The 60,948-nt window shown below is 39.3% G+C and overlaps 1 protein-coding gene across 9 annotated transcripts; it reads right to left on the reverse strand.

Moving 5' to 3' along the window:
* Positions 1-14,606: 14,606 nt before the first annotated feature.
* On the reverse strand, positions 14,607-60,721 carry ZBBX (zinc finger B-box domain containing). Of its 9 annotated transcripts, none has more exons than XM_045029408.1 (21): positions 59,530-59,643; positions 58,073-58,122; positions 55,595-55,728; positions 54,238-54,354; positions 52,113-52,206; positions 47,925-47,973; positions 47,437-47,546; positions 47,058-47,153; positions 33,748-33,915; positions 32,806-32,980; positions 30,046-30,166; positions 29,332-29,459; positions 29,008-29,111; positions 28,527-28,606; positions 27,114-27,280; positions 25,295-25,611; positions 24,018-24,177; positions 23,187-23,351; positions 19,399-19,647; positions 17,018-17,156; positions 14,607-14,823 (listed from the first exon to the last, which is right to left on the reverse strand). In XM_045029408.1, the coding sequence occupies exons 3-21, from the start codon at positions 55,660-55,662 to the stop codon at positions 14,748-14,750; spliced, it is 2,583 nt and encodes an 860-aa protein (XP_044885343.1). In that variant the 5' UTR covers positions 55,663-55,728; positions 58,073-58,122; positions 59,530-59,643; the 3' UTR covers positions 14,607-14,747. The 9 variants fall into 9 exon arrangements, with proteins under 9 accessions (XP_044885343.1, XP_044885344.1, XP_044885349.1 ...); XM_045029409.1 differs by having other exon boundaries at positions 59,503-59,533; XM_045029415.1 differs by having other exon boundaries at positions 14,620-14,824; positions 17,089-17,156; positions 59,530-59,644.
* Positions 60,722-60,948: the final 227 nt, after the last annotated feature.

Consider the following 60,948-nt stretch of genomic DNA (forward strand, 5'->3'; position numbering starts at 1 on the left):
TGCCCCCACAGGTGGCAGGAGGACCCTGCGGCTGCAAGCCATTGGTGGAGGGGGACCCTGGAACTCTGAGCCCCCAAGGGTGGTGGGGACCCTGGAACTCCCAGCCACCCCACAGCTGCCCTGCCCCTTTCCATTTTATCATGGATGTTTTTTTAGTAAAAGTCAGGGACAGGTCATGGGCGTCAGTGAATTTTTCTTTATTGCCCATGACCTGTCCATGATTTTTACTAAAAAATATCCATGACAAAATCTTAGCCTTATTGAGTGCCATATTTGGGGTTGGGAAGGAATTTTCTCCCAGGTCAGATTGGCAGAGAGGTGGGTGGGGGTGGGGGTTGCCTTCCTCGGCAGCATTGGGCCTGAGTCACTTGCTACTATGAACTAGAGTAAATGGTGGATTATCTGTAAATAGAAGTCTTTAAATCATGATTTGAGGAATTATGGGTCTGATTTCAGAAGTGAGTAGGTGAGGTCCTGTGGCCTGCAACGTGCATGATGGTCCCTTCTGGCCTTAAAATCTTTGAGTCTATGAAACTGGTGCTTTTATTATTGTTCCAGTTTCTTTTCTTTTTATGTTAAAGAATAAACAAAGCTCTGAAGAAAGGGCTACAGAGAGAACTGGGAGTGACTAATTGTTTATCCCAGGTCGGTGATTAGATCCACCAGCCTACAATACCAAAAAAGTCCTGGATGTGTTTGCTGCTCAACTCACTCAGAAGCCGGTGATCAGATTTTGCTCAAAATCCACCCCGACAAAAAGCATCTTTAGCCTGAAACCAACTTTGGAAAAGTTTCTACTCAAAGAAAAATATTTTTAAAAAAAAAGGTAGGACTGAGTAAAAACAAGGGATAATAATGAATTGAGTTCCAGGCATAACTATAGCTATTGTTACCATGAAAATCTAAACTATAATCCTTCATCATTTCTTCTGTCTTTAAGTTGGATCCTGAGCCAAAGGTCAATCCCCATACCCTCTCGGCTTATCTCGTTCCTAGGAATTGCACTGCTGCTTTCATAATACTGCAGCCAGCCTACAGAGTAATTGAAAGTTGGCTCAATATGAATTCCTCACCAAAATACTTTTGCCTTCTGTATCAAGTTGTCAATCAAAGTGATATTTGAATGTCTTGTCTTTAAGAGCTAGAAATACACAGACACTCTCTAGTTCTTATTTTGGTGTTGTCTCTTTTTTGGCTTGTTCAGAAAATGAGGTTACATACCACATATCTTTCCCATTTACAAGCCTGTTGATAGCTCATCAGATAAGAGACATTTTTAACTGGATGAGAAAAAATGTGGAATGTCTTGCTGGCTTGCAGTAGCCAGTGAACAGTAGCAAATATCAGTTTTCTTAGCTACCATGTGGTGTCCCCACCTTTGTTTTCTTTATACCACAATGTAGGTTGCACTATTGAAGGCTCTTTATTACTCAATGACAACACAGACAGAGTGTCACATTTCTGGTAACACAGCCAGAGACCAATGCTAAAAAAAATGGAGGGTAAAATCATGACCTCATCGACATCAGTGATGCCTGGATTTCAGAGAGCAGTTACAAAACCTTTTAGACACAGTGAACTTTGGATATTGGCTGGAGCCATCTTTGCAGACTTTCCTAAACTTGGACTTTCTGGTCCTACTTCTCAGGTCTCTGGCTTTTTAGGTGGATACTGAGGGGAGGGAGGCCAGGGCCAGTGACTGATTCCCTTCCCCTCTTTCCACAGCCAACCAATCGGTTGCATCTGGTCTTTCATTGGAGTGTTAGCCATGTGGGGTCAGGGGCCATTCTCCCTATCTATTGTATTGCCTATCACAAAATGGCTCAACCCTGATTGGGACTTTTGCGCATTACTGTAATATAAACAATAAAAGAAAAAGGACATTCAGCTCAGCCAATAGGAACGGTCAATGGCTGGAATTAAAGAGAACAGATAATTACTGTAACCGTTTTGCCTATTTCAGGAATTTTAAAAAGTGCTTCTTTGGTCTCGCTAATATGTAGCTACGGTTTTAATTGTGATAATAAAAGTTACATCTTATAGCAGTTAAGTCAAATGAACACAAAATACTGAGAACAGCAACTGTATGTCAGGCAATATGTGACAGCTTTAATTAATATTTTAACCGTAAATCTAAATGAATCTAGCAAATTCCAACAGAAAAAAATGAACTATAATAAAATATATTCAAGCATATAGCAAACTATGATGGCAAACAACATAAGGAAATTATGAAACTGCATTAAGTTTTGCATGGATCACTTTATTAATAGTTCCATAACATTCAAAGTTTTTACAGTGTTCATGCAGAATCACATTTAATTACCTTTTGTCAGTCTCTGGGGATTAGTTAGCACTGATGTGTTAATGTTACATCAATAAAATATGCAGCTATGTCAGGGCCAGGTACACGAGTTCAACTGACTGGGTGGCACTTATATGCCATGTGAAAGCAAGTACTTCCACCATTACCAGACTGCTATGTTCTAGATCCTGGAAGTATCACCTAGAACCGGCAGCAGTAATGTCACACAGACTAATCAGATATGGGCAGTGCTGTGAAGCCTATCTAAACATACCTTGTTGGAATATGGGGGTAAGGGTGAAGTAATTCCAGGAATTTGCATCATTTAAAATGATGGCAGCAAATAATTCAGTATTACTCCAAGGAAGGAGCACTCTCTCTTCACCATTTTCTGAATTTTTTAAATTTGAGCCCCTTTTCAGTGAAATAAAAACAATCGCACCCCATTTCCTGACCCCCGCTGTTAATGACTTACCTTCTTAATTTATACATCTTCCACATCCCCTCCATTTTTGGCTAGCCCTTAATGCTCTCTCCACAGGACGGCACACTCCACATTTTAAGAAAAAGCAGAGTCCTGGGAATCGAGATATGTGGGTTGCATTCCGTGTTCTGCCACTGACTTCTCTGTACAGTCTTTGGCAAGAAACTAACCTCTTCTTACCTCAATTTCCTCATCAGTAAAATGGGAACAACAACTCAACTCAACAGGGGAATGGTGGTGTCATTTTAGGCCACTGGCAAAGCTGCTAGCTACAGACAAAAAGACACACAAAAAAGCAGCACTAACAACTACTGAATAAAAGGAGCCCAGCTAAGAAGCAGTTTTCATCAAAACACATCAAAAACCATGCTTTCATTTTGTTTCCTAACCCTTCCCTTCCAAAACTTCCCACTCAATTCACAGGAACCAGAAGCAATCTCCTAATTCCAATACAGCTGCTTGGCATTTAACCCTTCACTTCCATGCCGACTCCTCGGCTGAAAACACAGTTAACCCTCAAGTGCTTTAGCTATGGCTGACACTAACAAGAAATCAAGCACACTGCTAGCTGTCCGAAGAACACAGATTCCAGTGCAAGGTGAGCAAGACATTTCACTTCAGCAAGAGCATAAGAAGTGATCATGTCCACACAGCTATACCTGGGTGGCTTGCAGCCTTGGGGATTGATATGACTGGCAATATAGAGAACAAAGCAAGTGGCTCAAGACTGACTACTGAAAAGCCAAAGATGCTAATGGCACCTCTGGGAAGTCTTCCTCTTCCTACCTCCTTTACAAGTAATTCCACCAGATTCAGAGAACTTCAGTAAGCATTGAACCCCCATGGTAGAGCATAACAATCTGCTGAGCAGAGATGGCATCCTAATAACCCCCTAATCACAGGCACCTCCGGAGGTGAGCCAGCAGCTGCCAGGCAAAGGGCAAGAAGTGACACTGGTTCTCCAGCCAGTTGCCAAGGAGACTATGCTGCCAGAGAAGCTGCAGCACATTCAGTGCCAGTATCCAGAGGAGCTGTTTGGGGACAGACCTGGGGAGCAGCCCACAGCAGGGCTGGCAGCAGGGGAACCACTGGAGCCAGAGCCTGGTAAGTTTCTCCTAACATGTTTGTTATTAATACATGAATGGGAGGGCTCTCCAGCATATGGTCCTATTGAGTTATTAATACAAGCCAAGATTGTAGTGTGCTTCCATTCAGGGAGGATCTCGTACCAATTTCCTAGGACCCTCTTCCTTTCCCCTGAAACCATGTGGGACACCAGGAACTGAGAGGGAAAAACAGCAAAACAAGCAGTTATGAATTTTTTACTAGTTACTCACAGACTGTTTGAAATATGGATTCGGGTACTACAATTAGGAGCATCACATATCCCTCACTGCTAGTACAATGCATCTTATAAATCAGCCACACCTGCACCATCTCAGACCACAGGTACAACGAGTAAAAAACAAAACCCAATCCCAAACCTGGAGTGTGTATTTGGTCCACAGGTGGATGAAATAGGAGTCCAAACAATAACAAACAACAAAGACCCAGACCCTCAGAGGTATTTGGGTACCTAATTCCCATTCAAATCACTTATAATCACTTAAATCTGTCTTTTGTAGTTAATAAATTTATTTTTTGTTTTAATCTTAGCCAGTGAGTTTGGAGTGAAGTGCGTGGGAATCTTAGCTCAGAGAGGCTGTTGCATATTCCTCTCCACATTGAGGGGGAGGCAAACTGGATAATAAATTCATGCTGGTTGGGGTTTGGACCAGTACTGCTCTGGGATCCTGGGCTGGAAAGCTGAGCAGCAGTGGCTGGTCGGAGAGCCTGCATGTAACTGCAGCTGGGTGTGTCCCTACTTGTGTGTATGCTGGTGGGTGTAAGACTGGGAGCATGTCTGCAGCTTGTCACAGCAGCACAGTATGAGAGGGAACCCAGCTGGGGGGTCAGAAGGCTCAGTGGTACCCAGTTCCAGGTGGCACTCCCAGGGTAACCTGTCACATACACTACGGAGTTAGGTCAACGCAAGCAGCTTATGTTGACCTAACTCTGTAAATGTCTACACTAAAACATAGCTCCCACCAATGTAATCCGGCCACTACACTGACTTAACTCCACCTCCGCAAGAGGGGTAGTGCTTAGGTGTATGTAGTTAGGTCGATGCAGTGTCAGTGTAGACGCTGCATTGCTTACATTGACTGTTGCTGCCTTTCAGAAGCCATCCCACAATGCCCCACATTGACAGTTAAATCGTTGCAAGAGCTCCTGGTGAGGACATGCACTGCTGACACAAGAAGCGTAGTGTGGACATGCAAAAGCAATTTAATTACTGTTGTGGCTGTACATTGACGTAACTTAGGTCGACTTAATTTTGTAATGTAGACTTGCCCATAGTTTTCCCATTACATGTCAAGTTCCTGCTACAAAATGGATGGTCTAATTCACAGTAAAGGTTAAAATTACAAATCACATTCATAAAACCAAATGGAATTCATCAGTGAATATGCCTGTCTCCACTTAACTGTCAAAGTAACCACCTTCACTTTCTTAATGGCTAGATGAGAGGGGTCCTGGCTCTGTTTTCTTTGTAACATGGAGTCATGGTATGGACCATTGTACAGGAGTATAAAATGATCTCCCTAAAGAAGTGGTGAAAGCACTACAGCTTGGAACTTTTAATCTAGGTTGGATACAGCTGTAGTAAATTCATTGTGTGTAATACTCATGCCAGACTGGCAAACAGATGGAGTATGTGAATTAACAGATCTTTTCTATTTCTACAAATTGTTTAAATCTGTTAAATTGAAAGAACAAGTGATTTAACACATTCTCACTTGATTTCAAAGGTTTAGAAAAGTGTAAACCAACAAAGTAGATCCTGACATTTCCTTAGACCTTATTCATGGAAAGAGATTTTTCTTCCTTTTAAGTTACCATTATATTCAATTGAGACCAATTATTTATGTACATGTTGGGCAAATTCTGCAGTTATTACTCAGTGGGAGTTTGTATGAGCCATGAGTGAATAGAGACTGCAGGATTTGTCTTGTTGTTTTTCAATATTTCCATTGGAAACAATAAATACAAATTTACATCTGAAGAAGTGAGCCGGATTTTACCCACGAAAGCTTATGCCCAAATAAATGTTAGTCTTGAAGGTGCAACCGGAGTCCTTGTTGTTTTAATAAATACAGAGTAATTTATTTCTACCTCTGTCAAGAGATTATATTTGAAACTTTGCTGTTGTGCATTTCCTGTTAGCAACTGTCAAACATACAGCTAAGGGTAGCATAAAATCCCTCCTTTACCTGTAAGGGGTTAAGAAGCTCAAATAACCTGGTTGGCACCTGACCAAAAGGACCAATAAGGGAAGAAGATACTTTCAAATCTGTGGGGGAAAGTTTTGTTTGTGCTCTTTGTTGTTCTCTCTGGGACAGAGAGGAACCAGGGCAGGAAAAACCAGCTCCTAAAACCCTACCTGAAATAAGCATCCAAGATTACAAAAATTGTAAGTAATAGCAAGGAAATGTGTTAACTTATCTTTTGTTTTAGCTTGTGAATTTTCCCTATGCTAAGAGGGAGGTTTATTCCTGTTTTTTGTAACTTTAAGGTTTTGCTTAGAGGGGAATCCTCTGCGTTTTAAATCTTATTACCCTGGAAAATTACCTTCCATCCTGGTTTCACAGAGGTGCTTCTTTTACTTTTTTTTCTTTATAATAAAGTTCTGCTTTTAAGAACCTGATGGGTTTTTAGTGTCCTAAAAAGCCAAGGGTCTGGCCTGTGCTCACCTTGTTTACCTATTTTGGTTGGTATATTATTCTCAAGCCTCCCCAGGAAGGGGGGTTTGGGGAGATATTTTGGGGAAACAGGAACTCCAAGTGGTCCTTTTCCTGAATCTTTGTCTAACTGCTGGTGGAAGCGATACTGTCAAAGGGCAAGGGAGAATTTGTGCCTTGGGGAAGTTTTAATCTAAGATGGTAGAAATAAGCTTAGGGAGTCTTTCGTGCAGGTCCCCACATCTGTACCCAAGAGTTCAGAGTCTGTGTGGGGAGGTAACACTGACAGCAACTATTGTTTATTCTTTTACTGTGGCGAGCTCCTAGCAATTATTATCCAAAGAAGAGGATGTGGAATGACCAGTTCATGCAGACTCTGAAAAGCTAAACCTCTGCTCCTAAAAAAGACCGTGCCACTAAGTAATTGCAGGAAGAGTGTCAAAAACTACAAGTAAAACAAAATGGTAGGAAAAGATGTACCACTTCATATTATAGCTTTCTAAGAAACAGCGCGCGGCAAGCTGCTGTATGAATCTACCTCGCATTAGACTTCTGTGGTCTAACTGTTCACATGTGCCCTACTGCTGTGCATTAACAGTTTTGTTAAGGCACTTTGAGTTAGTCCTATTTCAAAGAGGACTTGATCAAAGCAGAAAGATGCAGCAGACAGGCACAGGGCACTTGCCATGGACTAACTGTTTGTGTAGACAAGTCCTTAGTAAATATTTGTTATAGTGCTTTCTGAAGTCAGTAGATAATATCTTGGCCCTATTGAAGTCAAAGAGAGTTTTGCCATTGACTTATACAGCATCAGGATTTCACTCAGTACATACAATATGGGGTTTGGTTTGGTTTTTTGGAGGGCTCCATTTCTCGGGTCTGTTAACTTATCTACAAGTTTAATATCAGTTACTTTTTTATTATCATGCCTCCCCCTACCTTACAAAGAGCATGAGCGTTTTCAGATAATCCTAGTTAAATCCTATAATCCTTATATAATCCTCAGTAAACAGTTGGAAAGCCATGGAAACCTTCTCATTACCTAATTTATAAATGCCCTTGTGCTGATTGATCATTGAATGACTAATTGTAAACAATGAAAAAACAAATGTATTTTCCCCAATCTAAAGGGGCTGGATAAAACTAACTGGTTTTGTGTGTTACTGATTGAATGAGGTACACATAAACCAAATTACAATGGAAGAGAGAGGATGCAGTGTTGTTGAAGGTCTCAGGATATTAGAGAGACAAGGTGGGTGAGGTAATAGCTTGTATTGGACCAACTTATTTGGGCCTTGTCTCTCACACAACAGAAGCTGTCCAATAAAAGATATTACCTCACCTACCTTGTCTTTCTAATGCAAGAGAGAGTGACACTTAACTTGCATAAATGAACTGCAGGGAATTACAGTATATTAAAGTAATATTAGGGGTCAGACTCAAGCCCAGAAAAGCAAAGGTCTACTCCGTTGCGCTTGGATACCATACAATAAGATTCTGCATGCAAGAGGTCTGTGCAAGCACTAGCATAAATGGATATAACTCAAATTCATTGAAAGTGTGGGTTGAAATATTTAGGGGCAAATTTTCATCCCAGCCTCTGCATTTGATTTGGACATGTCCTTCCTCCATTTGAAAAAAAGTAAAGTTAAACATTAGCAGGAAGTCAGCCAACTGACAATCAATTAAAATACCTTAAAGGTTGAGCTGGCCCAGGTAAGTGCTACGGGACTAAAAGTGAAAAGCTGATTAAGTACTTTCAGAGATTTTGATTCCTAGCGGTGAAAGAATGAGCTGCTCTTTTCCTTGTATCTTACTTCCACTTTCTCTCTCTGTGATTAGGAGGAAAGGACTATTTCTTTCTGTGAATCCCTTGACACTTGGGTTAAATTGTAGCCAGCCAGCCATATTTTTAAATAAGACATGCCTAAGAGCACTGTGGGGAAAAGAGAAAGGAAGAGTGTGTGTATATTAGGTTATATATCTGGAAAGAAATATTAGCGGTAAAGTCGGTTAGGCCTGACCCATTCTCCTGGGGACCAGTTCATGACAGGGAGTTAGCACCTATACGAGATTTCAGAATGCAAGAGGCCACATGTTCCAAACAGCTGCCTACTTAAGATGAGGGATTGTTGAACCTGGTTTCTAGTTGCCTTGATGTACGCAAGACGACTCAGGTTTCCTGGGTCTAAGGTATACATTGGGACAGGCACCCTAAATGTACTTTGCCCCTGGACAAAATTCACATACTTGTTATGAATACATAGACTCTAGGTATAATTAAAACCCCTCTGAAAAGTAATTATTTTGCATTAGTAGACACTTTCAAAGTTTAATCTCTGAGCTGTTTTGAGGGGGGAAAGTGGGCCTAAGCCATAATATGGTATAATGGCCCATAAAATCCCTAAATTACTAGAACTATAAATGTGTGGGGGCAACCATCTCAAACTAGTATCTGATACAAATATGATCACTAATTGAAAATCACCCACACCATTTTTAGAAATGTAGTACTGTATTAAACTCACCAATACCACCCCACTAGACTGGTATCTGTTATTTCAGTTCTCAACACCAAGGAAATCTTAATGGCCATATTTTAAGCACCTGAAAATAGACATTTTTAATAGAAATGTTGAGAGAGATTTAAGTGTGTCACAGCACTATAGAGGGATCTTTAAGCAGAATGATTTTCATTTGAAAATGTGTATTCCTCATCATTTCCTGCCCAGAACAATGTGTACCAAACATGGCCAGTATGTCCCAGACAGTAGCCCCAACAATCTCAGGAGCACCCAATCTTTATAGCTGTCTCCTTGTCAAGTACAAACACAAAGTGTCCTAAAGAAACAATGATGGGCTAACCTGATTGTCCAGATCAGAGTTTACAGCAGCACATGGTTCATTGCTTCTCTGTCCAACAGGGACTGGGATTGGTGTGTAAGCCACCTGTTTAACCTGAAGAGGAGAGTTTAATGGGAGTGCTTCATGTCCAAAGTAAAACATTCTGACCAACCCTCGGAGCACTATTGACACTCCCTAAATGAAGCATCATGACAACAGAGGGTTTTGGTGAGACGTGAAAGGTAAGTAAACAGGGGAAGTCTAACAGTCTAACAGCTCGGTTATGTTACTACTGTCATTGTATCCTAGAGGAAAAGTGGTTTTCTTCTCCATAACATTTGTTCTTGGCATTTTGGTAAAGACCAAGTATAGCAACAATTAGATATATCGTAAATTCTCTAAGGAGGGTGGAGGTGAATGAATAATATGTCCTGCTTTTGGGGACAAGGCATGATCAGAAAATGGTATCTATGATCTAGTAAATCTAATGTCTCTAACTACTATGAATTAAGGTCATTTAATAGAATACTGTATTTCTGGGAAAGAAGCTGGTTTGGCTACTATTTCGTTCTTAAAATAAGGAGGCTGAAGGTGCTTCTTTCCGAGCCCTGTTACTTTAATACGGAAGGTTTGTGGTGCACTCCAGGAGGTTGAGAGCAAGTTTTCTATAACTGCTCCTATGAAATTAGACACTGCAGCTAAGGCAGCTAAGGCCTAGCCTACTATATGACAGCTTCAGCCGCTGTTTAAACCCAATGGTTAAACAGGCAAAGCATTGTTAGGGTAGCAAAGACCCTAACGAGAATGCATTACAGACTTCCCACTGATATGCTGGTAGGCATTGCTCAGCAACTCTGAAAATAAGGCCCAAGGGGTTGTAGGGATATTAAAGAAGGTTTATATGAAAAATGATTTATTGTTAGAAATGATTTATTGTTAAATGATACTTTATAACTGAAGGTTTATATTAGAAGTAAATGTGATTCCCAACATTTAGCCTCTAACCTGCAAGCCACCAGCTGTGTCTGTGTGAAGCCTGCTCAAAGAAATACTTTGTATAAAACTTGTTAAACATTAATTAACTCTAAGTAAGCCAAAACAGTAGCGGTTATAGTATATAGATAGAGACCCCCACCCTCTGTAAGTTTTAATCTCACTTTATTTTTGATTGTTAAAAGACAGGGAGTCTCACATAAATTGGTAACACCCCAAAAGGTAAAGAGACAGTAAAATAGATGTGATTAAGATAGAGAATGTATGTGAATGAGTGCCTAGTTTAAATAATGAATGAACAGTTAGGGAGTTACCAGCCTGAAGAATTCAGTGTTGGCCAAAGAAGGTGTCAAGTGGGATCAATCAGATAACCCCCCGGAGGGCAAACTGGAATCCACCCCACCACACCTCAAAGGCATTAAAAACAAACATCTGATAACATGGAGCCAGCCACCTGCTGATTGATTTAGCAACAGCAGAATGAAGCAACTCTCATGAACTGAAATAGGAATAAATTCCTATAAAACTGGACTCTGAAGACTGAGGACTTTGAGTCTATGGTTCTGCTGCCAGCCTCCAGGAGCATCAGATGCATCTGACACAGACTCGGCTCCATCCTCATGACCAAGATACCTGGCCAGTAACTTGGCATGAGCAACATCTAGGCTGGTAACTATAACATCTATACAGAACCTGAATGAGAGTGTGTGTGTGTGTGTGTGTGTGTGTGTGTGTGTGTGTGTGTGTGTGTGTGTGTGTGTGTGTGTGTGTGTGTGTGTGTGTGTGTGTGTGTGTATAAGAAATAAGTAGTAATAGAAATAAGTAGTAAAACAACATTGTTTGCTTTTATTTTTTGCTTTACTATTATATTTACAATAAATGTGGCATCTTTGCCTTATCCCTCTTAATAAGATCCTGCTGGTTTTTATTATATTGGTATAACAGGGTCTCAAGTTGAGCACCTAAAATCAGCGGCTGTTTTTGAAAAAATGAGACGCTCACACTTGTTCACCACAACAGACATTTCATTACTCAGTACAAAAACAGAAGCTGACATGTAAGCAAATGTGGCATTGCTCTCAGAGATGCATCTTGTTTCCCTGTTCCCTTTTAAAAGCTATGCTAGGTCTCCATTTTTAATCACATTGCCAACTGTCAGTCCCTTCAACATTTTTCTGCAAGAGTATAGTTAGATCTGTTTAAGCTTATGCTTAAACATTGATTCAGAAATACTAGGCTATTTGGCCTTCTAAAACAACAGATGTGATGCATCTTCTATCTACATCATCTTACACTTCCCATCTACGTTGTACAAAAGTTTACACTTGTGCGCCAGTAAGAACAATTCTCTTGTATTGGCTTCTTGTTTCACTTTCGCTTAACAAGTGAAACTAAAGTGGTTGGTGCTTCAAATGCTTTCACTTTACCAATTTAATCTGCATGTTAAATGCCCTAAAGGTGTGAAAAGTTGTAGGTGGGAAGCTAGGTATTAGCAAGCTTCACTGAGTGGTAATCAGCATACATTATCTCAATATCAGTTCCCTAATAAATGTCTGATTTAGCTAATATTCCATATGAGCCAATAAAGTAGGTACTACAGTAATAAATGAGTATCAGAGACTTCAAATTACAGGTATGTTCTTCAGATGGTCACTCCTCCTCCATCTCTCAATGAATAACTTGATCTGGCCAAAAGAGCTGCTGTTTGACATCATTTTCCAATTCAGATACAATAGTATGCTTAAGCAATTAATGTTGAGTACTTTGCAGAGTCTATAGGACTTTATTCCCACCTGACCTCTAGTTCTTTGACAGAACATAAACTGTAAAACTGAAGGTCTTGAAAAGCCTACAGAGAGTTTCAAGTCATCTGCTATTCCAAGTGTATGGTTAAAAAAAAAAGTGATATATATTTTTCAAAGTACTTTTCAAATAGAAGTGGTTATATTTTTAGCAAAAATGAATATTTTACCATTTAAACAGCACAGACCGGCACTAAATTACATCATGAAAACCATAAGGTTTGTTAATAATTGCAGAATACCATTGCTCTAATGCATATTCAAGGTGTCATCTAATGCATTTTAGTGAAAAAGCAGGCTTTTTGCAGTCACAAATCATCACAATAACAATGCTCTAATTATGTTTGACAGGCATATGTATCATGATTACAATAGCAAAAGCAAAAAAAGGTTTCTTGGGGATATTCCTTTTAAACATAGACAACAGAAAGATTTCATGCTGTACATTTTCTATTTCTGGACAAAAGCATCTCAGAATTAGGAAATCTTTTACTGGTTATGTCAGGCAAGAAGCTATCTGTCTATGGATGGGTACAACAGTTGTTATCAGATAAAGCTTTTCAATCCAATCCCATATTAAAGATTTCCCAGAAGTATTCAGAAGCATCTTTATTTGTTCCATATCACAAAACAATCTCCTTGAACAAAAACATGACTTTCTCTCAAAGCACTGTCTTCAACAAACAAACCAACCAACCTTATCACAGTGATTTAGGGTTCTCTGGGCTCAGTCAAAAAATGGAAACAAATATGTACTTGCAGAAATATCTGGAAAGCACTAGGTAAATCTAGTATTAAACTAAAAGAGATAGACGCTCACCCAGTTTTTGAATACAGTACTTTGAAGAGGAGTTACTAAAACCCTTTGATCTGGAATGGCAAGTGAAGGTGGATGGACAGAGATGGATTTTAAGTGATAGGCTGTAACTTTATTAAACTTAACCCCAGAATGCCCCATTTCCCCATACCAGGCATTTAAGCAGATCCAATCCAATCCCATCTAACCTATAACTCAAGATAAGCTCTCCACTGCCTATCCCTACAATTCAGCTCATTCTTCTGAATCTTCTCACCTTCTCCCCTTCGAAAGGGACAGAAGATACCAAAGAGGGACCCTGGTCTCTACATATTTCCAGTCTCTCCTTTTCCCATAGGCCCAAGGTCTGACTGCAAAATCCTAAGTCTCTTATTTCTGGGCACTGGCCCTTTTGGCTGAACTAAACATTCATACAATTCTTATTATTAAATTTCTGACTCCTATTCCTAGCTGGATTTCCATGATGCTGTGGGGAGGGGAAAAAAACCAAAACCAAACCCAAAAACCTTACCAGGCCTCAGCCAATTTTGCCCTAATGGGAAAAATTAGTTCCTGACCCCCTCCTCCCAAAACAGATGTTTCTTTAGATCCACAGCATCCTAAAAACACACACAAAATACAAGGCAGAGTGGATTCAGCTAAAATGGGGCTATGGGCTTGAGAAACTCAGAGCAAGGGTTTAAATATTGATTGTGGGGAGCAAGGAGCCAGTAGGCTTCTGTGGCTCTCAGATTGGCCAATGGGCACTGGAGTGCCCAAGGGGATGAGGGGTCTAACCTTGCCTATATTCCCCCTTTAATTCTAAACCTCTCCATCAACTTGCAGATCCAATCAAGTCTCCCATCTGTAAACCAGGTGGGCGGGCATTAAGGAGGACCTGACCCTACAGTCACCTGAGAAAAACTGTTTTTAACTATATTCCATTGGGCACCTCCTGGGCCATTCCAAAGACAAATATTTGTTCTGAAGAAGAGTTTGAATGCGTTATCCCTGGCCAAGGATGTTTTAACTGTATTTAAAAAGACGGCGGAAATCCCCCAATCCCACCTTCTATTCAACTATTGTGCCAGCTCATAGGGTATTTGAAAAATGACCTTTTTTACTGATGAAGGTTAACATATTAATAATTCTATGTCATCACAGCCTAGTTTGGGGGGCTGAAATTCACCAATTAGCATCCATTCATCCTGAGGGTAAATAAGTTTTCAGCTAGGAGAATTCTGAATGGAAGCATGAAACCTAAGAATCTGTGCAGCTAGTACCTTTAAAGAAATACAATTTCTTCCAAAGGGAATGTTTTGCAAAGATTCACAGGAAGGGTCTCCTATAGTCTTGGCTCACTGTGCTCAACAGGAAGAGTCAATTGTCTCTTTCCAGCCATATACCGCTGCCAGGTCTTGAGCTTCCTCAACATTTTGTAGCAACAGACAACTTGCAGGATCAAGCTTCTTGTTTCTCAACTTTCTACGGTTTCAGTAAAATGGTCTTAAAAGATGCAATAGTATTGAACACATAGTAATATACTGTTTGTGCTTAAAAAAAAAGCCAAAACCCATAAGTGATTTTTAATTTTAGACATGTTTTATTGGTAGGATAGACTTGCAACAACATTCTTCAGCAGTTAACATCTTCAGCACCTGAGAACTGCCTTCTAACAGGTTGCTTGTTTTATGAGATGCAAAGAAAAATAATTATTAGCAAGTTTTGTTTTTTTGGTTGGTCAACGTAATGCCATAACTTCCTGCTTGTCCCTCAGAATCTCTTCCTCCTCATCTGTATGGCTTTCATCACAATCTCTTAAAAAAAAAAACCACACACACAATACAATGATTATCAACAGTTTGTGTTCAAGTTCCTCAAGGAAACAAATCTTGATAGTATTTTTTGGTCCAGTTTCTCATACTCATCTAATGTTAGCTTGATTAATCATAATAAAAAAGGTATGCTGTGCAATCAGTAAATTGTAGTTTAAAGTATACTTTTAGCCAAAACTACTGCGTCCATTTATTTTTCTCAACTTCTGACAAGTTCTTTCTCAACTCTCTCAACTAGGCTTGGTAGAATTTAATTTTTTTTTAAATAATTTCACTGTATAATATCAATGTTTATTTTTAAGCTTTTTAAATATCAATTTAAATGTTAACAGCTGTGCAGAATTATGGGCGGGTCAGACAATTATTTAATTACAGTGATGTTGAGATTTTAAAAGCTAAAGAGTTAATACCATTAAGCACAAATGGAATATTTTGATGTGTGATGCTGATAAAGTAAATATCCTTAAAATCAAATTTGAATATGTAATCAAGCAGTTTTTCTTACTTTCCTTATATGTAAATTTTGATCATTATTGACAAAAAAAATTTCCATTAGTTTGTGTGTGCATGGTGAAATCAATGTTTACCAACACTGACTAATGAAAATCTAATCCTTCCAACCCCATTCTTAGCTAAGTGGTGAGTCAAAAGTACCTTCATTATCCTGTCTCGACTGAAAATCCCAAGCCCCAGAATGAATAAGGTAAGTAAGGGGTTTTCATTTGTACCATCATCATTGTATTAAATAGCAATCAAGCAAAAAAAAAACAACTAGTTTGAAATAGCTTTCTAGAATCTTGAGCAGAACATTTCTTCTGCTACTTTTTTATTTAATTTGCAGATTTTGTTTAATTCCCTATGACATGCACCTGCTTCATTATTAACACAGAAATTCTAAAACATGTTTCATTTCCAAAATATTGTACAAAGTTTAACTAATCCTTTGAGGTCGAATCATTATTATTTCCATTTTATAGATGAGTTAACTGAGAGGCAGAGAAGTTAAGGGACTTTTCCTAAGGTCATGCACAGAATTCGTGTCAGACAAAGGATTTTCTGGTTTCCAGTCACATGCTCAGTCCACTGGACCATGCTGTACCATGACTGATGACAGAACAGTTATGGAATCAATGTTTCTAATTAACCTATGCCTTTTGGTTAGTTGGAAAAGAGTTTCCATAGCAAACTGTTGAGGACTTTCATTAACAAGTGCAATTTTTATGTGTCTTGGCAACAGGGTAAGGTATTTAAAACCAAAACCCAACATTAATAATCTATAGGCATTTACCAGCAAATTACACAATTTTCATGATTTCTGATAACTTTCTCTCTCCCATGAGAGGCGCAACAAATTTCCTATCACCTAGACCTGTCCACTTGCAACTAGCAGTGTCGTTCTACTTTCCTGGCAACAGCAATCATACCACTGTAACTGCCAGATACGGAATTCCAAGTACCGTATCAGAGGGCAGATGCAGAGGACATGGTTAAATGATGGAATTGTACAATTTTTATCAGACATAAAGCAGTGACTGAGAAAATGGAAACATCCACACTGCAATGGTCCAGAAAAGGCTTAAAAACGAAGTTCGTCTCTGAACAGTGTTTGAGAACTCATGTTTTCCAATAAGAAAATAATGAAATTATGTTTTTTAAGTTAAGATTGCACAAGAAAAATAAATTAGACTAGCTAATGCAAATTACTTTGTGTGGACATGAAATTTCACATTTAATAAAGGGGCCCTTACAATTTTATTTCTAACAAAGAATAACTCTCTCTCCAATCAGAGATGTCATGAATTAGCTAGAAATTACTTGGCTAATTTACACAAGCAGCATATTTTTAGATTTATATTACTTCTATCCCAATATATTGCTATAATCTTGGTGGCTGGGGACTATTTTTTCTCATTTTTAATGGACTATATTCCCTTACACTTTTCATCTTTACATGTTATATTAACTCTGTGATTTAACAAAACATTATGCAGTGTAACAAACATGTTAGGGTGCATTTTTTAATTCTTTTACAACAATCCCATCAATATAGTAAGTCATTCAGATGAAACACATATACTAATAATTGGCCCTTTTAAAAATATAGTATCTACAAGTAGTTTGCCAGTCAAGCATTTTACTATCCAGCTAAGAAAAATAATCAGCAGGTTTAACTTACCTAAAAATATCAACTCTACTGTGGTATTTTATTTCTAGGTTATTATGGAAATCTGTAATATTTTCACTTATCTTCTTTGAATGTCTGCTGAAGGCTGATAAGTCTTCAGAGGTAAAGCTGTAAAGTTTTTCCTGAGGATCTGAAATATTTTATGTCATTTTCAGTAGCCTATGTAACAAAAGTGCAGTATCTACAATATGTGGTCTAACAGAATAGTCATATCAGCAAAAACATGACATCATTAAGATAATAGTGATAAAATACTCTGGTTTAGGATGTTACTGGAAACACAAATTAATTATAACTTTGTATTATATGGCTGCATTGGTGTTTCTATTATTTTCAAGAGTTCATAATAAGGACAAAATATGACAACTTAAAGCTTGAAACATGGGGTCCATCAGCAGCTGCTACTATAGTTACATACATTCCTATGGTCTTGAAATACCATAGATAGAAAGGGTAGAGAGAGATGATTTGCTAGTTCACAATACTTCAAGAAGACTAAGCAACATGGATACCCACTCCTGGTGATATGTATGCACCAAAAGTTATATGGTCACTATGATCGCTAGAGGCTGCACCACTTCTTTATGACACCGAAGATACATAAGATAACATAGCCTTAACTATCCTTCAATTACTTCCATTTTTTCAGAAGCCTGTAGCAAAGTCTGAAGAAGTGGTGTCAGAAGCAGAAATTAAGAGTGACACCATCTGACAGTCTTCTCAAAAGTTACTGGTATTTTATTTCTCTTTCTCCTTTGAGTATTGTCAGTATGCATCCTAACCCCTGGGAGATTAGCAGCAACAGAAACCTACAAGGATGTGAGGTGGATGAGAACTAGATAAATGACGACTGCAGGCCTGAAATGTGCATCATAACTCAAAACCAAGACTAAAGTAATGCTGCATGAACATATACACGGAACTCTAAAGTACCAGCATTATATGTCTCAATGATGGAAGAATCTTTTAATCTGGACTACACGTTCCATGTATCATGATGCATCACGGCCAGGGACTCCCAGGAGGCACCATGGTGGCTCATCAAGAGGAGACCATGATACATTATGGAAAATGAAGCCCTGCTCATAGAGGAAATCTGAGGCATGAAGCACTCAAACTACAACTTCTATGAGGGACTCTGCCACACCTGGAGTATTGCATCTAGTTTTGGTCCCCCCACTCCCCCCCACTACAGAAGGGATGTGGACAAATTGGAGGGAGTCCAGCAAAGGGCAATGAAAATGATTACGGGATTGGGCCACATGATTTATGAGGAGAGGCTAAGGGAACTGGGGTTATTTAGTCTGCAGAAGAGTGAGGGGGGATTTGATAGCAGCCTTCCACTACCTGAAAGGGGGTTCCAAAGAGGATGGAGCTTGGCTGTTGTTGGTGGTGGCAGATGACAGAACAAGGAGCAATGGTCTCAAGTTGCAGTGGGAGATATCTAGGTTGGATATGAGGAAACACTATTTCACTAGGAGGGTGTAAAGCACTGGAATGGGTTATCTAGGGAGATGGTGGTGGAATCTCCATCCTTAGAAGTTTTTAAGGCCTGGCTTGACAAAGCCTTGGCTGGGATGATTTAGTTGGTGTTGGTCCTGCTTTGAGCTGGGGTTTGGACTAGATGACCTCCTGAGGTCTCTTCCAACCCTAATATTCTATGATTCTATGAATTCTAAATTAAAAATTTTGGTTTTCAATTTTTCATCAAAAAGTTTAAATTGTCTGAAAGAAAAAAAAAAGCATAACCTTATCCAACCATCTCTATTCACCATCAATTGTCCTTTAAACAAATGGTCTTCATAAAGGTGGCCTTAAAAAAAACAAAAACAAAAAAAACACAATCCCAGGAGGGAAATGTTTCTTTGCCAACACTGCCTGTTAACTGGCATGTGTCATCTTGAAGATGACACATTAATAAGGTTTCCTTTTTGGCCTCTTTTTTTCCCCTGTTTGATTTGATCCTAGTGGCAGGGTTCATCTGCCGTGTTCATTATCAAAGATCAAGGAAGCAGGTGGCTGTTAAAAAACTCAGACCCAGAGAAGGTACCCGACACATCCTGTCAGATTTCTTTGATAGACATGCAGAAAGTGAGAGATCCATAAGTATGAGCTCTCTGCAATATGTTCCTATGCAGCTGAGCTGAAGATTATATGATGGTTAAAAGTAGGAAGACCATTCTATTAAGCCAGAAAACTAGAGTTTTGCAAGGCCCAGAAGGATGTGAGTACTTTGTGCTGGATCAGGTCTTTAATTTTCCACAAATCAGAGCTCAAATAATGATCATGAAGACAACAATAATGTAGGTTGCTTTACATTTTTGCAAGCATAAACACTGTTAAAGGACTCTTACAGTCTCACTGTAAATTACCTGTATGACTTTTTAGTTCATTTTCCAAGCCAGCTAAGGCTTGTTGATCAGCAGTATATTCTAAGAGAGGGTCATTTTGTTCAGTTACATCAATGCATTCATTTTTTGAAATTTCAGTAGCAGCTCTAGATAAGGGCTGAGTAGTTAAATTTCTTGGTCTTGTCTGAGAGAGTGTACAGCAGATACGATCAGACTTCACAGCTTTAGAGGATGGTATATTTGCTGACAAAGGTCTTTGTAAACTATTATCTGAAAGAAAAACAAAAAAATAATTATTTCCTTCTAACTGTGAATCAAGATTTTAGATGTATAACAGAATTTGATCTCACTAATGTCATTTTCTGTAATTAAAGTAATAAATTATTATTAGTCTTGGCAGAATCTGATTTTTAAATAATTTTGACAGATAATATTGATGATTAGTTTTTTAGCATTTTTATCAATTTCAGTTTTCACAGTTGTACAAAATTATTGCGGGGTAAGCAATGAGGTGGTCAGGCAAATATTAAGTACAGTAGACACAGATTCATAAAGTTAAAGCTCTATAACCATTTTAATAAATTGTATATTTCAGCACTTGATGTTGATAAAAGTAAATATTCTTAAATCAAACTCTAAATTAAAGTTCTCAAGTAATGTTTTTCTTTCTTTGCCTACCTATACATTTTGATTATCATTGACAAATATTTTTCACCTGTTTGTATGTGTGCGGGGACAACAACATTTACCAATAAAAATCTAATCCTTCCAAGCCTAACTATTATTACTGAACATGTACATAACACAATGCAAATTATAATGGGAAATGGCATCTCTGATACTCCTTTTATAGTGCCATATAACTTTCTGGAAAAAAGTATTCTAGATTGCAAGTTAGCACACTTGGTCTGCGTGGCATAGAATTTTTTAAAAATTTGTTTAAAACTATTTGGTTCTGCCATTTTTATTTATGAGTGTATAAAATAAACTAAAATCAAATTTCAGATTTTTTGCACTGAATTCAAAATTATTTAAATCTGTCAAGTAATACTTTCTAAACAATGAAAATGTCAACTTTGTTGCTCAGGATGAGCGAAGAAATAAGTGAGCTGTGTCTTTTGGGAGATAGTTGAGGTTGAGAAGGATAACTGATGAGATGAGAGAAGAATCATTTAACTGCTCATTCCTTTGGTTTGTTATTATTTAGCATTTGTAATACAATAGCACTTAAAGGCTCTGACTAACATCAGGACCACATTGTGCTAAGCACTGTACAAACATATAGTAATAGAAAATCCCTGCCCTAGAGAATTTATAATTTAAATAGACAACACAGATAAAGGGAGAGAGTGGAAACTGAGGCACAGAGAAGTGGCTTACTGAAGGATATGAAATCTAAGATTAAATTGGAGTCTTTTGAGTAAAGTGAGCCGTGTTTGGCCCTAGAATAGTTATTAGCAAATAAGTACTGTAATACATTCTGTTTTGTTTTTCCTAGTGATTAGGTGAACTGAAATAGCCAAGACAACCTTGGGATATGTGCCTGTTATACACATATCTTAAATATGGTGGCTCCAAACTGAAGTGCCATCATTTACAGTATTTATGGAGTATGGACAGCAGGAAATGGTACTTCTGAAAATTATTACACAATTATCTGTAACTGGCATTGCAGGACATATCATTTCTGTAATAATTATTTTGATATAATTCTTCATTTAACCTATTGCAGAGCTGCTGCTTCCCCCAGTACAAATCCCTGAAATCTAATATCATCATCATCATCCACTACCCACCCTCTATTGTGCACACAGAAGGGGAGATAAATCCAGGTTAAGCACTAATAGCCTATTGATTTGTAGCAGATTACTCCATACCGGGTATTTTGATTTCTTATGTGCAGATTAGTGGAAATTAGTTTGTGAAAATTAGGTATTTCAGATACGAGACTGTTTTTAATATTAGAATCAAATAATAAAATTTGGCTCTGATAAAAAGAAAAAGCTTTCTAACACGCAAGAGTTCCTGTAAAGATTCTTCTTTAACCAAAGGCAATTTCAAGCAATTAGCTGGTAAAGCATGTACAACTGAAGTTCTATGGCCAATATACACTATAAGCTGTTACAAGCTTTTTAAGATTATAAACGTTCCTAAGGTATATTTACATGGAGTTAAAATAAAAACTACAATTTTTAAAAATTGTAGTTTAGAAAATATAATTTCTTCTGCCTGAAAAAGGGGAAGACAGTGGAAACACACAGTTCCAACTTGTGTAGTAAAAGAACCAACAAATCAGATAGCTCTCAAGCCTGCCTGCCTGTTTCATAAAGATCAGTGATACAGGACCAAGGTAAACTGGTTATATTTATGTGAATGTTTTGCATTCAACTATAGTACAGGTATAGCACATTCCAAAACTACCATAAAGTGAACATTCTTAATGACATCAATTACCCTCTTCATACAACTAAAACTATCCTGGAACTCTAATGAGTTGTCATACACGTTCAAATCTACAAGTTCCCTGATGATGACAGTGAGTTAAAAATGTGAACCACGATGAAATTTAATCATGCAGTGATTGTGCATCTTTGAACATAGTAAGTTCCAGAGAGAAAATAGTTACTACCTATTTTCTCTTTTTATATACACCTTTTATTATTCTCTCACAGGCTCTTTTTAGATTTTAGATCAATTTTATGATGCGTTCTGTGGATTTTAGGAGACCAGGCAAATTGTGGCAGTGATGCACTTGCAAATTTATTTATTCACACTATCACCTGTACTAACCACATCTTTCCAACTACTTCAGAGCCAGATTCAACTCTCATGGAAGAGTCCATAGCAAAGCCTTCACTGACTTCACTAGACATTGATAGGATATGCTATAATAAGCTGTAAGGGAAAAGTCAAAGAAAAGATGGTTAAAATTAGTGGACTCAGTCTAAGGGTTGTGCAGCACAGAAGCCAGCACTTAATATGTTTAGAGGCTACCGTATGTTGGTGTTGCTGTCTGCCTGTTGCCAGGGCCACCTACTGTTACATCTCAAACACTGATTGTAGGGAAAGCAAACTGTCACGTAGCTCCTTGCACTTTTAGGGAGTTGCTCCTGTCTGTCTGTTGTTGAGCTCACCCTCAGCCCAACCCTAAATGCTGGCATCAGGAAGACCTTTGGGAGTGCAATTTGAGAGTCACAGTCTGACTTCTGAGTTTGTTACTGGATTTATCCATCTTTCGAATTGAGTTTGCATGACTTGTTTCTGGGGATGCGATTGAGGCAAAGTTGGGGATCCTGGTCTAATTTTTTTCCAGTGTTCCCCAGATTACTTGAGGGACAACAGACTCCACTTCATTTTTCCAGTATCTAAATCTAAAGTTAAACTAGGTAGACTCTAAAACTACCTATTTTAGAAAAGAATAGTAAACTAGCATTCAAAAAATAATTAATTACAAATTGTATCAGACAGATCTAAGCCCCCGATCCAACAAATCACAGAAGCATGTGCTTAGCTTTAAATCAACGTGTCTGCTGATATGTTAAAGTTAGCCTGGTTTGGGGGGAGAGATAGCTCAGTGGTTTGAGCATTGGCCTGCTAAACCCAGGGTTGTGAGTTCAATCCTTGAGAAGGCCACTTAGGGATCTGGGGCAAAAATTGGTCCTGCTAGTGAAGGCAGGGGGCTGGACTCAATGACCTTTCAAGGTCCCTTCCAGTTCTAGGAGATTGGTATATCTCCAATTCTTACCTTACCTTTACCTAACCTGCTAAATCAAGGCCTCCAAAAATTGTTATCTTGTCAATATTCTTACCAGTGGGTGACTTGTGCATTAATGTCCATGGCGAAACTCCAGCACAAAATTTTTGTAGTTCCAAACTACTTGAAGACCTGCTCAGTTCACTTTGCAAGACATCCTGTACTACAGAATCATCAGCATATTCACTTAAACTAGTGTCTCTGAACCAATGTCCCTTTCCTGAAATAAAAAAATGCAACATAAATAGCACCAGGAAAATATTAACACTTTTTTCATGCTAATATTTATTTAGCCTGTGAGACTGTAGCTGCTGTATTATTTAATATTTTTAAAGAGAAGGTCAACTGTGCTATAATTAAAAATTTCACACAAAAATATACATTTTAAAGTGACATGCAGATAATTTGTTATACTTTTTTATTTTACAGATTCTATACTTCAACAAGTAAGGATTTAGTAACTTTTCATTAATCATTTCAGATACTTCTAGTGGCTTCCATTAGAGCAACAGAATAGGCATTTTAGGCAGACCATCATGTCAAAATTTTCCACCAGCACAAAAGTGTGAATACTGACCAGAGTCCAAATTCTCAGGTGACAGAGAGAGAGGGAAATCAAATATGTTGGTGTAATTTACAACTTAAAATAGGGGGCTGGATTATCCTATGCTTTCTTACATTCCATTAGTTGCTCTTCTTGGCAGAGCAAAATATCATACCAATAACAGCCAATTTATCATATTGAGCTAAAAATTATACCAGAGGACCTAGCACATGCTCATATACAGGTAGAAATACATCTACAGATAAAGGTTATGATGCTCTGCAACATATGTACTCAATATGTAAAGTTCAGTTGTGGAGGATTTTATTTCCAGATTGTTACCTGAAGCTGAAGTACTGTTTGTAGAGTTGTAATCTGAGAAAGGTGAAGGAATTGAATCAAGTGTTACTTGCTTAGAATTTGCATGCAAAATAAAGAATCCCTCAAGTCCTTGATATTGTGTCAAAGTAGGTTTTTCTCTTAGGGCTACTTCCTGTAACAACTAGGATAAAAGACAAAATATTAAAGACAACTGAAGGCTTATATTGTCTACTTATACTAGATCATGCCAAGTCAATTTTGATACAATGTTCGTATCATAAAACCTGAAATCATTCTAATTAATATAGAAGTATTTTTGTGAAAAGTTTACAGTTTTAGGCATGGAATATTTCTAAAAGAATAAATCCTAAAAACCTATCTTGCTTAGTAGTCACCAAAGTAATCAGAGTATTACCTCCACTGATCTTCACACTTCTGTTAAGCCATTGAGGGTAGGACTACACAGGGATAAAAAAACAAAACAAAAAAACACACAGCTGGGGCAGGTCAGCTGACTTGGACTCATTCTCCAGGGCTGCAAAATCACTGTGAAGGTGTTTGGGCTTAGGCTGGAGCCTGAGCTCTGGGATCCTGGCAGTGGAGGGTCCCAGAGCTCAGGCTTTAGCTCAAGCCTGAAAGTCTACATAGTGATTTTTAGCCCCGCAAAACCAAGCTAGCCACAACCATGCTGCGGGTCTTTTATCCCAGTGTAGGCATAATCTGTAGTCTGCAACCATGAAAAGAGAATCAAGATTACTTGCCTTGATGAACACACACAGACTGCATTCATAAATGGAAGCAAGCAAACAAACTTGCCCCTCAGACCTATATTCAGTGAGAGATGTTTGAATACTGTAGGTTCCATAGGAAGGCATGCCCAACCTGAGACAGCAAAGTTAAGGGGGAAGGAAGGATGAGCAGCAGGCCTGACAGAGCAGCCCTTCTGAGATTGTGACTAGCTGCCTGTTTTCTCTTGCTCCTTCTGAACTATCCCCACAGAAGACTGAAAGTGGGCGGGTGGGGGTGAAAGCACTTTTATCTTCCCAAGTTGAAAGGCTGAGCCAGTGACAGCTAGCCCCTCCGCCTGCCCCACTAAAATTACATTCATGATTACCACTATTTTTAATGGAGTTGCTTTGTTACTACATATTAATGTGCAGTATTTCATGGTAACTACTGTATATAGTTAACTACCAGTACCACTCTACTGCATTGTGCCAAGATAAAATGTTGAAAAGGGAGACAGGGCAATTATGTAATATTTATTATATTTGGAGAATAGGCACAAAACATTTTACCACTGAAGCCTCTGTAGTTACAGGTAAAATCAAACTCTTGCTTGTGTGGAAACTGTTAAATTCCAGTGAATCTTTACTGTTTTTCAATGATCTTGTCATGAGGGAAGGTTCACTGCTTCCTAATTTAGGAAGGTCAAAAGTCTTCTCGGGTAACATACAAGCACTAAGAGATCTTCTAGAAGTCTTTGTTTTAATGCTTTCTTTTTCAGTTACAGCACTTTCATGAGGACTGCCGAGAACTGTTTCTTCTGTGCTGGAATGGATGCAATCAGTATACATTCTTTCATGATTCACTGTAGATGTTCTTGCAGATGAAACTAAACAAAAAAGGACAAACTGGATGTCTACAGATAGTCTCAGGGAATTCAAAACAAAAATGTGCAGTCTGACAGAATTTTACTGTTAGCTAGCCCTAAGATGTCAAATAAGCAATTCATAAGAGAGCAATTGACTTCCATGTAAACTTACAGCTTGATTTTCAGAGATGCTGGGTAGCCAGAGCTCTCACTGAAGTCTATGGGAACCACAGGTGCTCAGCTTCTCTAAAAACCAGACTCATAATAACTCATTATCTATGAATGTATTAAGTCATTTTGTATCTGACATCCCTAGAGGGGCAGCTATCTCCAAGAAAATACTTTATGAAATTGTAATTTTTCCTTTTAAAAAGGCGTGAGATCTAATTGGAAACAGTTGAACAACTGCAATAGCAGCATTATATTTTTACTACAAAAAAGCGAGACAGCTACTTGGAAGTACATTTCTTTGAAAGCAATAGAAGCTATGGATACATACTCCCGGGACATGCATCTTTTGCATGCAGCACAAGAGTAATGATTAAGGGTTTTTTTTTTCTTTTTATCTTAAGACATAACTATTTGCCTTTCCTTTTCTGCCCCCAAGGCCACACATAGCACACCTCACTGTCCAACTATCAGTTTCTCTTTCACTATTTGGGCCTGAGCTTGAACCAAATGCAAAAAAAAGAGACTGGCTGAGCACATACAAGGACTAGTTTTTGACAGCTTGCAAGGAGCAATTTAATGTAAAATCTTAACCTAACATACTAACAATTTAAACACTAATTATTAAAGAAAATAGCATAGTAAAATAACCCAGTTTTCTGATTCTGGAATAAGAAATAAATGTTTTTCTGACTACTGCTTAATAATGACTTCACAATACAAAGCTGCTAAATTTTCAGACATCTTTCACTATTCCATCCACAAAATTTTGCAGGTACATCTATTTAAGTATTCAAATACTGCCTTTGTGCAAGCAAATCAGACAGACAGCTAACCAGGCACCCAGTCTGCAAACATAAAAGCCTATGTGTACATGAAAATTGATGCACACAATCTGTGAATATATCAATGTGGTCCATTAAAACTTTGAGTTAAGGGGCCATTCTGAGCGGTTGTATAAGCGTACAGTCCATTTAACTCACATTCTCTAAATAAACCTAGAGACTTTGGACCGAATCCCCACCTAGTGTAATTGAGTCATAGTTATGCATGTCATATACCCACATATTGCAAACATTATCTCTCCCTCATAATCAAGCTATAAACTTGTGGCATTACTGTATGCCATGCAGAAAAACCATGACCTAAAATGAATATTCAAAGTATCTTTAAAGAACAAATGTTTTTACTTTTAGCACAAAAAAACTATTGTGTTTAATCGGTTACAATTCTGTCTGCTACAAACACAGAAAGATCATCATATAAAATGCTGTACTGCCTACTAGAACAAAAGTTCTTTTCTCTCCGCCCAAGTAAGGAAAGTGATAGCAAAAAATAATCTTACCAAAATTTACCTTTAGAAATTTCTTTAATGGGAACTGTGCTTCTATCATGAGGAACGAAAAGGTCTTTTTTGTCAGATGTAGAAGCAGAATTAAGAGATGTCTTGCTAGTTACATCAGCAGCTGGTTCTGGTAAAAAGTCTGATATTGTATCCTTCTGATTTTCAGGTACTGCATCACTTTGGATTTAAAAAAAAAGAAAGAAAAAGAAAAAGAAAAAATTTCACACACAAAGGCTCCTAACAAACAATCACGTCCAAACATTAGATAGTTTTCGGGAGGTCATGGAAGTTGCACAAGTGTCAATGGCAGTACTCTATACTGACTTTAATTTTTAGGACACAAAAGTGAAATAAAACAGTATTAAAAAAGATAAAAGGGCTTGATTACAGTGATTCCTAATTTTGCCTGGACATACTAAATACCCGAGGGTATTTCTTTAAGAACATAATGTAATCATAGAGCCAGCTTTCAATAATATAGTGCCTTGGATTTCTTGGCTCCCAAATCCTGATATGAAGGTACACAGAGGTCATTGTGCATGCAAGGAAAGATTGTCAATCATTTACAATGTGTGTTGCACATTTAAAGCGTGGGTTTTTTAAAGCACCTTGCAACCTCTTACTCATACAGGACCTTCACTAACAAGTCATCTATGTAAGGTGAGATGAAACCCTTCCATCAGTTAAGAAAAATGGAATAGTCAGGATCTTTGAAAAGACCCAGAGGGATGGGGATGGGGAAGTCAGTGTTAGTATTAAAGATACTAGTCACCTAACACAAACTGAATATCTTTTTATGAGTAGGATGAAAAAATACGCATCATGGCATCTTTAAATCAATTAATGCCAACAAGTCCCCTAGATTCCACGGCTGCTTTGAATAAGCTGCGTCTCCATTGAAACTTACGAAAAAATTCAGCCACTTCAGATCCAAGACAAGACTGTTCCCCTTCCTCTACCACAAGGATCTCTGCTTTTTCTGCGACCTTGCAACTGTCTTTGGGGCTGCATATCCATATATAATATCATGTGAACGGATCCACAATATAGGCTGTCTTTATGCTTGTTGCCTTCTAGATGGTCTGGGACTCATGGCATTGATTCATCCACTCCTAAGAGTGATTGGAGAACTGAAGCTGCAGTCTCAATGGAGAGCACTGCCTTTTAAAATTTGTTTCGCATAACAAATATTCATATTCATATTCAGGCTCTTATGGCCTGGACTGGGTTTTTATAGCGAAATATTTTCTTTAACTCAAAAAAATATACAACAAACACTTTAATAATGAGGTTCATAGTATGGTACTGTACTGTTATGGTGAAATATTTGCTCAACTATGATATATCAGTCATAACATATCACTGGTTCAGTTCCTGGAAAGTAATGAAATCACAAACTACCCTATCATATTGTTCCATTTACCTTTGTTCATTACTCAGTTTAGTGGATCCAACTTCCATCACTACAGAGTTACATGATTCATCTAGATCCTCTTCACAAGACTAATTAAAAAAAATACGGACAGACACACAGAGAAAGAGAGACAAATTAGCTAAACAATTCAAAGAATACATCACCACAGTGAGTGAAAAACTGGACAGATTACTTTTGTGTGACCTCTGTACAGTTGGTGCCATCAAGGGAGAAATACTAGGAACATTTATTTACTTTGGAAAACTGACCTTTCTGTGGATGGACTGACAGCATTAACAATATACAAAACAAGTATTTTAACTATATTTCTGATGATCTACGGTATCCCATTTAAGTCTGAAGTCTAGCCAACTCAACTTTTCTGTTTGGCTCTTACTAATTTGAAAATTTAATTGCTCAATTTTTTTAAAGGGTATAAGATAATTAAACTGAACCATTTGCAGTTTACTGCTAAGAAACATATACTTACATCACTGAGTACCTCAATTTTCAAAGCAGACTCAAGATTCCCAGGAACTGTGTCAGACTCTTCTGCTCTAACGAGAGCTGTCCAATACTTTTTCATATCTTCAACTGTGAAATACAATTAGAGCAGTGCATTCACTTTTTATTATGTTTATTTTTATGTATTAAGTTACTGGGTTGGGTTTTTTTGGGGGGTGGGGGGAGGCTGTTTTTTTTTAACCATCATACATTTCCTTTGCTTCCTGACTACTCACATACATCTTCAGGAAAGAACAATCTACTTGCAGTTGTTCAGGAATTGTAAGGAACTAATAGAAGTCCAACAAACCTATTAAATCATCATCATCTCCTCCTCCTCCTTCTCTTCCACTCAGAGCATCATCGGGTTCATTCATCAATTCATGCTTAGGTCTGAATTCATCTGCTTGAATACCAGATATTTGATCAACTGGCATTCTTAAAATAAGAAGAAAAAGAGGAGTCAAGTCTTTAAAAGTTACAGTATTATTACTATCACTCTCATACTATTATAGTGAACACTGAAACTTCGTACAGACACTAAAGTTTGGGCCTCATCATGCAGATCTGCTTGTGAGAAAGGCTGAGCACCCTTGACTTCCATTGACTTCTGTAGGCATTGATGGTACTTAGTACCTCCCAGAAACAGGGGTTACCAGAATTATCAAGCACCCTCTATGCTTCAGATAATGTATTCTTACAGTAGTAAGCTCCTTACGAGTGAACTGAAACTCCTAATTTTTGTTACTAATACTATAAAGTTCTACAAGAGATTGTTATTTTTGTATTGATATTAAAGAAAACCTCTCTAAAATAATTCAAAAATAATGATTCATCAAAATATGGACATAATTAGTCATTTATTTTACAGGAAAAACAACCAACACAATCACCTCATCTAAATTTTCCAATATTTGTTTAATATGTTCTCAAATATACAGATAAAATTGCTTTAGATTGCTCATATTAACAAACGTAGCTATTTCTGGATTCTTTTATTAGCAGTGTGTGATTCAGTGACTACCTTCTATGCTTCTTAAGCCACAGTTTCTCCATATAGTTCAGGCTTTCTTCTCTGAATTCAATTTTAACAGGTTTTCTCAAAATTGTGAGATGGGTCTGTACCTCACAAACTCCCATGGATTCTATAAGTATAAAGAAAACTGTAATATATATCATTCAAATATGTTAACAATATGCTTTCCTTTTATTAAACTATAAAAATCATTTTAATTAATAGTCTATGCTTGATTTAGATGTCTGCTTATGACATTTAAAAGGTTAATCTCATATTATTCATATTCTGTTGAGAGAGTTATCTGAAATTTGTGGCCCATATGAAAAGTGAGTTTACAATCTAATTTGGATTGATTGGATTTGACGGGGGGGAGGGGGGGGGGCAAGCACACACACACTCTCTCTCTCAGGGCTAAATCATCATACCCTGTGCGAAAACAAGCTTTAAACTGAAGATTTATTCAGGGTGGGTAGCTGACATCAGCTGACTTCTTCTTCTGCTCCTCAATTGGTAGCAAATAAATTGGAAGTTAAAAGGATATATGTAAAGATTCCACTGACAAGCGGTAAAGGAGAACTGTACAGTTAAGTTTTTCTCATGCCTAATAAAAGACAAGGAACTGGCTGTTTAAAACAATGACATAGCCTTCAAGGTATGTGCATTATCTGTACTATGTAAGCTGGCTAATTAATTCTGACGGTCATGTACTTGGAGATATAAGATCTCAAAAACAGATTTACATGGGATAACTGAGTGTCCAGATTGATATGTAAGACCTCAAACCTGCACACAATTATGTCTTACCTTTATGCATTGAAAGCAACTGGGCTGCTCATATGCATAAAGTTAAGCCCATGCACATTTGCAGGATCAAAGCCCATGGATTTCCAAATAAAAACCCCAAATCACCAAAAAAGGTATTACTAATAAGTGCAAGATTATTCTAAATGTATTAAGTAGCATAGTATACTTCAGAAAGAGAAAGCATAGCAAACTGTTATCTGTATACTAGTGGAGACACAGAATATCCTGCATAAATCCAAGTAAACACAATTTTGTTTCATGGCTCATGATTAACTGATCACATCTCTTCACAGGGAAGGATTCAACCTAATACTCAGAGACTGATGCGGATACTCAGCTATCAGAGAAAAAGAAAATGCACCAAGATGTAACGTACATAATCCTGAGGCATGTGCATTGCTCACCTCAATAAACAGGCTGTAATTATTAGGCTTTGAATTTACTAGTATAGAGGTCTCAGGTGGAAGCAAGAGAGACAAGATTGGAGAGGTATATGACAGAAGTTCTTTGAACTCTTAGCAAGTACCTTTGAGATGAATATCTGAAAAATCTGTGGCAGCTAAATCTTATTAAATTAGTTTTACAGATTTCACTGAAGATCAGCAGTTAAATGACTTGCCCAGGGTCACAGAATCAGAAATAGAACTCTAGTCCTCTGCACCATCAGTAGTCAACACTGTCTGTATACTAGTCCACTATTCTAAATAATAATGAGAATACTTAACTTTAAGGAAAATATATTCACTATTCCTAGAGAATATTATCTCCACCAACAGTGTCTTAGAAACAATTCCAAATACTCAAGTCCCTGTTTGCAAAGTACATAAAAAGGCTAGAATATTCCAGTAACATAATGTGGCCTGCTTGAGCAAACTGAAGTTATAGAAACAGATTAACCAGCATTCAGAGTGCTTCAATATACAAACAAAAGCACTAATATTCATTTGGTGTATCTTACATAGTGTATACTTGAGGAACCATATAACCATCACAATAACAGTATGAAAAAAACAAACAGTAACATTTGAAAAATATTCCAGAAAGTACAGAGTTGCTAGCAGTATGTAAATGAGCATGCTTGTTCTGTTCAGTGCTCCATTCTGGTCTTTATTTGGTTCTAGGAAGCCCAGCATCAGTTTCCCTTCACGCCAGAGCCCCTCAGTAAGTCCACCAAGTCCTTTGTCACATACCAATGCTCCTTCTTAAGGACTAGTTTATCAATGTACAATTTGCTCAAATACAGTCTCTTTCATCCAAGACTCTCACAAGGTACAGCTCCTCCTTTCCTTTCCTCCTCCTATTTCAGCTTCAAATAAAGTCTGTTTCTGAGGTCTTTCACTTAGCACGGCCCCTCCTTTGTGAGACTTGTCTAACATAGCTACTTCTTATTCTCTCTCCTGTCACAGTGCTCTGGATTACTCAGGCTTCTTTTCTTAAACCTGTGCTCCCTGGATTCTGGGTCACGCCTCCAAAAGGCTTCTCCAATTACTTCCCTCAGCAACCCTTTCACAGCACCTCAGCCCCAGCTCAAACAGTCCCTCCATTCCTTTTGTCCACTCTTCCCAGTCTTATAAAGCCGAGGTTAATCAGCCAGAGGTCTCTTCTTTCAGTCAATTGGGCATCAAGGAATCAGTCACACTTCCACCCTCTGACACACATTTTATCAATCTATTTGATGTATTGTTAAATCAGTGCAATGGGTGGATAGGAAATGATTTACCATCTAAGAAAGAGACGTACAGTTTGTGTCATGAACTATGTCACCTTCCAGTAGCATGGTAATCAGCTGGAGACTTAGAAATGGTCATTTTAATAAAAAAATTATAAATTCATACATTACAAGTTGATACTGTAAAGGCTGATATATGCTCATCAGTACATAAGCTTTGAGAATATACACTATTGACCAAAATGGGTTCAGTTTTCTTTTTAAAAATGTATTGAGCAGAAACAAATTCATACCTTGTTGAGCCTCATCACAGTTCTGTTCCTTTTTGTGTTCATGATTTCCATTTCTCCATTGAGTTAAAGCTTCTTGAAAGGACTCTGCAGATTCTTCCTCATCAAAAGTACCATACAGTAATAAACCACCATTCTGATTCTCAAAAACTGCCCCTGCTGGTACTGTGGAAACTTCCTGAATCAATTTTAAAAAAAGTGATCAATCAAATATGTCCTAATGGCAACAGTCTTCCCCACCACACATACAAATACCTGATGACAAAGGATTAATGGTTTCGCATCTTAACTACTGAAGGGATTCAGTTCTTGGATGTGGTACCCTTTCTTATGCACTACCTTTGGGTTAAACTGTGATCAAGATAATTCAAGGCTATTTTCGGAAACCGGTCCTTTTGGCCAGATTGAATTGAGATGCCACATCAACAGAGCTCTAAGCCAGACTGCTAAACAAATGCATAAAGTCATGCAGATTTATAGCCAAAGAGTTTAAGGCCAGAAGGTACCACCAGATTATCCAGTCTGATTTAGTGTATATCACAGGCCACACGCACACTAAATTCAACTAGGAATGAATGCAATTTCTAAATGAAGTTATCACTACTATTAAGGCCATTCATATATAGTGATAAGTATAAAATAGTTTATTATTAAAAGAAAATAGTTAATTCTAATGCTATAGATGTCATCTGCCAAAAGGCTAATAGAATCAGGGCTTGTTTAATTACAAGCAAAGCAGTAGCAATCTGAGGTCCCGCATCTCATGCGGGCCACATGCACAAACACGGATCAGAGGGGTGGACCAAATGGATAGCCTGATCTGACTAGGCAATTTGTGGCACCAGAAATCACAGAGCCAATATACTTTAAGGAATTATGAGTGTAAAAATGGAATTTTCTGTTGTTTTACAGGAATACACAGCTCACAGAAATTCCTCAGCCTACCTCAGCACTGCCTGTTGACATTAGCAGAGATGAAGACATGTCTGACATGAGCTGATTCTTGCTATTTGCTTTCTTCTGCTCATGATTCTTTTTGGATTCATCAGGATTGAAGTCTTTCATGAACTGATGGGTAGTTTCTAATTTTCCAACTGATACATCGGTTTTTGCCTACAAACAATATAGACCACCAGATTAATTCAAAATAAACACACACACTTTCCACTAAACAATGCTCAAATTACAGAGGCAGAAGCATAAAAGAAACAGAGCAGACTACAGAATGATGTTGGACCGAACATATCCTATCATCAACAATGTGAATGAAACCAAATATTCAGATCAGACACGAATGTAAGAGACTCCCAGATTATTTAATGAATATGGGAGATAATCTATGCAGCGCATGTCATATGTTAAAGAACTTTATAATCAACGTGCTATAAAATTAGTAACTAATGAAGGTCAATCAGATATTGGTTAGATTTTATCTTCTTTAGAACTGCAGCTGGAGAGACCCTTAAGAGATTAAACTGATTTAAGTAGCTCAAAGAAATACCAATCAACGTATCAAATCTACTGTGTGAGAGACCAAGCGTATGAACTAGTTTAAAGATCTAGACAAGTTAACCTAGGGTAAAGGCTGGAAGTAGTTCTTGGATTACAACAATAATTTTAATCACATTGTTGTTTGCATTGTTGTTGTAGCTGTGTTGGTCCCAGAATATTAGAGAGATCAGGTGGGTAAGATATTTTTTATTGAATCAACTTCTGTTGATGAAAGACTCAAGCTTTCTCCAACAGAAGCTGGTCCAATAAAGGGTATTACCTCACCCACCTGGTCTCTTTAATTTCATTGCCACTTTCCTTTATTCCTCTGCAACTTACATTAGTATAAAGCAAACTGCTCCATAAATTTCATCTTATGAGGCCCATACTTGAACAATTACCTAAATGAGAGAAGGTAAAACTAAAGAGAATAGAAAAAAGAATGCAAATCTCCTCTCTCCATTTGTCCTGTGGAAATATTGTGTTTCAGAGCCACATTTGAGATCTAGATAATACAGTGAACCTAGAGTGCTAAGTAAAAATATGTATGTTGCCACAAAGGTCCCTGTGTTTCCCTCCTGTGTCAAAATATGCATAGAAGAAAAAGCTAATAAGAATACTCCTTGGGTCTCAGGATGAGCAAGAATGTACACGGGAAGTGTGGCCAGAAAAAGCTGAAGAGCCCAAAGATCCATCATAAACCTAGGCCCAATCACTTCGGCTCTGTGACTACATCCACTCCAGGGCTCTCCCTCTAGCCCCATCTACCTATGACAATACACTTCATCTAGTATCCTTGCTGTCACTGGCTTGCACCTCGCATACCATATTCTATGACCTTCCAATGAGTATGCAAGAAGAGTTAATGTTGCTTCAAGCTACGTTCGCTGTTTGCCATTTTGACTGCATATATTCTATTCAGATTCTTATCCCATAACTCTCATGATATAGTGGAGGGTACATTTTTCCAGGGGAAATATACTACTTTGTTGTCTCCCCTAGCTCTGATTCCCCACAACTGCTGGCAACATGGACAAAAGATTGCTACACTCGGAGACCAGAAGCACATATTTAGAGAGAAGCAGAAGATCTTCTCTACATAACTGCATTTCCTCTTGGCAGGGTTCCTTAAGGCATTTTATGCTCATTTGCTTCCCTCCAGAGGTGAAGTATAAGGCCAAAGAAAATGAGTTTCATGCTCTCTAGTCACTTTACATTTGACCACAGCATTCAGGTGAAACTCAACAAGACTAATATTCCCTGCTCAAGAGATAGTAGCATGTGGAAGCAAGTGAAGCAACTCACTGCATTGTTTGTGGATCTAAATGGTACGATAACACATTTATATATGTCTATCACCGATATTTGTAAAACTGCCACCTAGAGTTCTATCTATACATTTTACACAGCATTACTCTCGATTTGGCATTTTGCTCATTTGTTTCAGAACAGTTTTGAAAGTCTATTTAATTGATTTCAAAGAGAATACTCGGATAAACGTACTGGATTGCTTCCTATATTATAGTTCCTAGCAAGTGAATTTAGATGCTCTCTGAGTTTCTTCTGTCTTGCTAACTAAACAAGATAAGATGATGGTGAAACATTCCAATTGGGGGTAGGATTTTGAAAAAAAACGTAAGTGATTTCAGAGTACAAGTCCCATCAACTTTCAGTGGAACTTGTGCTTTCACAAATCTCATCCATGATCCTTTCTAAACTTGGTATGATATGTAACTGGCTGTTTCCACACCAATTTGTTGAATTTTGAATTAATAAGAATTGTTTCTTAAATGCATAAAATGATCTGGTAAATAATGAAAAAGGGTCTTATTCTATAGGCTGAGATTGTGACAGTAAAACCTGTGAATCTACTGCAAACTGTCAGACTAAGAAGTTAAAAAAACCCGCCTCTAATCATCTATTGTGTTCTTTAAAAAGAAATGCTAGTTCTTTCCCCTTTCCCTCCCCACAATTTCTACAATTACCTGCCATCCAGTATGATGGCTCAATTAATCTAAAAATGAATCTAATTTTGCTTTCCAAGCATCAAGCTTCTATAATTTACAAAAAGGTTAAAAAAAATCATGAAAACAGAACAATTAATAATGAGCTTTTTTATTATGATACTTGTTTTTATACAAACTTCACGGCAGACACGCAGGTGGTATAAATTAATTACTTCAGTGGTGCTCTGACAATTCACAACAGCTGAGGATCTGTCCTTTCCTTTCAAAGGAAAATTTTGACACTGCCACCGATTTTTAAAATCAGGGTTCAAGTATTATTCAGAATGTGTCTATATGAATATTTCCTTCCCACCCCCTCACAAAGACCATTTCACTAAATGTATTTTTAAAACATGAAGATCAATAGCACTTAAGTATTTAGAATGATGGCAGGCTGTCAATCTTTTGGACTAACAGAAACTCAATTATTTTGGCACAAATGTCAGAAAGTTATTTTAATGTGAAAGCATTCCAGATAACATAATGTCATAAAGATGATAGCAGCAGATCCAACCTACTTCCATTCCACAAATGTAATGTATCTTGATTGCCAAGGACTTTCCTGAAGGACTGTAAAAGCAGCAACTAAGGCCACAGTTGGATTTTCAATTTTCTCCTTTATCACATTAAAAAAATCAAAAACGTATTCCTGCCATTTCATACATGCTGAATAGTTGAGACTGGATGTACAGCTACTTACTTGTTTTCTGAAGCCCTAGAGGCACACTAAATAGATGCTCTAGCACATATCAATACATTCAGTGTTAGGCTTTGTAGGTCAGCTAACACTTCCCCAGAATTTAGCAAACATCATTTTATGTAGTTAGCTTAATTGTCACTGCCTCGCATTTCCCATTATGTGCTTATTTTTCCTTTGTCTACACTGCTGACACTAAGATTCTTTCTTCCTGGCTCTTTTGCAATACATCTGTTTGCATGCTTTGCTAGATGTTTGCAAGAGTCTATACTACAAGGCAAAATTACTATCTATAACTGTTTAGGTATTTGCTTCCAGAGATCAATCATCATGGGGATTTGGAGTCCTAGTACCAGGAGCTCTGAGCAGTCTAGAAGGGCAGTCCCTGTTGAGGCCATGTAAGCATTTCTTGCTTTGAATGTTCAGACCCCATACAATTCTCCCCCAAGGAGTTCAGTCACAAATTTAATTAACGCATTATTTTTGTAAACGAGCACCATCAGTATGGAAGCATGTTCTCTGGAATAGTGGCCAAAGCATCAAGGGACGTATCAATCTTTAGCGCATCTGGCACAAATATCTTCAACGCCAGCTACATCAGTGCCATGCAAACACCTGTTCTCACTTTCAGGTGACATTGTAAACAAGAAGTGGGCAGTATTATCTCCTGCAAATGTAAACAAACTTGTTTGTCTGAGCGATTGGCTGAACAAGACGTAGAACTGAGTGGACTTGTTGGCTCTAAAGTTTTACATTGTTTTATTTTTTGAATGTGGTTATTTTTTGTACTTAATTCTACATTTGTAAATTCAACTTTCATAATAAAGAGATTGCACTACAATACTTGTATAAGTGAACTGGAAAATACTATTTCTTTTATTTTTACAATGTAAATACTTATAATAAAAATAAATATAAAGTGAGCACTGTACACTTTGTATTCTGTGTTGTAATTGAAATAAATATATTTGAAAACATGGAAAACATCCAAAATATTTATATAAATAGTATTCTATTATTGTTTAACAGCACGATTAATAATTATTAATTTTTTTAACCGCTTGACAGCCCTAGTTTTTGCTATATAAAGGGAAAAGAAAACATGGTGGCATATGCCCTGTCCAGGAAAGGGCTCTGATCTGCTGCCTACAGGTTGCCAGCAGCTAGCCCTCCTGTAGCTTTGAAAGGGGGCAGACCCTTACGTCTGACCTTAAGAGTTTCCCAGTTTCAGCTGGCTTAACCAATTCAGTGTACCCCAACTCACTTTGGTTATAATCTGTATCTAAAGAGTGTCATGTAAGATAACATTGGAAAACTAATAAAACCCACTGATATTAATATTCTTGCATGATGTATGTACGTGGTGCATACAAAAAGTTATGAAGAGGAAGTTACGTACCTTGTGCAGTAACAACGGTTCTTCGAGATGTGTCCCTATGAGTGCTCCACTGTAGGTGCACTTGCATCACTGCTGTTGATCAGAGAACTTTGAGAGCAGTGTCCATTTGGCCCGCACATATGCTGCCCCCTACTCGTGCCCTGCCATGAGGCTAACCAGCGCATGCAGGCGAACCCCCCTCAGTTCTTTCTCTACCAGAGAGTCCTTACAAGAACTCTGAAGTAGAGGGGAGGAGGGTGGGCTACGGAGCACCCATAGGGACACACATCTCAAAGAACCATGGTTACTGCAAAAGGTGAATAACTCTTTTTCTTTGAGTAGCAGTCCTCTGGATGCTCCACTGTAGGCAACTCTGAGCAGTATCCCCACTGCAGGGCTGGAGCTTCGGAGTCAAGTCTTTGGATGACAATACTGTAGAGCCGAAGATAGCATCGGAGGGGGAATTCCCGGTAATCATATAATGTTTTGCAAAGTTATGCACAGACGCCCAGGTTTCAGCCCTGAAGATTTCCAAAATAGGGATGTTCTTGAGGAAGGCGATAGAGGAGGAAACCGACCTCGTGGAGTGCATGCAAATACCAGATGGAAGTACTATGTTGTGAACCTAACAGCAGTGTCTGATACAGTTTGAGACCCATTTGGAGAGTCTCTGGGCTAATATTGCTGCACCTTTAGACCTTTTTGCAATGGAGAGGAAAAGCTTAGGACCTTCATCCTGTCCAGGTAAAAGGCCAGTGCTCTCCTAACGTCTAGTGTGTGCAGTATAGCCTCACTGTGATAACAGGGTAAAAGGTTGTGAGTTCAATCAGTTGCTTTATGTGAACAGACGAAGTCACTTTGAGGATGAGCTTCGGGTACAGTCAGAGTAACCTTGTACAGAAAGTATAGTGTATGGCAGGAGTGTGCCATTAGTGTCACTACCTCCCCTATTCTCTTCACTGAGGTGATCGCCACCAGGAATACGGTCTTCATGGACAGGTATGTGAGCGAACTGATGGCCTTGGTTCAAAGGATGGCCTAGTCAGGCTTTTTAGTACTAAGTTTAGGTCCCATGATTGGGAGGGGGGGGAAGCATATAGAAGGCCCTTCTCCCATGACAAGAGGAGAATGTCCCCTAAGAAGTGCTGTCTGAAGCCTGCCTGGAGCAGTAATGTGGGGATTTCCTATCCAGGTAAGTGGCGAACAAGTCCACTGTCAGTGTTCCCCACGGTCTGAATATGTTGTGGAGTACTACCGAGTTCATCTCCCACTTGTGGTCATGTGGAAACTTGCAGCTAAGACTGTCCACTGTTGTGTTCTGCACTTGCGGTAGGTAGGCTGCTGAAACTGTCACACTGTGGGAAACATACCAGTTCCATAGCTTTAGTGCTTCTGCACAAAGGAAAGGCTATCTGGCACTCCCATGACGATTTGTGTAGTAAATGAATGCTATGTTATCTATCATGATCCTTGTGTGTACACCTCTGATCAGCAAAAGGAAGTATGCAAGTGTTCCTCACTGCTCTGAATTCGAGGAAGTTGATATGGACGCACCTCCATGGGTGACCATTTGCCTTGTGTCGTGAGGTTGTTAAGATGTGCTTCCCATCCTAAGAGGGATGGATCGGTGGTGAGTCGTAGTGACGGGGAGGGCTGTGCAAATGGGATCCCCATGCAGACATTTGGTGGGTACTTCCACTAGTTCAAGGATTGTTTGACCTTGGTGGGTAACAATAGCGGTTTTTTAGAGTGTCTCTGTTCAACCTGTATACTGAGCTGAACCACAACTGGAGACACTTCATGTGTAGTCTGGTCTGAGCTATCACAAACGTGCCTGCAGCCATGTGCCCCAGAAGTTGAAGGCAGTGTTTGGCTAATATTTGAGGGCTGGTCTGCACTGTTTCTGTGGACAGATTGAGGAATCTATGTTGTGGGAGGAGCACTCTCGCTCGAAGAGAGTTGAGACCAGTTCCTATGAACTTTAATCTTTGTACTGGGGTTAACATTGATTTTTGGACATTGATTTGTAGGCCCAAGCTTCTGAATAAGTCCACAGTTACGTGGGTAAGACACAGGGCTTCGAAGGAATGAACCCTGAGGAGGCAGGTGTCCAGATAGGGGTAGATCATGATCCCCTGGGAATGAAGGTGAGATGCGATTACAGAGAGGACCTTGGAGAATACTCTGGGTGCCAAGGATAGCCTGAAGGAGAGTACTGTATTGGTAGTGATCCCGTTCTAGGGTAAATCTGAGGAACTGTCTGTGGGAAGGTAATATTGAAATATGGAAATAAGCATCCTGAAACTCGAGGGCTGAAAACCATTCTCCCTGTTCTAAAGCTGGAATAATCACTACTAGAGTGACCACCTTGAATTTTTGAGCCTTGACAAACTTGTTGAGTGCTCTGAGGTCCACTACGGATCTCCAATCCCCCCTTTCTTGGTATTAGGAAGTAGCAAGAGTAAAAACCTTTCCTTCATACTTGCTGAGGTACTGGTTCTATGCCTTCTACGCAGAGGAAGAGATCTGTTGTCACAATAAACTCTTGTGAGAAGTGTCCCTGAAGAGGGATGCAAAGGGGGGTGGGGGGCAGGGAGGTGAAATGAATGAGATAACCATTGCAGATGATTTCTAACACTAATTTGTCAGATGTTATCCCATTCCCAGGTGCAGTGGAACAGAACAAGGCATCATCCAAAGGGATGCAAAGGGTTGGTCAGCATCAGGTAGCTCTGAAGGGAGTGATCTGTCAGCGCCCCAACTTATCCACCACAATTGTTGTTTTGAAGTGGATGGTTGGAAAGGCGAAGGTTAAGGGTCCAATGGTTTGCACTTTGAGAATCTGGACTCTCTCTTTTGTAGTTCATAAAAGCATTGAGATTGATATGCAATTTAAGTGAGGGTTAAGAACTGTATTTTCTCTTCTGTCCAGGTACATAAATCCCCAATGACTGAAGGATAGCCCTGGAATCTTTGACTTTGTAGAGGGATGAGTCCATCTTTTCCATGAACAATTTGGTGCCTTCAAAGGGAAGGTCCTCCACAGTTGTCTGTAGTTCCTTGGGGAAGTGAAATAAATGTAGCAAAGAAGCTTGTTGCATCACTACTGCTCAGGAGATGGATCTTGTCATGGTATCAGTCACAGAATCATAGAATATCAGGAAGGGACCTCAGAAGGTCATCTAGTCCAACCCCCTGCTCAAAGCAGGGCCAATCCCCAGATAGATTTTTGCCCCAAATCCCTAAATGGCCCCTTCAAGGAGGGAACTCACAATCCTGGGTTTAACAGGCCAATGCTCAAACCACTGAGCTATCCCTCCCCACCATGTCGAGCATTGATTAGAGTGCCATCTTGGCCACCAGTTGTCCTTCATTGATAATGGCCCTTAACTGATCTCTGTAAAATTCTGGAAACTGATCAATAAATAAACTGAATTTGGAATAATCTAAGTAGTCGTATTTTGCTGTTAGCACTTGATAATTTGCAATGAGGAATTGTAGTGTGGCCGATGAATAAGCCGTTCTTCCAAACAGATAGAGGTTTTTCTAATCCCTATCATATGGTGTTGAGCTCTGGAATTGATAGCATCTACAGCAATCAAATTAGGTGGTGGATAGGAAAAAAATTCTGTATCCTTGGCTGGGATGTAGTATTTCTTATCAGCTCAATTACAGGTTGGCACGACAGATGCAGGGGCCTGCCATAAAAGTTTGTCTGGATCCAAGAGAGCCTCATTGATGGGGAGGGCTAGAGGTAATTGCAGAGTGTCTGCCACCCTCTTAGCTAAGTCTTGGAAGAGACAGCAGAGGGGGCATCACTGCCTCATCTGGTGAAGGGGACAAAATGTTGGTCAGAAGTGTGACCTCTTTGTCGAGGTCCACCTCCTGTTTCTCCCTCATCTCTTCTGGAGGTTCAGTAGCTCTAGATGCAGAGGCTAATGGAAGGTGCCTCATTGATTTGTAATGGGCCACACTAGATGCCCAGTAGGCTTAATATCTATACGCCTCCCATGGGTCCCATCGGAATGGCAGGAAGGGTCCCGGTGGCTGGCACCAGGGTTGTCCATATCAGGGTGGTTGAGAACCCGGTGGACTGTACAGCTGTGCAGGCCCAGACTGGTAATGGGCACTATAGGGTGCATGAAAGGAGTGATGGGAAACAACCTCCTCCTGCTCGCTATCAGACTCTCCATTGGACAATGGTGGTGCATGACATGGTGCTGGTGAAGACTCCCGAGTTCGGGGTTGACTCAGTACCGAGTAGTGGAAATATTAGATATTGTAAAGTCTTTGGAGCATCTGAACTGCTGTGTTGCTGTGGAGGTTGGTACCAGTGATGGCTGCTGGTGCCGAGACGATGGTACTGACCGGGTCAGCAATGTATACCAGGCTAAACACGCCAACGTTGTTTGGCATACCGCTGATGGTATCGAGGCTGTTGCCCATACTGAGGATTCTTCCCCTAAGCACGGTCTCTGTCCTTATCTCTCCCAGTCAATACCATAGCTTCAGTGCCTGTGCCCATTGGACTTTTAGGCATGTCAATGCGTCCCGTTGAGACAGTACCATGTGAGCTCTGGGTACCATGTTTGGCCAGTTTCAGGGCCATCAGTACCAACAATACCGAACATGCCATGGATTTTTCCAACTGGTACGGGCTCATTCTGAGGATTCACAGCGGCGCTGGGGGAGGGATGTGCTGGCCGCCGCTTCCTGCAGCCCGCATTGGCCTGGAGCAGCAAAGCGCAGCCAGTGGGAGCCGCAATTGGCTGAACCTGTGGACGCGGCAGGTAAACAAACTGGCCCAGCCCACCAAAGGGCTTACCCTGGCTGGCCAAGTGCCAAAGGTTGCCGATCCTTGCTTTAGAGGAACGAACAACCATTTCTCTGAACTTCCCAGCAGAGGGCTGGACATTGCAGAGCACACAGGTCTGGGGAAATTCAGGACTGGGAGTATGTTGGGGTCACCTTGCTGGTTGTAACCCAGGCTGGTGGAAACCAGAGTGGGGCTCTGGGGCTCTAGACAGGCTGCTGGGGTCAGAGCTGCTGAACCAGGGCTGTCTACCACACAAATACTTCAGGGTTTGACTGGCATGCTTGTAGGTTGATTGTGAACATCCCAGGCTGGGAGCTACAGCAACAAAGCATTGTAAGGTACCTAGGATTGCATGGCAAGTGATCTCACAACCCCTCAACTGGTCTGGACTGCACTTCTGAAGACCAGGACAATCTGCCCCGATACACTGTATGATCTGGTATAAATCCCTTAATCTCTGTGGGTCTCAACTTCCTCATTTATAAATAAAAATGACAAACAATTTGTCCTCCTTTATAAAGCATTTTGAGACCTATGAATGAAATCACTGCAAGCACTAAGACTTCTTACTTACTAATACTCCAACCTTATGTTCTGAATGTACAAATTGTGAGAACTGATAGATTACATAGATTTGATAAATCACTGTTTGTGACTGTTCAATGTGGTGAAAATGCTTTTAAATCCAGCCAAAATAGCTGACAGAACACATAAATCTTGCTGTATAAGGTGGGCTAGTAATAGGGGTCCAAGAAGATGATTTACTACCTGCTTTTCTACACTATTGACTACCATCCCTCAATGAGCTGGGTCATCCTGTAACTGTCTTAAATGTTTTCCTCTTAATGTAATCTTTCAAATAATACACTATGAGTGTGCATCATTCTGACAAAAATATATTAATCAGAGCAACAACTTTGATAATTTATAGCATTACTAAAAAGATTACACTTTTTGGGGAAAAAAAAGCAAATAAATTTGCTGCAAATAAATTATCTGCAAATAAATTTCAGTGAGAGAAAGTACCGTAAGATAGTGACAGGGCACATCTTGACACTCAAACATTGGCTTGTCCAAAAGTACAGTTTGATCTGGTAATAAACACAAATTAAATGGAAAGGAAATATTTAAGTTTCCTAAGATTCAGTCAAAATGCTTTTATACATATTCCCTATATTTATAACAATTTGCATATTTATCGTAAAGTAATTTTCTCTCTCTCCACGGAAGAAAATCTAAATGCTTCTACATACAAAACTCCTGACATGTTTTCTCTTTGGTTCATTAAACCAGCCCATAAAACAGTGCAACCATAATCAATGTAACAATGAAACAAAATGAAAAAATAGGATAATTATATATAATTTCTACAAATTGAACTGCATAAAAACATTACCTCATTTAACAAAAATCAAATACTGTTTGATGTGTAAAATGGAAGAAACAGTGATATAAAAATTGGACAAAAGTTATTACCATGACCAATTTATGCAATGTAGCAAAAAATGTAATTGATGAGATATAAAGCAGTTTTAAATAAGTGTGCTATTATAATTTTATGCAGAAATCCTTATTACAGTGGTCATTAAAATGTTGTCATTACATCAAAAGAATAAATTGTACAAATAAAAATGTATTTTAAAGATAAATTATTCTGTTAACTCAGGCCCAAATCAGGGCCGCCCAGAGGGGGGGGCAAAGGGGGCAATTTGCCCCGGGCCCCGCGCTCCGCAGGGGCCCCCAGGAGAACAGCTGAGGCTCCCGCCTCCGCCCCTCTCCTGGAGCCTTAGCGCATCAAGCGCCGTGTCTCCGGCGGGGCCCCTGAGCCCCGCCCCCTCAGAGCTGCGTGGTGAGGAGGCGGGGCTGCGAGCTCCGGGCTGAGCTCTGCTCCCTCCGCTCGGCGTAGAGCTCCCAGCCCCGCCCCCTGACCACGCGGCTCTGAGCGGGACGGAGCTCAGGCCCCGCCAGAGACGCGCTGCGGCTGCTCTGCGAGGCGCTGAGGCTCCGGGTGAGGAGGGAGCCGGGGGTAAGAGGCTGGGGCTGGGGGGGTTGGCTAAGTGGCAGGGAGTCCTGGGGACAGTCAGGGCACAGGGAGCGGTCAGGGGGCAGGGAATGGGGGGGTTGGATTGTGGGTGGTCTGGGGGGGGTGGATAGGGTCAGGGCCGCCCAGAGGGGGCGGGGCAAGAGGGCGCAGGAGCTTCTTCCCTCCTGGTCTTCGCCAGCGGGGGGTCCTCCCGCGCCGGGGCGGAAGGACCCCCCACTGGCAAATTACCGCCGAAGCGGGACCCGCCGCCGACGTGCAGCCCAGTCTTCGGCGGTAATTCGGTGGCGGGGGGCCCTTCCGTTCCGCAACCCACCGCCGAATTACCGCCGAAGACCGGGCAACACTTCGGCGGCGGGTCCCGCTTCGGCGGTAATTCGGTGACGGGGGGCACCCGCCGCGGGTCTTCGGGGCACTTCGGTGGCGGGTCCCGGAACAGAAGGGCCCCCCACCGCCGAAGACCCCGGGCCCCCGGAATCCTCTGGGCGGCCCTGGCCCAAATGGCAATGAACTATACTACTTTACAAAGAACATTACACTCTTCAGATTTCACCGTTGTTAAATTATTTGTTGTTCTGAAAAAGAAAAAAGAAAAACCTTTCCAATTATATCACTATCATTTTCACCAATATGTGATTGTTCATTTGACAGACAAGAGATAATTGTATGCGGGAATTCTCTACAATTAAAACGTATTAAAGCAGAAAACAGAATACAGTAGTATGTTAATTATGCTAGCAGGCATTTACCATTGTATTTGGCTACTTTTATGACATCCAGATAAATTTGCTGCTTTTAGAGCTGACTCAAATATAAAACTGCTTGACACCAAACAATCTGAATGACAGATTTATAGGCCATATAGCATAAAGCCACCCCACCCCACCCAGTATGTGGAAGTTTATGTATGCAAAGTCTCTTTAACTAACAACCTGCCACTACTTTTTAGAACCTTGTGGCAGTTATTTCAGTCTAAGTAATATTTTTTTCCATGAGGAATCAAAAGACTAAAACCCATTAGTACATAAAGTAAGAACTGTACATTTTTTTCAACAGACCATTAGAATCAGGATAATACACATTTGTTGTGTTTTACAGGAAGTTTCTGTATAAACACTAGAGCTCCTTTTGATTAAAATCTGTCTTATTTTTTCTTAGGTAAAATTTAAAAATCCCACTTTTTATAAATTGTTAAAAAAAAAAAAAAAAACAATGCACCACACACTGCATGGTACAAAATTCAGCTTATTTTAACCCAACTGATCTTATAATTTAGCCCTATTTCTTAGGGGGTGGAGGGAGGGATATCTCAGTGGTTTGAGCATTGGCCTGCTAAATCCGGGGTTGTGAGTTCAATCCTTGAGGGGGCCACTTAGGGATCTGGGGTAAAAATCTGTCTGGGGATTGGTCCTGCTTTGAGCAGGGGGTTGGACTAGAGGACCTCCTGAGGTCCCTTCCAACCCTGATATTCTATGATTCTTACTTATGAAGTTTAAGTACTACTCATGTGCATCCGTGTTTCTAGGATCAGGGCCTCAGAAACAGATTTTGGTATAAATAACAATTGTGGGGTATTAAAACAAAGTCGATGACCTTATTATAAAACAAAATCTCTAACTTACTGATGAATGAAACTGAAAAGTATAGTAAAGATGTAATAATAAATACACCTGCTACAAATAAACACAGAAAATATGCCCTGTGACAAAAAAAGGCTTGTGATGAATGAACACATTTAAGAAATGCAATTATTTAAAAAATTAAGTTTGGAACTATTTACAGAGACAATTTTTATTATAAATACAGAACTACAAAAAAGTCTGTACCTGTAAAGGAATCATTCTATGGAGCTTCAGCGCCCCCTTCTGGTGGACTCTGGCAAAGCAACTACCACAGTAATCTTCCCCACATTCTAAGCATACCTTGAACAAAAAGTAACATCATCAAAAATGGGTTCATAATATACAATTACTGTTGAGGGTTTTTATCCTTGTTCATATTTTCCAAAAATGTCACAAATAAGACTTGAGGAAATAAAATTAGATTGTTTGGGGGCTTGTTCCACTAATTAATGCACACACCTCATATCAATTTGGTCATAATTAGACATTTTAAAGGAGGATTATTTTAAATTAATCCAATCCAAAACCCATTGGCTAGCTTTCTATACTAAAATATTAATATTTTTTGCTGTCATCTACCCACCAGCAAAGCATTTTTCGTCTCACACTGTCCACATGCCTTCCCCTTCATTTTAGGTTTTCCAGGGATTGCAACATTTGCCATTTTATGTATAAATGGCTGTTTCATTGGCTCTGGAAAAATACAATGGAAGATAATAATAAATATCAATATTTTATAAGACATTAAGCATGTATTCTGACTAATGGGAGTGGGTATTTTGGTTCCATATACTTCTTTTTAACACCTTTATAATTCAATATGTTAATGTCTTCAATACAGCTATTTAAATATTCTTAAGAAAAAAATCATCATGCAGCACATAGGAAAATAAAATTCAGTAAGGCTATTAATTTTAGACTTCTTAGTGGTAACTATAAACAGTGAGGTTCTTTTTTTCTTAAACTATGAAAAGTATCTTCCAAACTATTTAATTAACAACCTCTAAGGAACATATAAAATATTAACATATAACATTTTATTTTACTTGGTGAATACAAAAATCACTTTACCATGACTCTGTTCTTTGAGTATCTTCAACTTCACTTTTCCTGAAGAAACCTATATTGAAACATTTATACATGTATATATGGAAAACTAAAAGAATTATCAATAAATATAAATACAAAATATATCCACTAAAGTATGCACATTTTAATGCTAAATTAATGACAAAATTTTATATTTGAATAATGTTTTTTTAAACGATGTTTTCATTTTAAAAGATACAAAGAAATGTTGGTCATATTCATGATTTGTGACAAAACCATGAATTTTACTGGATTTTCATAAAAATCATAGTCTGTTACCCCAGCACCAGCAAGATTTTTCCATTAATTTATATTTCTATGGCCCCAGTCCTGCAATTCTATTCTCTCTCATAAACAATCTATGGCTCTTAAAGCAGGGATTGGACCATACTTTGACAATAGGGAGAGTAATTAATGGGATTCTCCTGTTATCACCCGGTGGCTTTGTTACATAGACTTGCAAGGTACCCATCTGTCACAACAAGATATTATTCTATCCTGCAAAAACCCCTTGAATTCCCTGATGCTCCACACAGATGCAAGAGGTCTGCCTGCAGAGTCCAATTGCAGTATCAAGGCTTGTAGTGGAAAAAGTATAGTGGAATAAAGGTTTTAAGTCTTTTTATTATTTATATCTTTATGTAATGTTTTAAGCCATTTTTAATGTAAAATAAAAAACACTTGACTTTGCTCATAAATTCCCATGGAAAACCACTCAGTTCCAATTAAACCATTGTATGCCATGACTTAAAAAAAAAAAAAAAAGACGACTTTTACATTTTTTGCCATGCTAAACCCATGAGTCTTGGCCATAGCATATACTCTAAAAATACATTCCATAATCTACACCCCTTCTCATAGTTTCACATATTTGGTATGCACACAGAATCTGTCTATGGGTTAATTCCACAACTGACAAAGCCAATTGTAGAACTTTAGATAATCCATGTGCATATGCCAGGCCGAATTGCACAGCCTTGTCTTTCTCCTGCCCCTCTTCCTCACAGAGAAAGTAGTCATGTAGTGGATCAGCTTGAGGTCTGGAATAATAAAAATGGGAGGAAATTTAACAGTACAAATGCAAGATCATTCACTTCAGGACTAACAACAAGAATTTCTGCTATAAGCAGGAGGCTCATCAATTGGACATGATAGAGCGGGAAAAAGACCCGAGTGTATTAGTCTATTGCAGAATGACATGATCAACCAATGTGATGTGGCTGTGAAAAAGGCAAATGCAATCCTAGAACGCATCGGGCAAGGTATTTCCAGTAAAGATAGGAAAATATCAATGACATTGTACAAAGCACTAGTAAGACCTCTTCTGAAGTTCCGTGTACAACTCCATGTACAAAACCCCATGTGTATCAAAGATTAACTCAAACTGGAACAGATATAGAGATGGAATACTGGGATGATTAGGAGAATATAGAGCCTAATTTATGAGAGGAGACTAAGAGATATTGGCTTGTTTATACTAGCAAAATGGAGGCTGAGAGGGATACAACTGCTCTATATAAATACATGGTGGGAGAGGGGGAAGGCACGGTGAACACCAGGTATGGAAAATAGAGAATAGCTATTAATGCTGCAGGCTAACATTAGCATGAGAACAAACGGGCATAAACTGGCCATAGACTGGAAACTAAAAGAATGTTTCTACTTATCAGAGGTGTGAGGTTGTAGAACAGCCTTTCAATAGTAGTGGGCCGAACAACCTAAATAGTTTTAAAACTGAACTTGTTACATTTATGAATAGGATTATATGATGGGGTTGCCTGCAATAGCCAGGGATTGGACTTGATGGCCCAGGAGGTCCCTTTCAGTCTTATGTTCCTGTGTAAGTCTAACCAGCAATTCACAATCCAAGACAGCTAGGGAACCTCCAGTAACCTGACCTTGCTACCCGGGGCTGAGGCCTCTGCCCCCCGCCATCTCATATTGCCTAAATTTTATTTAAATGCCATTCGCACAGTCTATTGTGCAAGGTACAAGCAACCGTAAAGAGCTATACATATCTCCTTCTGCAACAGCCTTCTGTGACTAGACCCCCATTTTCTAGGGAAAATAACTGATCCCTTTCAAAAAATTCTCCGGCATTTTTCCTTCCAAACATGGAGAACTCTACAGTGCATCCACTTTCCATCCCTTGTGCATGTTGCACTTTTGCCTTTTTGAAATTGTTGCCCTAGGTGTCTTCACCAGAACAGACAGCTTCAGGCGGAGTCTATGCATCTGCAGTTTGAAGTCAAAGGTTGTAAATGTCTCTTTCTGGACTTATATGAATTTTATCATAAAGTTTCTAATTAGGTCTATTAAGTAAAACTTGCATTTCAGGATGAGGTATATAGCTTGGCTTCCTAAAGAAACATAGCGAGAAACTCCCTCTTTATGCATTGTTCAGCCCAATTTATATGCATCTCTGGATAAATCAATTTGAGCTGAAGAATTAGGAAGTGTATCTTTATTTCTAAGATGAATTTAGACTGTTTAGACTTGGGTATCCTTTTAGGATTCTTCATACTAATTGAGACTGTGAGCAAAGAAAACTGATTCTGCCATCAGAACCAATATTTTTAGCAGAGATCATAAACATTGTTTGATTCAGTAGGTAATTCTTGAATCACATGCAGTGCAAGCATGTATCAGTTAATACCTCAAGGCCAAAATCCATATCTAACAAAAACATGAATCTATTTTCCAAGAGCTCTGACACTCAGGAATGTATGTTGTTATAGGTGGCGCTAGTAGCACTGGATACAATTAAGGTTCCCCAACACTTCCCATTATAAGAATATGTTTTCAACTGCTTATAAGTTTGCCAAGCTGTTTGGACTGAAATTTCCCAAGCGGGCTGAATATTTTTGTAAAGTTTCACCAAAAACAGTTCAACCATTTCCATGAAAGAGATTAGGGAAAAATACATTCTTTTGCCTGTGTAAGAAAAAAAAAATTTGTTGAGAAGCCTAATACCCTGCATACTTTTGGGTATTGCTTTTAGTACCAGGGATATGTCTTTTACTGCTCTTGAGGAAAAAAAATGCCCATGTTATAAACCTTGGACAAATCTGAATTTGCACATATTTTATAGAGACTTGCCAGCACTTTTAGCAGGGGCTAAGCAGGATTTTGCCTGCAATTGCTGCAGCACTGGACACCAGAACTGAGAGCAAGGACAATGTCTCTCCTGCGCTCTCAATAATGCCCCCTTTGCTGGCAGTCAGGCAGCATGGAGGAGAAAGCAAACTGATTTGAATGTAGACATAACAAGAGTCAGGTTGGGGACAGATAGAAGAGGGAGTAGATTCCAAAAATCAGCCTGGGCAGGAGAGTACAAGACACTGAATGATGCATGGATCCTGTAGTAAAACGCATAGGTGATTATTGTAATTAAAAAGACTATCATAATGTAAGTGCTCAAGAGAACAAGAAGACTAAATTAAGATTTCACAGGCAACCTTAACTCTAGTGATCCTTAACTTCTGACTGCTTGACTTTGCAACCAACCATACCATTCTTTTAATGTAGTTATTTTGTATGTACTTGTATGTATATTTCACTTTGCAGAATATACCTGTTTATCTTGAATCTCCCCTTAAGCTAAATTTTTAGTATCTTCCTAAAGAAAATTGAGGATTCCAAATTTTTCAGACTTTTCTTCTATAAAAATGTTTCCTGGTAAAGGGTTTCTACACACACAAAAAAATACTTTGGACTGTAAATATGATAAATTTAGCTAATACAGCACAGATTTATACTTGGGTCTTATCTAATGCCCACTGAAATTAATGAGAAGATTCCCAAATTCCTGCAGTGGGCACTGGATCAGGCCCTTAATAATTTGTCTTTGTACAGGTAGCACAACCTTACCCCTTAACTAACCTAATTTATGTAATACAACATAACACCAAACAATTATTTCAAATACTGTACTCCAGAACTCAATCTTCCTCTAGCTCAGTGGGATAATATATGCTTTGTACAGAAAAACAAATACCTTTGAAATGTTATTTATAAAATGTTCCATTTCTCATCTTAATACAATATTTAAAACTGTCTTATTAATTCAGTCACATTACACCAAAATAGTGAATGACTATAACCAACAAAAATCTCTTCTAAATCTTGTATTTTATGAGACTATCTGCAAATCCAATGAAATTTTTGTACCTTAACAACATTTTCTTTATTTTGTGACCATACTTGAGGTTGAATGCCCAATGGTCCTGCCTGTCCAGATTGCCAACGATATCCACTTGATCGTCTAGGAAAAACACAACACCCAAAACTTAATTACTAAGCATATTTCTCCTGTAAATTGGGATGGATGAATCATTTTCCCAATATGCAGATTTGTAATTAATATCAACAAACAGGATACCAGAAAAAATTAGGAAAAAAAATCTTCTCTGTAGTAGCACGGATAACATAACTCCCCTTTAATTTTGATTGCTTTCATGTCAGGATTGCAAACCTGAAATATTGACAAAGTAACTCTTGTTGGATAATTTAGCAAACTAAGTATTTTTTACTGTCACATATAAACCTGCTCATTACATTAGTTTCCTGGAAGTTTACAAGTAGTTTGCTCTAATGACATGCCCCCAGAAGTAGATATCATTCCACTGTGAAAACTATCTACCCAGACAGCTGCTGTGACAATATCCATCAGCTTTTTAAATCCCTTCATTGTCTCCCATGCCAATGTCCACAGCAGATTTATGCTGCTTGTTACCTTCAAGGTCCTGCACAATTTAGTACTTTTTGCCTTGTCTTTTAGCTCTCTTTCACCTCAACCAAGACACACAACTCAGTGCTTCCTTACTATCCATCTCCTTGCCTTCTTCCATGCAGCTCGTAAGCCTGGAAGTTTCCTTCTGGATCTAGTCTGCTATGATTCTATACTCTCTTCTCTCAAAACACGCTTCTTCCACAAGATCCATAAATCCTAGCCCTCCACTCAGAGAGAGAGAGAGCTGGAGTAAGACAAAGTGCAAGAGAGATTAGAATTTTAAAAATTATGGAACTAGCTTGTGTGCCTAATGTCAATTCTCAATCGTCTATTTCTCTTGCTTTCTCCCCATTCCTTCTGTCCTCTACCTGCTCTCTCTTTAAATAGGAATAAATGTAAGATACTGTGTCTTTGTTTTTGTCTGAAAAGCGTTTAGTATACTATCAGTGCTACACAAATTAAATAATTAAGAACAGTAGCAGCACCTCTCTGATAGCCTATCTTGAATTGATTAGTTTTGAGGTGCAGCCAAGCTGGTGGTCTCAGTCTCAACATTAGTCTTGCACCTTTCAAAACCACTACATTATTTTTAGCAAAGAAGAGATGGCATAAAATCACTGAAAACCTAAACTGGAAGCTAAAGAACTATCATATTTTAGCTATTTGTTGAGATTGTCAGAGCATAAAGGCAACTAGAACCCAGCTTTAATTGCTCTGAGAAAAAGGAATTTAGAAATTAATTACTATGATCCAAAGCAATTAATGGCACTTAGTGCTCAAATAGCATTATATACCTTTTAAAGTGCTGTACAAACATTAATGAATTCATCCTTATAACACTTTTGTGAGGTAGGAAAATAAGTATTATCCACATTTTATAGATAGGGAAGCAGACACAGAGGTTACAATTATTTGCTAATGTCACACAGTGAGTCACTAGCAGAGCCAAGATTAGTCTACGGCTCACTTCACCAGACAATGCTCACTTCCTAAATGGGTTCTTTCCATCATATATAAAACTATTACAATGTTCTAGTCTTTTTGTGATGTTATGTACATGCATTTAACTCACTGAAACAGTGAAAGTGAGATACACTAGGAGATACAGGGTACTGATTGGCTGATTTAACTCCAATGTTACAATCTCACTGGGAAAAAAGAAAAAGAGAATGTTGGGGGGAAAAAGGAAACGGGCTGGCAGTTCTGATATCATATTCCACTGGGGAGGAGAAAGAGAAATGATTGTGACATCAGAGGTAAATCAACCAATCTCACAGGAGAGACAAAAAAAAAAAACCACCAAGCAAAAAACATGCTTATCACTGGACAGCAGGAGGCTGTGGAGAGGAAAGGAAAGGAAAAGAAAAGAGGAGATAAAAGACAGAATAGGGTAAACAAAGAAGAAAAGCAGGCAAAGGAAGGAGCTTAGAGGGAATAGTGCAGAACACTACCAAAAATGCTAGTCTTTCGATGGGTTATCCACAAACGATTTTTCAAAAGAACACACATCTCATTGGGATTCCTTGATTTTACAGTTAAAAATTCCAAAGAAATTTCACCTACTCCCTCCTCTCTTCTTTTTCTCTGCTCATATTAGATTGTAGTTGCTGCAGTTTCTTCTCCATCTCCTTGTTTTCTAGTTCTAACTGTACCTTCTCCAATTTCAGCTCTTGTACATTTCTGGAGAAATTAAATTGAAACATTTAAATGTGTATTAGCAGGAAAATTATAAAGACATTCATCAGAACATGAAGGAGAATGAAAACAGGTACCTGAATAGATTTGAAGCAGCAGGGCTGTTTTAATAACTTTTAATATTGAAGGTGTGTAACCCGCATCCCCCATAGCAAGCCTAAAACTGTCAGTCTTTTGTCATTTTTCAGACAGGGCTATTTTCAGGGCTAAAACAGCTGTGTGCGCCCAGGAATACTTAACCACAGAAGAGGAGTTTGCTGGAACTAATCAGCTCCATCGCTCCCCTGAACTTGTGGATGAGTGACCAGGAGAGATGGCGATCTACTCCACTCCACTCTCCTGAGTGGATTCAGGCATGTAGGAGGGGAAAATAAAAGGGGATAGGCATGCCCTTCCTCCAGCATAGGATCAGTCTAACCAACCAGCAAAGCCTTCCTAGTATGGACACAGTACAGTAATTAAACTGTGTCCATGCCAGCACTTATACTGGTATAGCCATGCCAGTAAAACAAGCAAAACAAAAACATACCCCCAACCAACATAGCTATTCTGGTACCAGTTTTAAGCATAGATAAGTCCCTTCATCCACAAAGAATTTTGAAGACCAGGGAGTAGATTTTGCTCTGCATTCTGAATTGGACAGAAAAATGGACCCTGGAGATTTCTGAGGCTTGGAACAACATGTTCCATGTTCAGTCAGGGGGATAAACCACTCTATTTTGAACAGAATAAACTTTGGAAGATATCAGTGGGGCAGAGGGAAAATGAATTATCATCAAGAAAGTGAGGACAGGCTAGATTTAGGACTTGCCTATTTTGAAAAGTTACAATGGTAATGTTGTGTGGGTTAGGGGTGTGATTATTTTTTACCGACATAGCTATGCTGCTATAAGACCCTATGCAGTATAACTGCATCCATACTCAGAAGGTTTTGCTGGTTACTATGCTGGAAAACCCTCTTTAGGGTAGACAAGGCCTTAATAAAGACAGCATATATTAGATTATCTTCATAGCAATAATTCCCATGAATGAATTCAGTAAGTAGGTTAAAAAAACCTAAGGAAGAGGAGGCAGATAAGAATAAAAGCCTGGAAAAACAGTAGTAGAGAGACATATCTATGATTCTTACTTTTGTGCAAACATAATCTCATACTTAATGTTGCATATAAAGTTATTAAAAGCGTAGAGTCAACATCTCTATCATAGTCAGAGGAAATGAACTTACTTCACTTTTAATTTTACAGAAGTTCCAGTTTTTGAACCTGGCAGTATTACAAAGTCATTGATGTTCATGATTCCCAATGTGAACTCTTCTTTAAAAAATCAGAATGATTTGTGAAATTCTTTGTGGTTAGTAACCTGTTCAAATGGAACAACGGGATTGAAATTAATATGTTGGAGCATTGTAATAGTTTTTGCAATTTTTAATGTACAGAAAAAGAGTTGGAAAGCAGAAATTCATTATATAATATGGCTCATGTGATCCAGTTTCAACTTTTTCAAGACAAAAAGTTTGGGAAAATTCTCACAATCAGAAGCACCAGCAGCCTGAGAGACAATGCATGGCCTACTACCCAAATTTCTGGAATGGCTGAAGATCATGTTGTGCATATATGGTTTAGAGAGTTCCAGCTATATAGCAGAATGGCATTGTTACAGCCTGATCACAGGAATACAACCATGAGCCAGACTAGGATGCTGGCAAGGATGACTCATGATTAGCAGTCTCAGTTTCTTAATGCACACTAAACTTGGTGAAAAGTCCTAGTACAGAAGCACTGAAAATGGTGACCATTTTAATGCTGAAAGAAGTGTCAGAATCATGCACCAAGTGCATTTATCTAATGTGACTGGATGCCCTTGGCAAGACATGATGGCTCCATTCATCTCAATGGATGTTCAATAATAAAAAAAAGAATCTGCTGTCAGAGTACATGTGGTCTAGCAGCAGTGAGGCAGTTAAACAAGCTGGCACAGCTATTCTAGTTTTGATTCAGACTCTGAAGACTTATGAAAAATTAAAAACCCATACAACAAAGGACTGAGGCCAGCTTAGTGGCCTCAAGTAGTATTTTTTTAAAACTATATTTCTAAGCCATTGTTTAGATTTAATGCCTGTAACGCTGTTGTGACAGATATGGCAACTGTCTACAATATTCGTGAAAAAAACTTATTGAACCATTATCTGCTGATTACTTCCTGGAGTCTCAAAAACAAAGGTCTAAGATGTATAAAGGAAAAACTAACCTATTAATGTATCAGAGGGGTAGCCATGTTAGTCTGGATCTGTAAAAGCAGCAAAGAGTTCTGTGGCACCTTATAGACTAACAAACGTATTAGAGCATGAGTTTTCATGGGTGAATACCCACTTCATCGGATGACAGCTCATGCTCCAATACGTTTATCCAATGAAGTGGATATTCACTCATGAAAGCTCATGCTCTAATACCGGTACGTTTGTTAGTCTATAAGGTGCCACAGAACTCTTTGCCACTTTAACCTATTAATAGATATTCTAGTTCTGAATCTGAGACAGTTATGAATTTGTAACCACTGAGAACATTCAGTTGTGTATCTTGAAGGCTGACACCTACCAGAGGTTGGAGTTGGGGTGACTTCTGGTAAGCTTTTTAGCATGCACTAAGGTTCTTTTATGTTTGTTTGTTTGATTAATGTTTTATGTGTAATGCTTTCACCTTAAGAATAAATGTGCTTGTTTAGGAAAAGTTGTGTGGTAACTTATAAGTGTTGGCAATTACACCTCTGGAGTGCAAGCAAAGTGCAGACCTGGGCCTGTTCAGGCAGTCTGGCTTGCTGGGAATATTACAGTGTAGGCAAGGAACTTCACAGCCTGGAAAAAAAAATCATTCAGGAGGGAGAGAGACGTGGGTCTCGACCCCAGAGATATGATGGCTGAGGAGCCAGGAGCCTACAGTGGGTGCCTTCGAGGGACCACAGAGAAGGAATACAGGTGCAGTTGCCCTGAACTGTGGCAACTGTAAGCTTGTCTAAACACAAACTTAACTCTTTGTGAACACACTTATATTGGTTTAGAATTGGTTATATCAGTTTCACTTGCCACATTGCCAATGTACATTTACAGGAGCAAGCTAAACTAATACAAGGCTGGTATAAATCAACGTAAGAGTATCCATGCACTGACTTAATTAAATCAGTTTAAAAATCACACCTTTAGTTAAAACAGTGCAACTTTGTGTGTAATAGGCAATGCCTTATACTTGCAGTTCAGTGACTCTGAATCAAAATTAGTAGCTTTTACAAGCACTAGCATTTGTTTTTCCACATAAATAAAAAAAGAAATTTGCAGACTTTTTTCCCCGATACCCATATGGAGCAGTCTCAGACTTATAACAATTACATTATGTGCAAATTAATCAATACATTTTATTTATCAGCCATTTTCATGTCACTGACTGCAATTAGCAAAGTTTCCTCTTAATAAGACTTTATCAAGCCATAGCAGATCCGTCATTTTCTTACACTAGAAAGAGAGGAAGATGGTATACATGAGTCATACTGCTTTGACCATTTTCTTTGATGAAAGCCTGTAATAAATTATTATGCTTTCTGTCTGTGCATTTTATCACAGTACAACAATGGAAGGCAAAAAGCAAATTCTTAGCCATTCAATAATCTGAAGCACTTTATGTAAAAGTAGAATTTTCAAAACAATTCGCTTTACCTTTAGCAAGTGACCTTAGAACAAGACACTAATGACCTGCTGCTGTCAGGCTGTTCAAAAAGATAATCAGACACAAAACATCTGACTTATTTTGGGGAAAAAAATATGATTTCACTTTAGAATGATTTACTTTGTTATTCTTTTCATGTCTGCTGCAAGACCATTCTATCAGAACCAGAACAGATGGCAATCCTAAGTGACTCAGAACTAACGCTTGAGTATACCATACAGAGACCTGGATTAGATGTCAAGTTTTGATCTTTTGACCTTGAGTGGAGTTGGGGTATAAATCAGGGAAAGTATGGGCTCTAACAAGGATGCAGGATTCCCTGTACAGTAGAATCTCAGAGTTACAAACACCACAGGAATGGAGTGAACAAAATGTTATGGTTGTTCTTTCAAAAGTTTACAAATGAACATTGACTTAATACAGCTTTGAAACTTTACTACACAGAAGAAAAATGCTGCTTTTAACCATCTTAATTTAAATTAAACAAACACAAAAACAGTTTCCTTACTTTGTCAAAAATTTTTAAGACTTTCCTTTTTTCTTAGTAGTTTACGTTTAACACAATACACCTCTACCCCGATATAACGCGACCCAATATAACACAAACTTGGCTATAACCGGGGCAGGGGGCTGTACACTCCAGTGGATTGAAGCAAGTTCGATATAACGCAGTTTCACCTATAACGCGGTAAGATTGTTTTGGCTCCCAAGGACAGCGTTATATCAGGGTAGAGGTGTACTGTATAGTATTTGCTACTCTCCCCGCACCCCCATCTCCTTAGTCTGACTGCATACTTCTGATTCCAGATGAGGTGTGTGGTCGACTGGTTAGTTTGTAACACTGGTGTTCTTAACTCTGGTGTTCTACTGTATTTCTAACATTAAGACACTTTCAGGCACCTGCGCTTGCTTTAAAGACATCTCGAGAGAGGGCCCTTGAACTTACTCTGCCTATTTCTTGGAAATTCAAAACCTCAAACAAATTAAACTCTTGCCTTTAGCAATTTCATTAAAACTAACTCTTCTCTCAGCTAAGTAAGGTTCACGGGTTTGATTGCTCCTCCGATTAGCTATAGAGAGCTAGGAGGGAGAATTTCAGTGAACTTTTACAGAGATGCAACATAACCTGAATCATGAGTTAGACTTATTAAAAGTTTCATGTGTCTCTAGCCATAATGCATACAGCACGGTAGGTGATTTACATAGAAACAAGGGGAAATACTATAATTGGTGTGCGGCTGTACCGCCATGCAGCTGCCATAGATACGCGTAGGACCGTCTCTAGGGTACATCCCTAGGGTCTCTAACGCCCACCCCAGCGGCATTCTCCCCGCCCAGGGCGGGGGGCTGCTGGAAACCAACCATCCAGAGTCCCCCTCCCATGCTCCCACCCAGGGATCTGCTGGAGTCCACTGCCCACCCCATCTCCGTTCCCCTCGCGGGGCACCTGCTCCCCCACGGTCCGGGCTCCGGCCGCCGCTGCCTCCCCGCCCCCGAGCTGAGTGGCGGGGAAGGGGCGTCTCCCGCTCCGGCAGCAGCGGTTGCGGCCCGGAGAAGCGGCTCGCCCGGGCTCCCCTCACCCACACCTGCTGGCGCTGCAGCACCGCCGTGCGCATAGCGACCGGCGTACGCTGTTCCCAAGACAACTGCGACGCGGAATGTACCACTGAGACCGCCGGGGGGGGGGGGAGGAAACAGAGATGGTAGTGCGGAGTTGGCTGTGGGAAAGTCCATTCAGGGCGGCTGCGGGGGGAGGAGGGGGAGGTAGAGGCGAATCCATGTTACACCGTGGTGAAGGGAGGGGCAGTGCTCTCTGCATGGCCCTGTAGAGGTGGTTCCCCTGGTGCCCATTGGTTCAGGCCGTGGCTTGCTGGTGGCTTTACTTAGAGGAGTTGTTAGTTCTCAGGCAGAGCTGGCAAATAGGGTGACCAGACAGCAAGTGTGAAAAATCAGGACCAGGGCTGGGGGGGGAATAGAAACCTATATAAGAAAAAGCCTCAAATACCAGGCCTGTCCCTATAAAATCAGGCCATCTGGTCACCCTACTTGCAGATAAGCATCTAACAGCACCCAGTAGCCCAGGACAAACTACACCAGCCGCACCCTGGCCTGCCTGGGCACCACCCTATTGCCTCCAGCTAATGCAGTGCTTATCACACAGGCAGCCAATACACCCATCAGTGCTGCTTCCCCCACCCACCCACACACAAAACACATCAAGGGAAGGCCCTACCCTATATTTTCAGCTCTGGGTGTTCAAAAACCAGGCTGCAGGCTACCAAATATCATGATTGACTTTTAAGTCTAAGATTTCTAAATAAATAATACATTTTGGGTTCTTTGTATGGGCCTGCTGATTACTGAATTTAGGGTACACTAGCTTTGTGTTCCCAAGCATTTCTCTCCAAACATGAGGGCTTGAGACTTACATTCCACACCTGCCCCCTGCACACTCCACCCTCACCCCCCCTGAAAGCTGAGATTCTCATGTAGTACTTTGATTCTAGCAGCTGGGAGTTTAAGAAAAAGCATTGTGAGACTTGCACTGAAAGCATGAGATTTGGTAAAGCTATCGCTGCTGCCCCCAAATCAGTTGGTATTGCTCCCACCACATTACCTTAAGGCTAGGCAGTCTTCCCCCCAGCCAAGAATTCAGTTTGTACTGGTCCCCTACACAGAGCTCTCTGTGGGAGGCTTAGGTGTCCTCCTTCCAGAACTAGAGCAGCGGGCTAAAAAGCCGTGAGGCATCTTGCAACCAGAACTATCTGCTACCGTAGCTACTTGTATAGGTGGCTCCCCTCACTCAGATGCTACTAACCAAGCACAGGGTTCTGTGTATGTGTGGGTGCCTGTACTACCAGTCAGT

This window comes from Mauremys mutica, chromosome 9 (assembly GCF_020497125.1).
Source record: "Mauremys mutica isolate MM-2020 ecotype Southern chromosome 9, ASM2049712v1, whole genome shotgun sequence".
Classification (NCBI taxonomy): Eukaryota; Metazoa; Chordata; order Testudines; family Geoemydidae; genus Mauremys; species Mauremys mutica.

What these genes read in the sequence shown, in the direction of transcription:
- ZBBX (XM_045029414.1), bottom strand. Translation starts at nt 55,662, where the DNA reads ATGAACATCAATGACTTTGTAATACTGCCAGGTTCAAAAACTGGAACT. An exon ending in AGACGAAAAATGCTTTGCTG is followed by an intron (nt 47,154 to 47,436) that starts GTGGGTAGATGA and finishes TTTTTGTTCAAG; the next exon opens with GTATGCTTAGAATGTGGGGA. An exon ending in AAACTGAGTAATGAACAAAG is followed by an intron (nt 27,281 to 28,526) that starts GTAAATGGAACA and finishes TTAAATCCAAAG; the next exon opens with TGATGCAGTACCTGAAAATC.